General features: G+C 36.8%; 1 protein-coding gene and 2 long non-coding RNA genes across 10 annotated transcripts; all 3 read right to left on the minus strand.

Annotated features, from left to right (window-relative positions):
* Positions 1-23804: 23804 nt before the first annotated feature.
* On the minus strand, positions 23805-24657 carry LOC147505550 (uncharacterized). The gene is made up of 3 exons (XR_015220620.1): positions 24496-24657; positions 24006-24152; positions 23805-23890 (listed from the first exon to the last, which is right to left on the minus strand). It is a non-coding gene; the product is annotated as an uncharacterized LOC147505550 (long non-coding RNA).
* A 2673-nt stretch (positions 24658-27330) lies between these two features.
* On the minus strand, positions 27331-31811 carry LOC147505551 (uncharacterized). 2 transcript variants are annotated; one of them, XR_015220621.1, is made up of 7 exons: positions 31732-31811; positions 31562-31612; positions 31290-31413; positions 30755-30864; positions 30582-30662; positions 27683-27866; positions 27331-27481 (listed from the first exon to the last, which is right to left on the minus strand). It is a non-coding gene; the product is annotated as an uncharacterized LOC147505551 (long non-coding RNA). The 2 variants fall into 2 exon arrangements; XR_015220622.1 differs by lacking the exons at positions 27331-27481; positions 27683-27866 and adding an exon at positions 28065-28279.
* A 2916-nt stretch (positions 31812-34727) lies between these two features.
* On the minus strand, positions 34728-38580 carry LOC147505552 (low-specificity L-threonine aldolase 1-like). Of its 7 annotated transcripts, XM_086558050.1 has the most exons (12): positions 37922-38579; positions 37700-37851; positions 37470-37567; positions 37192-37325; positions 36810-36884; positions 36600-36731; positions 36375-36507; positions 36116-36174; positions 35867-35967; positions 35504-35622; positions 34905-34980; positions 34728-34811 (listed from the first exon to the last, which is right to left on the minus strand). In XM_086558050.1, exons 7-10 carry the CDS (start codon positions 36472-36474, stop codon positions 35586-35588), a joined length of 297 nt encoding a protein of 98 aa, XP_086414176.1. In that variant the 5' UTR covers positions 36475-36507; positions 36600-36731; positions 36810-36884; positions 37192-37325; positions 37470-37567; positions 37700-37851; positions 37922-38579; the 3' UTR covers positions 34728-34811; positions 34905-34980; positions 35504-35585. The 7 variants fall into 7 exon arrangements, with proteins under 7 accessions (XP_086414176.1, XP_086414175.1, XP_086414178.1 ...); XM_086558049.1 differs by having other exon boundaries at positions 36600-36936; XM_086558052.1 differs by lacking the exons at positions 36600-36731; positions 36810-36884 and having other exon boundaries at positions 37922-38580.
* Positions 38581-69132: the final 30552 nt, after the last annotated feature.

The raw sequence follows: 69132 nt of genomic DNA on the forward strand, positions 1-69132 counted from the left end.
CTCCAATATACTCCAATTCGCCAGTCTTTTTTTTTTGGCTAATGGGTACTTTTGATTAAAAATGTACAGAGAGGGAGAAACAAAAGTAAAATAATACACTTTATACATTAGGTCCTTGAAATGGGTTTCTAGGAGCTACTAAACTTGTATACTGGTTGTTGCTGCATCTTCTATTTGCATTAGGAAGTGTGGTTTGCCATGCCACCAGGCTTTAGTCCCAGTTGCTAGCATGCATCCTTGTCGAGCACTGGTTTTCGCTTAGAACTTAATCTCCTTCCAAGTATTAGTGATGTTCAACCACTCCACTTTACTCTTTGTGTTATGCCATGCACTTTTGATTTTCCAGTGGACTTCATCCAACTGAAAAACATTGATAGTAGTAATGGGATTCAACCTATATATTTCTCCATCCCATACTGGTGACTTATGTAACTCCTTCTAGAATAGCTTGGCAGTTGGCATTATATATGGCATGTATCCACACCCATTCCTCCAGCTCCAACACCATAAACCATCCCAATATGATCTCTGTGGACAGGTCCCCATCCTACGATGCCAGCTGGACTGCCTCTTGTGCTTTCAGCTGCACTAACCTTTAGCATTCAAATGGCTGGCAAAAGCCCAATAACACTCGAGAGTCAAAATGGTCGATGGGTAGTGTGCTAACTTTGAACTAGCTAGGTTCTTCCCTCTTTCTTTTCTCGCAAAATTGATGCCACTTCGAACTGCTTGACAAACAAATGGGAAGTTATGTTTCGCCTCTTCATAAATCATATATTCCTATTTCTCCAAAGAGCCACTAGACACGAGATAGATACCGCTGCCCAAAGAGCCTTAGCTTGGGGATCAAGGTTAGTGTTGTGGGCAAATATCGTCAGTTGATATTTCAGCCCATGTACATAGTCAAATGTCGAGATATCGACATAAGGGTCTATATCTTTCTGCTGTTTGAAACATTGCAGGTATGAGTTGGAAGAAAGTGAAGAGGAAGAAGAATGGACACGTGTCATGATCTAATTGGGTCAAAGCTATTTGGAAAGATTATATAAATGCCAATTCATGAGGAAGAAGATCATTATCTTTTCCCCCACAAAAATCATTGTAAATTGGAGAGAGAAAGAGAGAAAATGGAGGGAGTTTTGTAACCGCCATTAGAGATTAATAAAGCTTTAATTTGTTCAGTTCATATCAAATTTACTTTCAATCTTCAATCATAAACGTCTTTCATCCATTGATCACACCTAATCACTACATTGGCGTCGTCCGTGCATCTAGAGCTTGAAAGATCAAGTTTTGATTTTTTCACTCGTTTGTGCAAACTTCATTGATTAGTTTGGTGTGAGTTTTGGTTGAAATTTTTCTCTAATCAATAGTTATTCAATGGCTCCTAGTAAGCGTGCACTAGCTAGTAAGGTAGCAGTGAACGAAGCAAGTACATCCAATAATGATGAACGACGAACAAGAAGATCTGTAAGTAGAGTAGTGGAGGAAGTGGAACAGCTACATGAAGGTTTTAGATTGTAGTGAGTATACCTCAAAAAGTTAGTTTAAGACTTGATGTTCATCCTAAATTGTTTAGAGTTTGAGTGAAGGAGATGTGAAGAAGAAATGTAGTCTCTTATAGGATTAGAATGGTTCTAAGCTATTGAAACTTGAAAGCTTTGATTGTTGTATTGAAATGAATTGAAAACAGGAAGGGAAAGATTGATTAAAACATTGAAATAAAAGCAAAAAAACAAGATTGAAGATTGCAACAAAGAACAAGTAAACAACAAGTTTGATTGAAATAAAAACAAGGAAATAACAAGTTGATTGAAAAGAAATTAAACAACAAGAAAAATCATAGGAGCACTCATTGTTTATACCTATTTGGGGTATGAACAATCAATGTTCATATCGCCAATCAATGTTCATATCTCAACATAATGTATGGTCAGTTGGAACACCTATTGGACTATAAACAATCAATGTTCATACCTCAACATAATGTATGGTCAGTAGGAACACCTATTGGAGTATGAACAATGATTGTTCATACCTCAACATGAGTTATGAACAATCATTGTTCACATATATTGGGGTATAAACAATCATTGTTGATACCTCAACATAATGTGCATCTGGTCAGTAAGAAGTATGAACAATTAATTTTCACACCTATTAGGGTATATGAATAACCGATGTTCATAAGTTCATATCTCAACATAATGTATGATCAATGAGAACATATATTGGAGTATGAACAATTATTGTTCATACATATTTAGGGTATGAACAATCATTGTTTATACCTTAACATGAACTATGAACAATCATTGTTAGTTCATGCATCAACATAGCGTATGAAGTATGTTCACCTATTTGGGTATGAACAATTACTGTTCATACATCAACATAAAGTACGAACAATCATTGTTCATACCAAAACGACAAAAAGGGGTAAAATTGGAAGATATTAATTTAAAATCCGGGCTATTTGTCCTTAAGGGTTATTTTCACCCGAAAATTGGGTTTCTGGGTTATTTTCACTCGAAAATTGTCCTTGAGAGTGATTTTAAAAAAATGGTTATGAGTGATTTTCACTCGTGAATGGGCCTTGAAACCAATTTCTTATTAAAATAATTTAACAAATGGAAAATGTACTGTTATACCCCTACAAAAGACAGAAAATATTTTAAAAAATAAAAAATTGTAAAATAACAATTTTGCTCCTATGACGTATGCAAAAAATACTGTTACTAAGACCAAAGACTTTTATAAGTGGTTAGAATGTCATTTTACTTTTCAACATCTTACTTTTGTGAGTTGTCTGGAAGTTTTTGTCCCAATTTTATTTATTTACACCTTATATTTCAACAGTTCCAAGTGCATACCATTGTAGTTAACTACTTAATTGTGGACACAAACATAATTGAAACATCCATTTTATTTAAGGAAAGTTGGCACCACTTTCATGCAAAAAGTGGTATGGCGAGGTCTACACACCAAATATTTGTTCTAAAACTGATTACGTGAGGCTAGTAATCTATCTAATAAAAAGACTTTGTGTGGGGACCGCAGGGCCCATCCGGTGGCTACAAATATTTCTCACAAGTTATGACATGATAGATCCAAAGTCTTATAGGATATGTACAGTTTAAAATGTTAATTTGAAATAGTACTGGAATGGTTGCTTTGTGGGCTAGGCTTTTATCATTCGGTTGGTTAGGGTTCTTTTGGGCTTAATTTAAAATAGTGTCGTGGGCACGGGCTATACATACTAGTTATGAACAAAATAACTCTCCTCGGTCAACTCTGATGAATTGATGTGAAAACATGTGAGTATCACTTATTCTGTAGTCAAGTCTGCTACAATTTTATATGAGAAACTTGAATGTTATTTAACAGTTCGAACCTTTAGTAAAATATAGGTTTATGTAAGTGGATCATTAGAGTTTTGGTGGTTTTCATGTCAAAGACATTGAAATAACTCCCCTTCGTCCTGGATAGCCAGCCAAGCCTCGCCCTCTCTATGCTAGGGATGTTAAAAAAACACCGGGAAACCGATAAACTGAACCGAACTGAGCCGAACTGGGTGAAATTAATGGTTTTTTACTTCCTTGGTTCGGTTGTTAGTTCTCAAAAGACAACCCACTAATTAGGACTGGTTTTCAGTTTGCGGGTTCAGTTAACCGATATAAGCCGAACAGAATCGGATGCTAGATTTATATAGAAAAATTTTAAAGTTTTTTTTATTACTATTTTTTTTTGGGCTAAATGGTTTATGTTATTGAGCACAATATTTGCTTATTGTGATTGACGTTATAACTTGTCAACATACCTAAATTGGCATCAATACTATTCAACATATTTATTAAAATTCACTTGGCTGGTGATTAGTAGGCTCATATAGGCTTTGATTTGAAGCTTGATAGAAGTCCCAAACCAACAATCGAACCGAAACTGAACCGAACATTCGGTTCGGTTTCTAGTAAAAACTGGATTGAGAATAGCCCTACTCTGTGCACTTCCAAGTTCCAACATCAAATTTCCATCTTGTCAGGTTTATTTTCTTTCAATTTTATCAATTTTAGTCTGAATCCCCTATAATTTTTTGATTGATTAATAAAAAGATCTACAATAATATATATGGCATACTTGGAAGCATTAAATTGTTTTATTTGTCTAATCTTTACAACATGCATGGTTATGATATTAGGACAAGAGATTGTTGGTTATGAGAGCCCAAGACCTTCACTTGGAATTCATCGACTTGTCTTTGTTATGTTCCGACAACTTGGTAGGGAAACTGTCTATGCTCCCGGATGGCGTCTACAATTCAACACCAAAGATTTCGTTGAGCTTTATAACCTCGAATTGCCTGTTGCTGCAGCTTTTTTCAACTGTTAGAGGGAGAAGGGTACGGGAGGACGACGAAATTGATATGTATGTGTATGGAAATATAGATGGCTAAAGCTTGGTAAAAGTAGTTATGACGTGGTGTGATATAATGATAAAATCAAATATATGTGGTGATATTGTATAAATTATCAAAAACCCAACTTGTGGGCTTTTTAAGTGGGCCTTTATTGTAACTTAAAATAGGGTAAAACTCAAAAGGTTGGGCCTGATTATCAGATCACACGCCAACCGACGTCGCCTTCTCCTCAAGCAGCGCGTAAGCATGGTTTGAGAGGTAAATTCTAAACCTCCTCGGAGCCCAAGTAAGAGGATACCTTGTGTGTTCAAGCATGCTTACATGATTGTTTGAAATTTACTTTCCACATTGCAATTTACATTCGCGCATAAGGCTGAACCCGAGCCACATAACAACCATTGGAAAGTCATTACCCAATGTAGGTAAATTGGATGTTGCTTGATTCTTAAAGCCCTAGACCTAAAAAATTAATTAAAATAAATCAACTAGATCCCAAAGTAGTCATGCTCCTTCAGAAAAGGACAAAAATATAGCCACGAGGATTTAAAGTAATCAGTTACCAGATTCCGGTGGACCAAGTACCTTCCTTACTCCCCTCCCCCAGATTCATTGTAAGTGAGATTCTTGGTAGCACACCACTTGGTTAAGTGACTGCTTACTCTTCTAAGACGTATATGTTTCGACCCCCACCTACGTGGCAAACGTCCATTAGTAGGGGTCTCTATTTTATTCGTTTAATTGATAGGGCTAAAGCCCAATTTGCAATACCATGGATCAATGTACAGGTTCATTAACTCATGTGTCTAAGGCTGAACCTTAGCCACATGGCTTGCCACTAATGTACATTAATTTATGTCCAGATTCGTTTCTTATCAAAGAGATAATTATCAGTTGAGAGTTATATTCAATTACAATTACTTAAGCTACAATAATACTTGAGCTACAAGGAGTCTCTACTCTACCTATATAAATACCAAACTATTTTTCATACAGAGCTGCGTTCTTGAGACTTGATCCCATCAATAATTTGGGTACGTAGGCAACCTCAAGGTACAGTCTCATCATTCTTCCGATCACCATCACTTTTCTAACTACTTTTCTACGTTATTTGTCTATTTCGTCACCACTTAGTGTTTTGATCATATTTGGTTGAAACAGTATAGTAGAGCCATCATAGTCTCGCGCCCAATTGTTCCTCTGAACAGGGCATAGTAAATTATAGACCAAAGCAAATATTTTCAAAAATTCAAAAGAATGAATTTCTATTGTTTGTGCATCATCATTGATTGAGCATTCATGTCCTATTAATATGCATCGCAACTGTCATGGAATTATAATACAAACCCAGAACCTTATTCTTTTTGTGGTAGTCCTTATCACTGGTTATCCCATTGTCCATCATATTCCGAATTCGAGTCTACTACGGGAAATCTTTTCGATTACAAACCTCAATTTTCAAACTTCCCTAGTACTTCATACACTTAAGAGTTTTCTGATCATGTCGACAATTCAAGGAGTTCCCCCACAAATAGTCAACCACCATTCATATATCCACCTGGCCAGTCAGAGTACGGTTTCAACCAAAACCCATTACCATTCACATCACCATCCATATCAAATTCATATCACATTCCACCATCTATCACAGATCAACTCTACCAGGAAATGGCCAAGAAAACAATACTAACTTAGCAAATAGTGACTACTTTATATTTTCTCCAATCCGATTCAAAAGATACCACATCTGAGACTATTATTCTTCCCACCAGTCTAGAACTCATCCAACAAGAGAAACAAGGTGTTATAACAAAGCCAATTGCTAAAGCCCATCCTGATACTCATGACTAATCAAATCATCATCAACCTCCACCTGACTATCGTGAGAATTCTAAATCTTATGATGATGACTATATGCCCGAAGTCACAATTTCTCTCACATACCTTAATGCATCATCACCCATAAATGAGAAAACTCCGACAGAAGAAACTCAAGAGCATGTATTGGACTTGACACACTTGGAAAATGGCATTAAGAAAATTCATGAAGATCTAGGTAGAGAGGACAAAGAAAATGAAGTGCTTGGAAAAGAGGGAGTAAAATCTATGGTGGAAAGTGGATTTCAATTTAGTTTGACCATTAAAGACTTATCGATAAAACAAATTTGTGACATCCTTATTATTACAGATATGAACCACAATCTTATGGGAATGCCAAAACTAAATGAAGAATTCCCTGAGTCCTCAAGATCATGTGAAGAACCACCACCCACCATCATCATCCCAAATTAACACCACTTGAAATCTAACCTCCATTCAACAAAAATCCACTAATTTCTAAGGACAACACCACGAAACCATTTCAAAGAAACCTCAAATTCACACTTAAGCCAATTGCTTTTGAGATCATTCATAATTTTCTAAACCTTCCCAGTAAAAAGACTTTCCCTAATATACAAACCCAAGAGTCCATCATTTCAGTAGTTGAGAAACCGTGTATGTCCTATTCCCCATAAATTAAGCTTCATGAAGGACATATACTACCAACCTCTCAATCTTTTGGACAATTCAAACATGACATGTTATTGCATAAGTTCCATGATGGGTTACACAAAGATCCTTTTATCATTCTACATATTACACTCCACATATATCATTTCATTCCATGACAGGTTATATATTTTTCTATAAAGAACCTAACTGTTTAGATTATTAGTATATAGTTAACATCATATCATCCATCATATGCATAGTCTTGGGGAATCTGACTTAAAACTACCCCACATATAATCTTGAATATCTCACTATAAAAGATTCATGTTATGTTTTCTCGATGCATTCCATGGGAGTGCATCCTTAAGGTAACCGAACCATTCCACTTGGAGTATGTGGTTGTAAGTGTCGAGTTAGTCTACGTATATCTCGCATATTCTTTGTAAAACACTTTTTACTCGTCGTTTGAGTAAGTGTGAATATATGGAGCGAGTATACAATTTTTTTTTTCTTTTTTTACATTTCTTTTTCAAAATAGTTATTTTTCTCCATTCTCATTATAAAAGATTTTCAATACATCAATAGTTATGTGATTTTCAAAAATGGGCAATGGATTCCATATAGACCAAACCTTAGAAGTATGCAATCTCCATTCTTCTAAGGGAGGTTTGAGGATTAGTTATGTGTTACTAAGGGTTGCCCATATCACCATGCACTTTCTGTCTCAGCTTAAACTATATAGATACCAATAGTCCCTTGCTCACCAATATATCATCACATCAACCATCAAATACATTCAGACAAAGACAAGGTTCTTACAACAATCAGAATAGAGCATTGGTTCCCATCCCATTTTAACCATAACTACCAAAATCCACCAAAAAGACCTAGTTCCACCACCCACTAGTGTCCAATCATAAACCATTCCATTACATCTTACGTAGTAAACCCCAACACACACATAACTGAAGCCATAGTCTTACTGGATTGGGTTCATTAAAGAGCCGACATGAAAGTTGCCTGAGATAACCAGTAATGGTTTGTTTTTAAAAACTAGCATTAAGAATCACGAATTTTGAGTACGAGTGTCTTCAAACATCTCTCCATAATTTTCAAAACTAGAGGATATAAAAATGAAAATTATATGTCCTATAGTAACCAAAATGATACCGGATCAATGTATAATTTTATCTTTTTGTCAAAACCTCAATATGGTTAGAAATTCCTTTAGATTGAGAAAAACATTTATTTCTTTAAAAAAGAAGAAAAAAAAAACTCACTCACACACATTTCATATGTGTTTGTATAAATAGTTGTTTACATACTTTACATTTCTAACTTTTTAGTGTAATAATAATCATGCATGCATGTTAGATCTTCTGCATTATGTATGTTTTCAAAATACAAAAACCCAAAAAGATTTTATAGTAGAATAAATACCCCTAGTATAATAAACCATGTATTTCTCGTTCTATATCAAACAACCCACGCCCCAAAATTATTTGGGGGTGGCATATTTTCATCATGAATAACAAAATACAGGTGTATCACCATTTTTGCTCATGTTTCTATGGTAATCTCATTCCTTATCTCTTCATACTTTGAGGGCAAGCATAGTTCTATGTGGTATAGTAATATTTTGTAAAAACTATGCATTTTCTATATAGTAGGTCTAATAGTATATTTCTTCCTTTCTAAAAAAATTATTTTTTCGAAAAAGACTAAAAATATTTTTTTGTTTAGTATTAAAAAGTCTTGTTTTCTTTTTCTATGATGAATAAAAAGTTTAGAAGTCTCATTATAGCAATAGAGTAAGGACTTGTTCTTCGTACTTAGACTAATATACGTACAATAGTTTCTGCATCTTTTCATGAATGACATGCATCATCATTTGTTTGTATATAGCAGTGAGTTTTCAAAGCCAAGGTTAGAACAATTAAGTTCCATATCCTGTGAGAATCTAGCCAAAGCCTTATCTGAATGATTATTGAGTGATCACACAAAGGATGTCCTAATAGAAAGACCACATGTCCGCTTGTTTGATCACCACGCCATATCCTATGAGAGAATTTAGGCTATTTTTGGATCAATATAGCCAAATAAACGTTAAAAACCTAAAAAGATAGTTTTCCTCTAGTTACCTCTCTTGAGCTTTCACCCTTTCTAAAAACCTTTTTATTCTTCACCAAAAATTCATAACCCATTACAACACACAATAAAAAGTTTACCCAGCTGATGAGTTAAGAACTGGATTGATATCAAAAAAAGAGAAGAGAAGACCTTGTACAAAAATAGAACAGTTATTTTCTTCAAAAAGAAAAGAAAAGAAAAGAAAGACAAATCAAAAACCAAAACTCCAAAAAATCAAAAGAGTAAAAAAAAAAAAATCGAATCTCCCAAAAGTTCAAAATCAAAAGGAGACGATATTAGAAATAAAAAGAAACAAAAGCAAAGTTAGAACTTCCAAAATTTAAAATCATATGGAGTCACAAAACAAAGAATGTATCACAATTCAGAAGCAAACGAACAAAATGAGGTTATTCTCTGGTTACAAGTATCTTGAAGACCCAGTTTCTCAACTTATCGGATTTTGTTTTCCCTTCCTTTTTCTTTCTAAACCATCACCCTAGCCCCGTAACTCCTAATAAAAGGCCTCTAGCTCGATTAGGAGTATGATGGTGTGATAGTAAGTGGCAAACGTGATCAATCGACCCCGATTTCTTTAGACGTCATTTGAGTATGTAAGGAATATATAAAAGTGCCTGCTACACTTGAGATAACGAACCTTGAGTAAATCTATCAGAGAGTTGTGATTGCAACACACCCCTGTGAGAACCCACCTTAAGGAAGCTCTCCAAAAGCCTCAGAAATGAATCTGCTTTTGCATTTCATTGCTCATGTTTTGTACATATATCTTTAGATGATTAAATTACTGTATATATGTTATTCTAAGTTCAAAGGAGTTTGTCCTTATTCACCGCTAATGAGATGTATAAATTTCTGAGAATAAATCAGGAAACAAGACCCTTTGTACTAAATAGAAGAAGTTTGTGAGTACCTTCACTAGAAAACTCTCACGAGACTTAAAGCTCATCCACTAGGGAATTCCTAGTGGTTTAAGGCCTTGTTGCATATGGTCAATGCAATCGCACTTTGCCAAATAAGATTAATATAACTTATAATAAATCACTCATTTGTGATCTTAGTTTTTCTCTCATCCTTGCTTGAGGACAAGCAAGATGCTATTTAGGGGTGGTGATCAGCTCCCAAATGTGCATTTTATTACCATTATATTGTTGCATTACAGTCCCTCTTATGTTTAACGAAAAGATAACTCATAGCTTTTATTGCCCTTTTTAGGTTAAGGAGTATTTCAGACCACTTATCATAAAAGTTGTGTCTTAGCACCAAAAAGCCTTAATCACGCTTATTATGAAGACCAGAAGCTGCTATGGATCGGAAAAGTACTGAAAAAGTCAAAGTCAACGGTCAAAGCCCTCAATTTAGAAGACCAGAGATGGAGGCCCTTATCTCAAAATATGATGACTTTCTCCCTAAACCTACCTTGGTCAAGAATAAACCAAAATGCAGAAGCAAAAGTGAAGTGTGAGGTGTCTAATTTGTAATGGAGAAAGGCAAATCTGTAAAAGGCAAAAGTAGGGGTATATAAGCTAAAAGCAAGGGAGAGAGAAACCATCTATTGTCTTAGGATCCAAACCATTTGGTTTGTTTAAATTCTTGTCTAGTTTTTTAATTTATGTTTTTACTTTATTATTGTTTTATTTCCTTTCATTCAACTTGTTATTTACTTGTTCTTATTTCAATCTTCCTTTCATCTTGTTGTTCTTATTTCAAGTTTGTTTCAATCTTCCTTCCATGTTTTCAAGTCCTTTCAATACCAACAATCAAAGCTTTCAAGTTTTCATTAGTTTAGAACCATTCTAATTCATACAAGAGTCTACCTTTCTTCTTCACATCTCCCTCACTCAAACTATAAATAATTTAGGATGAACCTCACTTCTAAAAACAAACTCTTTTGAAGTTACTACCACTATCTAAACCTTCAAGGGGCGGTGGACCTCTTGGGTTTGCAGTGTTGCTCCCAAATTAAGGTGGCGATGTAGAAGATGTTCTTCTGCTCCTGAAGAATCCATAGAATCTGGAGCATCGCCATGCCAATATCATAAGGCTTGGCTGAGCCTATCAAGTTGAAGGTTGTCCACTGAGATACTGCCAACTGATTTCTTTGCAGCGAGTTCTGAAATGCACAGTGTGACGTGGGGTTTTTCCTGCCCTCGAGAAGCATTTTTGCCATCATAACGTCGATAGTCTTATTTTCTGGGGACTGTTCTATCTGAGTATATACCTTCAGAGGAATCCCCAGAGCCTCACTCACCACCTCCTTAGTGAGCTCAAACGTGTGCCCATCCATGACAATCGTGATGCGGTCATCCTCCTCTCGTTGCATGCAGTTATAAAACGAAAGAGTGAGAAGGAGAATAACTTGCACCTTCCAACAACACCAAAGATTCTCATCCTCTTCTTCTAATCTCAGCCTTGAAGTACACTTCAAACAGATCGAAATTGAAGAGGTTTTAAAATTTTTGCTTTGGAATGATTTTTAGAACTCGAGCCATTTAGAGTAAAAATTGATGAAATTGGTTTTTAGTTGGAATGGGGGATGAAAATGGAGCTTGCTGTAAAAAATTGGAGTGGTGGTGTGTATAGGTGACTGGGCGGTCGCGAGTGTATGAGGGGCGGGCATGAGCTAGGTTGGGGCGGCTAGGGTTTGGGAAGTTTGGGGACGATGATGTCGGCCGGGCTGTCGTGAGGCTTAAATAGGTTTTGGCCCAAGCCCAAATGAAATCAGGTAATTCCAATCATGTCCTTAGTGCCTTGCCAACTTCAAAAGCCGGCCCGCTCTTCGTTACTCATTCGATCCTGACTCCGTGAGGTACCAAAACGATCAGTATCAAAAAATTCTACACAACAATATATGGTACACTCACATTTAATGGTGGATGAAAAACAAACAAAAGAAAGAACGAAAAATAACTGAAGGGAAATATATACAAACAAAAAAAAAAAAAATTTTAATTAATTTTTTGGGGTTTGAATATGTTTGAACTGAAAATTTAAAAGGTGGGTCGTTTTAAGTAAGATTCCCAAGACTTAGAAGTTTTTTAAAACTTGAGTCAATCCCAACCAGATGGTTGGATTACTCTCTTCACCGTGCTCGGTGCGCAGGTGGCTCACACATGAAAACCTTGAAAACTGAATTTTCACTATGAGGTTGAAGACCGGGACAAGTTAGTGTTTGACAATTCGAGCACCAGCCTTCTCTCATAGCTCGTCTCTTACGTGCATATGAACTCTTACCCAAATCAAGAATGGTTTATATATATATATATATCCATATCTTCAGTTGCAATTATCTAGGAAGTGCTTGCACACGATCATTGAAACTGATCCACCTAGTCTTGCTAGGTGGAGGGTTTTTGTTCATAACAGAAGACATTTTTAAAATTTTTTGAAAGTTTTTAGAAAGAGAGAGAGATTGAGAAGGGGAAAGATTTTTAGAAGAAAGGAAGAATTTTTGAAAATTTGTACAACTTTAAGTCTTTTAACGTCAGATTCTCGAGACAAATAGAGAGGTGGAGACAAAAGATAAAATTAAATAGAGAATAGTATCACTTTGGGCCTCATTTTTTTTAGTTGGTTTTCTCAAGTAAAATATATCTCTAACCATATAGAGGTTTTGACAAGAAGATGAAATTATACGTGAATCCGGTATTATTTTGGTTACTCCGAGGCATATCATTTTTATTTTCATATCCTCTAGTTTTGAAAACTATGGAGAGATGTTTTAAAATACTCATACTCAAAAACTGTGATTCTAAACGCTAATTTTTTAAAATAAACCATAGTAGATAATCTCAAGCAACTTTCGTGTCGGTTCTGGGGCGAACCCAATCTAAACAGACAGAGCTTCATCTACGGAAGTTGGGGGATTTACTGCGCAAGATATAGAATATCTAGACCCATATGAATAACGTGGTGATATAGGAGACCCTTAATAATCAAAACTGATCTCAACCTACCCCTAGATTGAGTTGTTCTAGGGGTTGGTCTATGTAGAATTCATTGCCCATTTTGTTTTTAGAAAATCACATGACTAATAATGTATTGAGAATCTAGCATTAATAGAACGGAAAAAAAATTTGTTTTAAAAAAGAAATATAAAATAAAGAAAAGAAAAATTGTATACTTGCTCCATAGGTTCACACTTACTCAAACGACGAGTAAAAATTATTTTATAAAGAATATGCGAGATATACGTGGACTAAGGCTTCGGCACTTATAACCACATACTCCAAATTGAGGGTCCGGTTACCTTATTGATGTATTCCCTTTAAAGCAAAAGGTGGAATGGAATGGGGAAGGAATACATCGTGGAAAAGAGGATTTAATCCTCATAGATAGGTTGATCATGAAAGAATTTTTAGTGCTCCAGCTTCGTTCACATCACTTGTTGCTTCAAAGGCTATGTTTGTTGGTTTAGGGTTTAAAATACCTTGTCCTGGGAACACACCTTTTTGGGTTTTGTCTTGGGTTAACAAGTTTAGAGATTGTTGCATAGAGGCTAGAATTTGGGTTTGTTGTTGCATGAAAAATAGCATTATCTTGGTGGGCTTATCTGTTTGGACACTAATTGATGGGGTAATTGGAACTAGGTCTTTTGATTGTTGATAGGTGGCCTTTGGTAGTTCTGGTTAAAATGGGATAGAACCAATGCTCTGTTCTGACTGTTTTAGTTAACTTGTCCTTGTCTGAATGTATTTGGTGGTTTATTAAAACCTGGAGGTGGTTGTGTTTGTGGATTATTAGTCCATGCGAAGTTTGGATGTTGTCTCCATGGTGCATTTTGTACATTGAAAGCACATATTTCTTCTGGTTGAAGTGATGATAGGTTTGTGATCAAGGGACAGGTAGCATTTATATGATTTACCCTTAAACAAAAATTGCATGGTGAGGTATTTATGTTCCTGACAGGATGAGGAGTTTTGTCTTTTTGTTTGGTTGTGAGGGCATCTATCTTTCTTGTGAGGGTTTCGATTAGAGTTTTGATTTCAAGATTAGATTTCACCTCAAAAATACCGCTAGCCTCAGATGTACTAGGTTGGGCTATTTTTGAATTGTTTATATTGCCCCAATGGGTACTCTTTTTAGCTTGGTTTTCAAGAAAGGTTAAAGCTTCGGTTGCACCTCTATCCAAAAAATTACCATTACTCATGATGTCAAGGGTTAATTTGTGTTATTTAAGAAGACCTTTGAAGAAACATTGGACAAGAGTGGATTTTTCTAGTTTATGGTGAGGACATGAATGGAGTAGGTCAAAGAATCTATCCCATGCTTCGGAAAATGTCTCACTCGGACTCTGTCTGAAGAACTGTATCATACTTCTTATCGCTTTTATTTTCTTCGGCGGAAAGTACTTCTTCATGAAGGAGAACACAACTTTTTCTCATATATCGAAAGAATTGGGCTTCTAATAAAGAAGTCATGCGTGACTCTTACCAGCTAGAGTGAAAGGAAACACTCGTAGCTACCTTCACTTAATCATCAATGATGCCCGAATGGTGAAAAGTATTACATACTTCATGTATCTGGCATAGATGTTCATACGGTAACTTCGTGTTCAAAACCTGTGGAATATGGGTAAAAGATTGAACACGTTTGGTGGAATAGGAAAATCGCTCATGAGCAGTGTGAGTCGAATACAAGATGGAGGTCCATCTTGCAATGGTGTGTAGAAGTTGGAGAGAGGTTATTCAGCTTGCACTACTTTGTCAGCCATCTTAGCAGGTGGAAGACGAGAAATTGGAGATTGTCTAGGACGACGTGCTCTCCTACGTGAGTAAGTTTTATTCTCGCTAATACTTGTAGTGCCTGAACGCAGTATCATGCACTTTTAGCAAGATAGCAAAACTATCCTAACATGCGCAAACTATGCAGTACATGCTTAAGCAATCGAAATTCGTTTTTGCAAGTTTGGAGTTTTGAAAATCTTTGTTGGTCTATAATTTACTATGTCCTGTTGAAGGGAACAATTGGGCGCGATACTAGGATGGATCTACTACACAACTCAAAAGAGTAAGCAATCACTTCACCAAGTGGCGTGCTACCAAGAATTTCACTCACGATGAATCTGGGGGAGGGGAGTGAGGAAGGTAGTTGGTCCACCGAAATCTAGTAACTGATTACTCTAAATCCTCGTGGCTATATTTTTGTCCTTTTCTAGAGTAGCGTGACTACTTTAGGCTCTAGTTGATTGATTTTAATTTGTTTGTTTGGTCTAGTGCTTCAAGAATCAAGCAACATCCGATTTATCTACATTGGGGAATGACTTCCCAATGGTTGTTATGTTGCTCAGGTTCAACCTTATGCGTGAATTGAAATTATAGTGCGGAAATTAAAATTCAAACAATCACGTAAGCATGCTTGAACACATAAGGTATCCTCTTACATGGGCTTCGAGGAGGTTTAGAATTTACCTCTCAAGCCGTGCTTACACACTACTTGAGGAGAAGACGACGTTGGTTGATGCATGATCTAAGAATCAAGCCCAACCATTCAAGCATTCCCTATTTTAAGTTACAAAAAAGGTCCACTTAAAAAGCCTACAATCTAGGTTTTTAATAATTAAACAATTTTGCCTTCAAAGAGCCCAAAACATAAAGTAAACTAACACTACTACTAAGACTAATAGATTAACTAGATTATCTAGATTATCTAGACTTAATTGTAATTAGAATGTCGATTACCAAGTTGATTCAAAGTGTGTGAGCATATGATTCATGACTCACCTCGCACACTTAAACTTTGAATGTAATGAAAACTCTAACTCTTAGTAAGTTTCACAACTTCAACCAAGTGCTCAACTCATGTTCATCCACATAATCAATCAAAAACTCATTTTTTCTCATTTTTTCGTTTTCCTTCTTTTTTTCTTTTTATCTCTATCTATTACAACAAAGTCCACTGATTTATACTACTCTATTACAAAATATACAACCACGCACTAAAAATGAACAAACTGTGAAAAAAAACGACACCACCGTTTCGAGGTGGTTTGGGTGGTCGACGCCACCAAGAGGGTGGACGCTTGAAGCGGTCGCCAAACAAGCATTTCTGACCAAGTGTGTCTGCTCCTTCCGACAACAAATTCTTTCCAAATGATTAAATGTCAAACCTGGATTTGAAATAAAACAGGTCAATATTGAAAAATAACAAAATATATCAACGAAAACTAAAAAAAAAAAATGAAAGGGGTAGAGTGATGCTTCCCTCCTTAGGTGCTCAACCAAGCATCCATGCTCTTTCAATCTATGACGGCGGCGCCATTTAAAGCTGTTGTTATGGTAAGTTCAAAGTTTATTTGAGTGAGGTTCACCATAAATTGTTTAGAGCTTGAATGAATAGAAGTTTTGAAGGAGGAAATGTAGATTTTTTTAGCTTTTAAGACTTAATTTTTGTTTACTCTAGTTGTATTTAAGAAAACTTGTAAAGACTTGCTGATTGAATGATTGAAAACACAAACTTGCAAGAAATAACTTGATTGAAAGGAAAACAAACTTGAAAGAAATAACTTGATTGAAATGAAGAACAAACTTGAAAGAAATAACTTGATTGAAATGAAAAACAAAAAGTAAAACAACTTGAATGTAAATGACTTGAAAAATAAATCATACACTACTCCTATATTACACTAGAATAAGTCTAGGTGCATTCTCTCATCCTACTTTTGAGTTCTTATACCCCTACTTTTACAATAGACTGATTTTTCCTCTCCCTATACAATCAAGACACCTCACCAAGGTTGCTTTATGCTTTTTGCTTTTGCTTTTTCATTTCTTCTTTATCAAGCTAGGTTTAGAGAAAGCCTTCTTTTGTATCAAGGACATCTATCTCTGGTCTTTTAAGTTAAGGACTTGACTTTCAGCTATCTGGTTTTGAGTCATTGACCTTTGACCTTTGACCTTTGACCTTTGACTTTGACTTTGACTTTTTCATCACTTTTTCATAGCAGCTTCGAGTCTTCATAATAAGCGTAAATAAGGCTTCTTTTGGTGCAAAGACGTAACTTTAATGATAAGTGATATGAATTGTTCTGTAACCTAAAAAGGAATAAAAGCTATGAGTTGTCTTTTCATTATACATAATAAGGGCTATAATTAATGTAGTTATGTATGGTAATAAAACACACATTTGGGAGCTGATCAAACATCCACCATAAGAGGCGATATCGGATGACAAGGCCATGACCCCAGGCATGAATTACAATACTACCTAAGACATGGTTTGATTAATGCAACAAACTGATACAGAAGGTTTAATGAAGATCAACCCAGAATGTGGCCAAACTGAAAAAACTACTCCCCAATTTGACAAGTTAGCCTGTATTATTGTCATTGGTCTCACAGTCTATGGAACCCGCGAAACCTAGAAGTAAGCAACAAGTGGGGGCGACCACACTATGAGATGCGTCATAACGAAGTCACTCCTCAAGTTGAAAATCAAGATATCGCAGAGCAGCATTCACGGAACAACAATCAAAGACATATATTATCAAGAAAATATTGAGCAATGCGGGTGTCGTTGAAACTCGATGGAAGGATCTTGCAGTAAATGAAGATGTTGTTAGACAATTTTCTCTTATGATACAAAATGCAAAACTAAGGGCGACCGTAAGAAATCAATGTCAAGAAGTTGTATAATCTAGAGTAAAACATTAGAGAACCCCAGCTTGTCTACACTAATGAGCAAAACATAGACACGGTCAAGATGTCGTTCTTAAAAAAAAACTTAAAACATATCGAGAAGTTGGTATTACAATAAAGTTTAAGCTTCACCACTACTTTATGTACAACTCAAAACTTGTGGGCGACAAAGTTAAACAAGATGGTTTTAATACAAACAACTAATACATAATGCTTACTGAAGACTAGCTCAGAATGCGACCTCATAGAATAAACTACTCCTAACTTCGACATTATAGTCGGTACTATAGACTCAGGTCTCACAATTCAAGAAACCAGCGAACTCTAAAACTAAGCAACAACTAGAGGAGACCACTAAATGAGAGATAACGCCAAGAAGTTCCTCTGGTAATCATCGAAAATCACGAAGTTGCATGGGTAGCACACACTGAGCAACATATTAAAGACATCATTAACAAAACAATGTGCAATATTGGTATAGCCAAAACTCATTGGAAGACCTAGTTGTAAACAAAGATGTTGTTAGGTGACCTTCTTTGATGATACAAAATGCAGAGCATCAAGAACAATTCAAACATCCAGATCTATCGAGCAACCATGTCATGGAGTTTAAAAGTAAGCTCATTCTCTAGCTCAGAGATGAAAATGAGAAACTCTAAGTTGGCTCGCATCAAAAGTCGTGGAGTTTGCGTTTGCAACACCTTATTCCACGCATCAAAAGTCATAGAGTTTGCATTTATGACACCTTACTCCATGCATCAAAAGTCATGGAGTTTGTGTTTGTAACACCTTACTCAACGCATCACAAGTCATGGAGTTTGCATTTACCTTACTCCATACATCAAAATTCGTAGAGTTTTCATTTGCAACACCTTACTCCACGATATAAAAAGTCGTGGAGTTTGCCTTTGCAACACCTTATTTCACCCATCAAAAGGCATGGAGTTTGCATTTAGGACACCTTACTCCATGTATCAAAAGTCGTGGAGTTTGTGTTTGCGACACCTTACTCAACACATCACAAGTCATAGAGTTTGCGTTTACGACACCATACTCCATGCATCAAAATTTGTGGAGTTTGCATTTGCAACACCTTACTCCATGTATCAAAAGTCTTAGAGTTTGCGTTTGTGACACCTTACTTAGGCATCAAAAGTGGTGGAGTTGGTGTTTGCAACACCTTACTCCATGCATCAAAATTTTGTGGAGTTTGTGTTTGCGACACCTTACAATGCGACACCAGCAAATTGGGGGTGGCGATGACATAATAAAAGTTAAAGTTGTTCAAACACTTAAGCATTTTGAAGGCTGGTGTTCAGAGATAATATTTTAGGGCCTCGATCACCTCTTATCGATGACGAAGATAAATAAATAATGTTACAAGACATACGCAATGTTTCCTTCTGCCATAAAATATGGTTGCTTCTCCTGTGAAATGCCAACAGATGAGGGCGATTAAGTCAAAAGGCGTGGAAGTTGCATTTAATATTAACCTCTATGCATCCAAAGACATAGAGTTTATGTTTACAATACCAACCTCCACGCAACAAAAATAACGATGCTTACACTTGCAGTACCAAAAATTACAAATCATCAAACTTGAGGTGCTACTACCAAAAATATATGTAGTATGTCGTAGTCTACAAGGTCGAAAACTATGACACAAAAATTCACTTAGTTGTCACGACGTGCGCGACAAACGGAAACCAGTGCATCCGTTTCCTTACTTCTTTTTGGCCTTCATTTCAAACATACTTTTTTATTCTTTGCCGCAAGGAATAAATTTCATCCAGCAAAGAGGGGGCGGTGTATGTACCACTATATGTGTACCCCTATATATGACCATCATTGCCAATAGCACCGCCTACTAGCGTGGCCTACTTGCATGTCTATTAAGGTGCCCAAATGTGTTGCCCACTAAAATGGTATACCAAGTTATATATAAACATTTTAAAATATATCAAATGATGGTTTCCATATAAAGCATTTGGAAAGATCTTTATCAAAGGAGGGAAATATCCAACCAATTATGGAAATGATCTTTCTTAAACAAAAAGGAAACTTAGCTTATTTCTCATCTATAAATATCCTGTTTCATTACAACAAAGAACTATGTTCATTAGAGAGACTTGATTCCGGAGAACAATTTGGATACGTAGGCAGCTCGTGTGGTACAGTCTTAACAATTCATCACAACTACCTCTCTAACGAAAACTATTGGTGTGTTTGGATGAGTTCTTATCCAAACAATATGCACTCAAAGGACCAATATTATTAGTGCTCAATAAAATTACTATAATAAGCTTGAGGCATGAACTAGTCCAGATTAATTATGTTTCTCAATACAATAAGGGAAGAATTGTCTTTTTTTATTTGCAACCCTGTTTTAAATAAGATCATTGACTCATTGGTGCTAATGAGATTCAAGGCCTTAGACCTTTGGTGTCACCACCCAAATGTTTATACCAACTTTGCTAGTTGGCACTTGGCACCAACAATCACCCAATTCAAGCATTGTTGATAAGTCATGTATATTATTGCAATGATAATTATGCTGGCCGGACATGCATAATTGAATAAGCAACTGGTATTAGTTATGGTTTCTTGTACTTTTTGAACAAGTCAAACTTCGTTTCATATACTAATTTGTGAAAAGGACTAGCACATCAACCAAATCCATCAATAATGCTGATTAGCATTCATTTGTTCCTGAGTCATTAGATGGTGAGCTAATGAGCTGATTAACACAAAAAATAAATATAGAAAAAAATTCTTACAAATCCTTATTGTGTCCCATATACACGAGTTCACTCTCGATCTAATAAATTCATACGATTCTATGCATCTAGGGCGCAGTATTGATGCCCAACTTTATGGGATTGGCACCCTTTTGGCAAAAAGTAGAATAATAATGGTTATTCCTTTATATGTCCTTTTACAACCCCACATGCCCAATAGTTCTACGACATCAGGTTGCCGCGAGATTCCATATCCTACAGTAGGCAGTTGCCGCGAGATTGCACAATCTACAACATCGGGTTGTCGCGAGATCCCATATCCCACGGCAGGGAGTTGCCGCGGAGGATTTTTTTGTGTTTTTTGTTTTTTTTTTCACTTCAAATTTTGCGTATTAAACACACACGACATATGGATACCTCATTTTCTTCTTTAGAGCTTTTTTATACACTCCAAGAACAACACCAAAACCATGAAAAAAATATGTACAATCGAGGCATAATTTTGCTATCTCGCGGCAAATATATTCATATGCTATAAGAAAAATTTGTAATCAAATTAATGAAGAAGAGTTTTGATAATTAACACAAGAAAAGACTCCATTTTAGTGAACACAACCATCTTGCGGCAACTAACTTTTTTTTACGATGGCCATTAAAAAAAAATAAAACAAAAAAGGACTCATGGCAACAACCTTCCGTGGGATATGGGATCTCACGGCAACCCGATGCCGTGGATTGTGCGATCTCGCGGCAACTTCTTGCCGTGGGTGTTTTTTTTTGATTAATGGAATGGTGCCAATACCTTGAAATTGGTCAAAGGGGTGTCAATCTCATAACGTGGGGTGTCAATACTGCGACCCTTTTTTAAGTAGGAAATATATATTGATTTCCTATATAAAACTGGTGATAGTACTTTAAATGAAAATATACTACATGGTGAATAAACACAATGGGTGAACCATAGTTGAATATTTCAAATTTGTCGAAATTTCATTAGTTTTCCAAAAAGCGGAATTCTGGGCGAAATCTAGTATATTCCGATAAGATTTCAAAATCTAATTATTTCAACTCTATATTGATACAAGTATGTGAACCGTGCTACGTATCGGTTTTTTCAAATCTTTAAACCTGTCAAAACAATATAAAAATATTAGGAGGGGTTGATTATAATTTCAGTGACGTGAATGAGGTTTTCTAAATTATTTTAAATAATATAAAAGCTAATTCTAATTTCAGTGAGGTGAGGGAGTTTTTTGTAAATTACTTAAAACGAAGGAAGCTGATAAGAATAATTAAGGGAGGTATTTCTAAATTGTAAAACATGAGAGATTAGAAATAGCCTCTATTCGGTTAAGAAGTATAGATATTTAGACACCATTTTATTTTTTCAAAACCAAAATATCCAACGGAATTCCGAGATTCAGTTTGAAATCGTGAACACCCCACCGGAAAACTAGCTTGCAAGGTGAGGTGAGGCGAGGCCATGAGGTACCCGAGTATATTAATTAATTCACAAGCACATACTAAAATTACTGGTACTATCTTTAGTTATTGTTGCCATGTGATATGCATAACTCCTCGATCCATCACCAACACGAATGGTCTACGTCTGGCACTCTGGCCTCAGGCAATGTAGAATTTCCAAATGTTATAGGTCTGAGTGTTTAACCATAATCCATCTGTGACGGACTAATATACACAACCAATGTATATCATACACGTGTCCAACACAACTCATCAAGAGAACATTCCCCCCTCATAACAGCTCGCTTCATAGCAAACCAAATTGTCTCTCTATCACAAACTGACACCATCAGAAGACACCTCCCCCGACGAACTCATGAAAATCGCTTCACAGCGAACCAACATACTCACTTCACCTAACGACCTCATACACTCACCCTACGACCTCACTCCAAAGTGACTCGAGTCGAATGGACAACCTCATCCTGGAGCGACCTCCATAGTGTTCACTCACCCCGTTTCATAACGGCTAGTAACATACGCCTTCACTAATGCATTCAAGGCCGCAGCTTCAGCCGCAAACCTCATCAATTGCCATAACTCGCCATCATGACCTGAAGACCAGGATCTGACTTGACGCTAAATAAGAGGAAGGACCGCCAAGGTTTTCTATATAAAGGGGATAAGAACTACGTCTGACTTGATTCAAGTCTCCCCCCAATAGAGAGAACTTGATATGTAGGCAATTCGTCCACACGAACTTCGATCAAATCCAATCAATCAACCCTTTCTCCCCTAAATTTCCTACATCTGTAAGGTTGAATGAAACTTACACTACAACAGAAAAGACATTCAAAATCACTCCATAAGTGATGTCAAAAATATACGACGTCACTTTTGCAAGTGATGTAACTGGTGGCGACGTGAAAAGTCAGGGTTTTCAACATCACTTTTTAAATAATATCCACAAGTGATGTTACTTCACATCACTTTTTAATTTGCATCACTTTTTAATCGATGTCCACAAGTTATGTTAAAACGTTGCATCACTTTTTAATCGATGTCCACAAGTGATGTTATAACGTTGCATCACTTTTTAATCGATGTCCACAAGTGATGTTATAACGTTTAACATCACTTTTTAAATGAAATCAATACGGTCAATTAACATCACATCAATTAACATCACTTCTTAACATCAATACGGTCAATTAACATCGACATTTAAGAAGTGATGTTTCATTCAGATTCCAAATTACTTGTAAAGTGATGTAAAATAACTCTATAAATCACTTTAAAAGTGATGTCCCATTTATCAAAATAATAAAAATAAATAAAATTGCCAATGTCATCCTAATATAATACCATTTTCCTGGTCATTTATCATCAAATAAAGATGAAACGTATCTTAAAATCACATTCATCACACAAATATCATCTCCAATTAAAAATATTACACTATATACAAAAAATTGTAACGAGCCAACATAAACCAACAAAATCTAATTTGCAGTACCGAAATGAGTCAAAGAGAACCACAATCACCCAACTAAGAACCTATCACAGCCTTGCTTGATGCAATCAATTTAATCCAAGAACCTATCACCTAACAAATCAATGAAACAACTATGTTTTGCAGACTTTTCATGCAAGAATAGTTTGAAACATTGTACTAGAAAAAACCAGGCAATGCATAGACTTTAGTACTCATGCAAGAATAGTTTGAAATTCAATTTCACATGTTTTAGGGAGGCCAATAGGCCTGCAGGATCTTCAAGAGAATGAGCAAGATAGGCTATACAAGGAACAAAACCAGAGGAGGATGCATTAGGTACCGATAATGTACGTTTTGGATAATATATGCATAACAAGTTTTTTCCTACATCCATCTTACACAAACAAACCCTTGGAGACTCACCAAGAGAAATATTCTTCAAAGCACGTCTGGAGATATTAGCATGGTCAAAGATGTAAAGCTCAATACTCCTATTATTTTCAACCTAAAACATGTGATGCGTTAAATGAAATGAGGAAGACCAAATGAATAGAGAATAAGAACAATCAAAGCAAATACTGTTTTGATTTAACAGATATTTATATTTGAAGATGTCATACTGTGCTAAGAAATCCAGCTTTTATTTCCGAAGCGAGAAGTTTTCTGATGAAAGAGCTGACATCATGAACAACATCGGGATCTGCAACCTCCATCATATCCATGATCTCCCCATCTCTAGGAAGAGTAAGCACCTTTGCGATGAATTCCTAAAAATTATCAAGTAGTAGTTAGAACTAATAAGTAACATTATTTGGTTCTGACATCTACACTATATGATAGCCGGGTCTTCCGGAATACCCTCCCAATATCGAGTAGGCAATTTAAGATCTCCTTATTTACTTAATTTAGAAACATTTCCCTCACTAAATTTAGAATAAGTCCCACTTTTATTAATATATCGTTGTTTTCCGGGAGACTTTGTCTCATTAGCTGCTTACTTGTTCCCATAAATGATGCATCCAGGTTTCTTCCGACGCAAACTTATTCCAGCTTGTAAGACTAACAAAGATGTACTTTGTATTGATAAGAAATCAATATGGATCTACCTACATTTGAATGTATCATAAAGGCCTTCGAGCTTTAACCCTTGAAAACAAAGTACTGCAAGTAGAAAGAAGCAACATATCCCTAGTGAACCAGCAAGAAAAAGATAGAGGAGCTCTGCTAGGCTATTGAATCTACAGAGACATACTCAATTGAGTGAAACGTTTATTAAATGGAACAAAAAGTGTTTGTTGGCAAAGAAAAGAAAGAACCTTATAAATGAGACTGCAGAAGACAAATGCCATAACATCTTATAAATAATGATGTAGTGCATCCCGATATGATGCAAATGACGACTAGCTGCAAAGAGAGGGCGAACCAGTCTTTGTCGCGTCAAAAATCCCCCGCATCGCCCAAATTTGGCTATATGTCAAAGGTAGTAATACATAAATTATATTTTGGGCAAAAAGAGGAGAGCTAAGGAAAAAATATCGATCCATAGTCCGCTTTTGATATGACAAGAATTTATAACTTGGAAGAAGGTTTTAATCAATGGAATGAGGAAAATATGGACCTAAAAACAAACAATGTCGACACTCCGTTGTTATGTTCCAAGGTTAAAATAGGATATTAAAAATACAACTTTTTGCTAAATTATAATTCAAGAGTAAAAGAAACCGATGAGCATCAAAAAGATACTTTGGTAAGGGAGCATGGTTAAAGAATATAAGGAGTACAAGAAGAATGTTGTAAATATGGAACCGAAAGGGGTTTTTTACGAAGTGATGGAACCGATTTCGACTACATACATGATACAATCGTAGAAAATATGTTATAAGAAACAAAAACCTTTTTCGACCACCACCCGACTACGCTTTTTTCAACTAACTGTCTTAGATCTTTGTAAACAATTTCAACGTGGTTTGGAAGATCAAATGACTGGTATCCATTTCAAACAAGATTCAGGCCATTGTGGAGCTATGCAGGATTGAGCATAATTGAGAGATTGTCAATGTGAGAAGTAAACTATATTATTAATAATTGATGAGCCTTTCTCTTCTTTTGATGAATGCTAATTGTATGCTTATAAGTTTTTTTTTCAATCATATTCTTAATATTTCTCACTCAATCAAAGGGGAAAACACACACACGCAGGGCAACTAGGTGAAATTCAATGAGGGATCCCGAATCCCAAGAAATGAATGTAAGAGACACAATCCATCTAAAGTCAATAATAAATTTGAAAAGAAATGAGTACTGTTTTCAAGAGCTTTTCTTTGGTTGTGAGAGCTCCAAATAACAAAGACGTAGATTAAATATAAAGCGGTGTCGAAGAGAGAAGCCGGGGGTTCCAAAACAAAGATCGAACGTTCAGTATATTTCAATGAGGGCGAGCGATTTGAACCAGCCATAATTCCAATAACAACAGGGAAAAAAAATACTCACCAATGCACTGGAATGGTGAACAATTTTATTAGAAAACTTAGAAGTCATCTAGAATAGGAGGTTAGTTTGCTTCTGAGAGAATCCAGCAAGATTCAACAGTTGCACAAAAACATATATGGAATGAACATTTATAAAAACTCAGTGGCCACTTGGAACAAGATTATAAAGTAACAGAAAGGTAGTTTTTCCCTGGATTGAACTTGGGTAGAAGATCTATTTCTCTTCGAGATAAACGAGTGAAAAAAAATGAAAAGAAGAAAGAAAAAAAATGTTTGACACCCAGGTTTATGAGTTGATTCCCTTGGTTGTACGTATAATGAATTTATGAATCTGAAGAAACAAGTGAAATCAGCCATCACAAAATCAACTTTACCACTAAAGACCCACTTCGATACTAGATACTACATGGTAATGTCAATGTGTGTAGACATAAAAAGCATATCCAAAAGTGTGAAGAAGGAAGCTCTGAATCTATCAAACAATAGTGGCACTAATTAAAGGGAGCCCATAAGATCCCAAATAAGTCACATATTCACCATAACAAAACAGAATAGGTATACCTACACGAAAACCATTAAGCATTTGTGTTGCTTACTTAAAATTCCAAATCAATTGATCCATCGATCGGGTACCCTACATTGTTGGTGTGTTGAAATTCTGAACTCAAATTGTCTTTAAATGTCATTGAGCTCAACCCCTGTGATTCCAAATTGCAAAAGATTGGAACCATTTATGAGTAAATTCTAGTGCATAAACTAAAAGAAAAGATAACTTGAGCAATAATAACTTATTAAAAAAAAAGGTGGACAAGCAATAATCAATAAAATGATAAAAGGCATATTTCGTGTATCACATACCTTTATTGCACCATTAGTAGCAATAGCACTTAACGATAATGTAGTCAAGAAAGTGCACAAGCCACAAAAGGAGACTAACAATAACGAGTCCAGTATGCTAGCCATACCAACCATCCTGAAAAGGGAAGAGGGTAGTATTTTTCCATTAACACTACTAGAGAGTACGTTTAAAAAATGAAAAAACAAAGAACAACAAAAAAGCAAAATCGTTATCTAAGATGTAACCTCAGTTGTTTGTTCTCCTCACCATTCTTGCCTTGATCCCTTCTAAATGACATCAGCCACAAGAGTTCTCACTTTACAACCCTTTATATTGTATGTCATACCACCTATTTTGTTCTACTTCTTCAAATCATTTTTAATACCTTATCCAAGGTTAAATTCCTTTCCCGTCATTGTCTCTTTCGTAGCATACATACTAATCTTTCTTCAAACAGGTGAATCATTCGACAAGATTAGTTGTATCATATCCACAAGAAGGTTCCTATACAATGATCAGAATCCTAACTGACCATATATTACAACCCTTAACATTCTTTCTTAATTTCTGAAAATAGAATTGGACACACCAATTGATCTACTAACTTATACATGCAAAGTCTACCATTATGAACTAATACGGATAATAATTAATAGCATAGGGTAGATGTTATTTACCAAGAAAATCGGATAAAATAGATGATTCCCATTATATTTTGCAAGCATGGTACAAATAGACCCATCAAAGTCCCCAATTTAATTCCAGTTGGCTGCAAGATAAATCATATTTCATCCATCAAAAACACATGGAAAAGATTTTAAAGTCAGCAAAAGTGCAAAACTACAATATATTTTATATTTTGACTAGTAATCCCTAATTACATCAGGGTACCTCTTGGGTAACGCCTTCCCACCTAAACATAAGATTGAATTCTGACATAATTTCTCATCGATAAACAATCAGAACTGACCTTCTTTACTTGAAGAACTACAATGTCAACTGGATGGGCATTTGGTGTAAGTGACTCAAGTAACCCTTCATGGTACACAGACATGAGAGGAATGTCCTTTCCATTGGAGTCGAGGAGACCAACTGCCAAAGGTATGAACATGGGTACTTTCACTTGCTGGCCAGGGGTTGGAGGAACCTCTTGACTGGAAAAAGATAAATCATAAATGTCACAGCTCCGAATTTCTAAACAATTAAAAAAATGAATATTTGAAATATAAATATCTCAAACATCACTCGATTCAATTGTCTAAAAACCCAGGCTATGGCGGGGTGGATACAACACATGTCAAAACCTAAAACCCACATCATAAAAAAAACTTAACAACAAAAAAACTCCAAAATTCTCTTTATTACTTTATGAAAGTCTATCTTCCATCCAAAATTCATCACTATAACATTCTAAGAATAATAGGTCCTCAACATCGTATTCTCATTCCATGATGAATATGAAACTATGTTATTACATACTTCCAAAAAGATCAGACCTAATAAAAGAACTAACGGACTGCTCCAGGCAAGAATCCAAATCACACGCTGCGGTTCCACTGCCTTCCACCTATGTTCCCAAGAACACACCCAAGTTGCCAAAACAAAGCAAACATGGGTCAGCAAAAATGGAATTTGCTGGTATGAGTAGACTATCCACATAAAACCATTATCATACTTTAATTATCCAAACAATCACTTTATATTTTCCCACAACTTAATCATTCTCAGCTTGGAAGACATGTAGTTTCGTCATTTCAACCGGCATAGTTTCTTCCCAAGCAAAACTTCCATTATATTAACTCATTCTAATTACTCGTTTTAATATCTAAATCATTGAATTAAAACTTACCTATATCCATCTCTTTGATAAGGGGTAGGATCAAGTCCCCTCAAGACAAAATGTTATTAAGTCCTACCCTCCCCTCAAAAGAAAGTTAGAACTTCTATATAACATATGTAGATATTATATTAGGTATTCAAAAGTAACCCAAACACTCCCATAATCAAATCAATTTCTCTTATCAATTAATCAATTTCTTTTCTTATACACTCACCATTTAGTACCTATGTACCTTAGGTCATTCCCACCACATTCAAGGAATACCCAACCCTACATTCCCGTACACTCAAGGAATACAACTAACCCGCAAGGCGAATACCTTAGTTCGTCCCTAGCCCTTTAGGGCAGTCCAAAGAATCTGGTCATTCATGGCACATTCAATGAATACCCGGGTCATTCATGGCACAGTCAATAAATGCCCACCTAACATATGACATCAACAGTCATAAAACTCAATTTCCAAAACTTGAGGCGTGGAAAGTTCTAAAAGAGTGCGGTAAATTTGTTTACGCATTATTGAAATTTATTACATATATTATTTTAAAGAACGAAGGAGTATCTTGATTTATGTATTTTTGGTTACGCGTTATTAATATACCGATGTCTAAGTGTCATAACGTTGTGTATAAAACTGAAATATCACATAGTAGTTAATACACGTACACACGTATATAGAAGGGTCTTAGCCTAAAGACAAGCTTGCTAATAGCCCTAGACCTATCCTAATAGCCCAAATCATAATCCGAGTTAAAAGGTCAAATTGGGTCAACTGGTCAAAGTCAACCCTGGTCAAAAGTCAACTCTGGTCAAAGTCAACCCTGGTCAAAGTCAAAGTTGACCTGCCAACGGTCAACAGCAGTCAACCAGTCTCAAACTCTTCTAACCCAAAAGCCCAAAGTCTAAAACAAAAATCCAAATTTGAAAATCTAAAATAAAACACATAAGCCCACATAATAAATTTCGGCCGAAGCCCAACACAAAATGAATCGCACTGTTCATCTTCCTCTCTCACTTTCAAGCACCTCCACTGCCATAGCAGCCACCACCAACCAACTACTAATCCGCCACCCTCACTCCACCGGTTTCGTTACTTGCGAAAACCCCTAAATATCCATACCAACAAATTGCGATTTCCAACACTTGCTAGGTCATCTCTTCCATCGATCTTCCTCCACTGCAGAGCTCGCCGGACCACCACTGACCTCCCAACAGTTCGGTTTCGCTCCCTAACAAAACCCAAACCCAATGATACAACAAAATCTAACAAAACAAAGGTTCAATCCACACCAAAAATTAGGACAGTTTGATTTTGTTTGGACGCCATTACTGCTCCTCCGGAGCTTCAACAGCCCCATCTCGCGACACCAACAACCAATCATCACCAATAAACCACCAACAATCAATCATCACCAATAAAATCAATTAAAACACATAATTTCAACACAACAAATAATAGGACGATTTGGTGTTGAATGGCAACGCCAGTAACGACCGGTGTCAAGGTGTCAAGGCTTCGACAGTTTAAATTTTCAAACTTATCAGAGTTTTACATACTATAGTACTGGAAAATTTTGTATCTATCAGTCGGCAACATTACAGAGTTTACCAAATCTCAAATATGTAAAAGTATTACTGATAGGTTTAGCATAAACAAAAATTAACCAAAATAAACATGTTTAGACTACTCACCTTTAGCGCGCTCCGACTATCAACCAGCTACCAGAAAAACCTTCATTTTCCTCTTTCAGTAAAATCCCCTTTTTCTGTATAAAACTCTCGCTATGTTTTTCCCCAAAAACTCTACGTAAGAAAACTCACCGAAAAACAAGGACAACACTTATCTATTTACCTACGGGCTTTTATCCATAACTGCTGGATATCCTATATCTGTTTTATCTATTTTCATTATTATTATCTTTATTCTTATTATTATTCTTAGGAAAAATAAAAGAAATAAAACATGGGGTGTTATAATAAACATAATTGAAACTACAAACATTCCTACTGTATATAACGACATTATGTGTACCTAAATCTCAAGGAATAAGTGTTGGCTTCGGGACAAAAAGATGATGTAACCTTCACAATAGGCGTGCCCGCTTGAGAGTACCTATAATTTATGATTACATTACAAAACCAAAAGCACCAACAATAATGTTAACAAGTAGAGACTGAACATAACAAGGAGGGGCGCAGACATACCATAATAAGAAATTCTGGAAGTTCGCATCATTTGAATCTTGTATGGAAGTAAAAAAATCTTCACAAGTAGCAGCCTATCCATCATGCCTTTTAAAGTAGAGATCCATTCCCTGGAACACATAGAGTGTACGTCATCACTCCATAAAAAATAGCTAGTACAATAACATCATTCGGAAGTAGCACGGAATCCACATTTGTGTAAATGTACATATAGCTATAATGCGACAAGATAAGCATTTTAGGTTAAGGAAAATCCATGTTCATAGTTTTCGAAAACCTCGACTCCCAAGCAAAGTTTTGTACATCCTGACAACTTCAGCTCCCTAACAAATGAAGAATCAAATAATGCAAACTGTAATTATCAAACTAATTCCTAAAAATTATCAAGTACATTGTGTGAGTTCGGTTTCTTCTAAAATACTTAGCTCAAATCAATACACTAAACTAAAAGCTATGATCTTCTCTTTTAAGAAAGCTAATGGTGGCGAAGTGACGCGACTGTTATTCAGTCAATGATACAAGAAGGAAAACTCACCATAGATTATCGGAGGAAGAGTTCCCAGAGTTAGGCATTCAAACTCAATAGATTGTATTTGGTACTTTCCAATGTAATATGCAAATATTGGTTCTACCGTGCTCTTTATCATACCACATATAGCCTGTACAGAACAAGATTGAACAACAAGTAATAAGAGAGGAAGAATAACCAACCAAAACAACATGTAATCCATATCTCAGTTTCTAGTACAAGGCATGAGGTACAGTTGTGCATATACTTATTAATTGATTATCTAAACTTAAAAGCACCTTATCGAGGTAGGGCCACATATCAGATAGAAACTTATTCAACCAGTCCACCTAAAAAGATCACAAAAAGGAAATCACCACCGTGGTGGGAAAGAAAAGACCGTAAGTCCAAAATATCAGTAAGTGCACAACAAGAAATGAAAAAAATCTCCATTAACTTCAATACTCACTCTATCATAATCCTGATTTTTTATCCATTGAGGAATCTCATCCAAAAGATCGTGGTAAAGGCATTTGAATCCAATTCATGAAGTGGTTTGATGACGTGGTCCCGCCATGTAGGTTTCAAGTGAATATTAATCATACTAAAAGATTCACCGAAAGAACATTTGCAAAGACTAACTAGGGAACCGTACCATTCTTAAGTCTTAACTAAATAACATACTTCTAAAGGGAACACATATACCGATTGAGGTTTTAGGTGATGCAATAGGGCGAGGACAATATACATGGTTGGGTTCAAGAATTTATCGTATCGTGTTTAGCATTTCGAAGATGGTATATTTATCTAGTTTGAAATATTCTTCCAATTACCACAAACAAGACAATCATAAGCGAGAGAGTGCCCATAGACCCCTACAAGACCAGCCTTTTCTCATACTGCATAGCTAACAAATCAAAGCAAAATCAATGTGAATGTGATGTTGAAACCCGACTTTGCAATTGCTTCTAAGATTGTTTGAAGGACTCCCTTTTGCAAAAGCAATAGCGACGGAGACAATGAGAGGCGTGGAAACTTATGGGCGAGAACTAGTAAGATTGAGATCTTTATTAAAGAAATATATGAGAATCACTCAAAAACAACCAATACCATCTAATTTTCAATCGGCGTAAAAGCAAAACCAACCTTTTTTAATCAAGAATATTCTAAAGTAAGACTGAGAGGAAACCGAAATCAAAGTAAACAGATCGAGAGTGACCTTACCTAGTTCATTAGCGATGTCACACCGCAAATTGGAGAAGATGACAAGAGGAACCCAAAATGTTTTCAGAAGTTGGAGGCTAGATTGAAATAGAAGATGGATGAAGAGGATAACCAATTTTCTCCGTTTGTTTTTGGTTGGGCTATTTTTTGTGCAAGAAAAGAGTCCAGATGTTTTTTATTTTCTAATTTTTGTTTAAGGGTGGCTAGTCTAGCAAACCAATCGCACACCCTGTTTCATTTATATTTTTCACGGTATCTTTCTAACTAATTAACTTAATTAAAATTAAAATGAGCTATATTAATAATAACACTTATGGAAATCAAATTGTAAGTGATTTCGAAAACTTTGCAAAGTCACTTTTAAAGTGATGTTGAATACATAAATATTACATCACTTTATAAGTGACACGCTGAGTGGCAACACCTTTAAAGTGATGTTGAATACATAGATATTATATCACTTTATAAGTGACACAGTGAGTGACATAAAAAAGTGCTACTACATCACTATCATGACATCACTTATTAAAATGATGTTGTACAACTCTACTATATCAGCTTTTGAAATAAGTAATGTTAAAAAAAATTGTGATAATTATTACATCACATGCTAAGAAAAGTGATGTCATAGCTTTCATATGACATCATTTCACTGAAAGTGATGTAAAATTAGTGATGTCATATGTCATATTTGTTGTAGTGTTAACCTTTACATTGGCGCCGTCTATGTTCCGATCTCTTGAGAAAAACCACATTCTTCAAATTATTTTCCCTCATGCCCACGAAACTTGGAAAGCCTACAAGAGCAAGTCAAGAACCTGGTCAGCCAGCTTGGGACAATGAAGGAGAGCATTATTTTCCTCCGATAGGAGAACCTGACGCTGAAAAACCAGGTCGCAGCCCAGAGCTTGAATGGTATCACAGTTGAGGACGGTATCAACAAGGTGAATCAACGGATCAATGAGCTGTGTAAGCGAATTGACCAAAGGACCGTCAAGCGCGATGTTACACAGATTGTACAGAAGATGCTGAAGACGTATCGGGCTTCCCTTTTCACAACCAAACTCACTCCTTGTCAGACCGTCTACAACATGAACTAAGGGCTAGCTTCAAAGAATGTGAATGAGATCAACTCAAAATCAAGGACGCTCAACGCGAATCATACATTAGGGGCCTCGCCAAAGAACAGTTGCTACACAAATTATTTTTGTGACGCCTACAAGGCGTTGGAATTTAGGCATCTCTGTTGGTGTTAGAATTATTTGTGATGCCAAGGTGCCATCACAATTGACATAATTACTGATGCCTGTACGCCGTCACTAAATATGAATTACTAATGCTTGTCCGCCATCACTAAATGTGCATTACTAACACCTCTACACCGTCTCTAAATTTGCATTTGTCGTCACTATTGAACTTTCGAATTGCCCCAAAAACGGAGCTATAACTTGGCGCCAAAACAAATTAACACCTCAGTACCGTCAGTAATTATAAATTTGTCTTTTTTTAAAATGCTTCTTGGCGACCGTCAAAGGCCACAAATTATTATTTATTTAAAAAAAAATATTTTCTTTTGGTTTCCATCCTAATATTTATATTTTTTTCCCCCTGAAATCGCCTGCATAAATACAACCACATAAACCCCAAACACATTATATAATTAAGATTTAAGACTACAAGCAATTATACACAAGGAAAATTTTAGTAATAACCATCACCAAAATTTGACCAATTCACATGTTTTGTGGTAGATGTAAAATAGCTTCCCATCCAGCAAGCGAAAAACATACATAAAAGAAGCATAAGAATTCTATAAGGAAGCTCAATCAGAGTTGAAAGTAAACTGTAATCCAACCGTAACGTGTAGATAACAAATGGCAAAGAAGAAACAAGCATAAAATCTCTCCTTTCAAGAATAGGAATCGTGAAGAACTGAAAATGGTGAAACATTCGTACCATAATATTACAAGTCACAAGATTTACAACAAAACAGGGAGAAGCTTCTCCTTTGTTATTGAAAGCTTTACAAAATGAGAATGTTATTTGCAAGGAGAGCTGTTCATACCATTCCCTATACTGTAGCATTACAGACCAGAACTAAAGCAAGAATGCAATGTGTTCACTCCACGTATGTGAAACCAAAATGATAACAATACTACTGCAGAGAAGATAATGGCAAAAAGTGATCATGATCTAACCTAAACTTGTGCAGAGCTGTGTCACTGCAATTTCGCTAAGCTGATTTTTCATATGCCTCCCTACTATTTTGCCTCGCACACTCCAAAATTGTTTTATCAGCAGTAATGAAATAGGCAGCAATGGAAGCTGTTGATCACAAAAACAAAGTAGATGTGAGTTTTCTGATTTAATTAGTTAGTTTTATCATCAGTAACAAGAGCTTTGGTCCTATCACAATACCTGCAGATATAATAAGTGCCTGAGCAGTGTAATTGAGGTTACTCTTTGCCCAAGGAAAAACACGAACTGCAACCAACTGCAGTACAAGATGTAAGAAAAATATACTACGTGATATTCCTAAGAAATTTATACAGAAGGAAAGAGATGATCTGTAATATAAGCACAATGTCTGTTAAAGGGCACAGTAAAGTTAGATGTCAATTTAAAGCAGAGTTTGTTTGATCACGAGTGGAATCAATGTGATTGTAAATGGTTAGACCAAGTTTCTCAGCTACATATCTAAGACAGAGTCTCCAATGACTGCTTATGAAGGCCATAGCGATGAGCGATACCAGCACATTAGGATTTTCCATTCAAGAGCAGCAGTTCCCAAAATAATATTTTATACTTCATGTGGATTAGTGGATAATACAGAGATGCTGGATTCTCACAGTTGATAATTTCATTAGAAAGACAGGATTTTATATATTCATAATTTGTAGTGACTAAGCAGTGTTGGTGGATCATGTGTTAGTTATTTGCTTCTCCTAAGGCCTAAGTTTCGGCAGAAGCATATAATTGCCAAAATTTACTAGCATTTAGACTGTTAAGAGTAGAACCTTTTCAGCACTCCTAAACCTCGGCTTCCAACCACAAGAGAATCAAGCTTCAAGTCATCAACTGCATCACAAAGTTTATCCCTCAGATCACCCCAATAAATCTTAAACACCACAGTAACCTGCTCCATTCAAGTACAAAATCAAACAGAGAAAAATGATGCTTTGTGTTGCAGAAACTATTAACATATGCTAACAACTTCAAGATGTGCAAATACATTCCCTCTTCATCCTGACATTATAACCAGGATTTATGTAGTCTCGTGTGTGATGGCTTGGGATTTGTTTAGACTAGTTATAAAATTCTAATTTGAAACCTGAGTAAAACCAATTAGCAATAAAATACAATAAGAAACTTAAACACACCTGGATGAGCTTACTGGCATTATCAGAACCCCATGTTCTTCCAACACCTCACAGAGCTTGCCTACTATAACGTTTGAGCCTTTTAGTGTATCACAAAATACCTGCACAATAAAGCATAAGTAAACTTGCTACTCCATGTAATGTCAATCATCTGGATGAACCAAACAATGCAGCATAGACACAAACGCATTGTAATTATTTTTTGGTGAAATAGATATAATATTTAAATTTAGAACTAGAGAAGCTAACCATATTTGTCTGTACTGAAGCAGCATCCACTTTGAGTCCTTTGATTTCATTCAGTCCATCTGCATAAAACCAAGTACGATTGATTCGATTCACTTCATCCATCAAGTTTAAAACTGATGGAAATCACAATCGATAACATCTGCTACTAGATACTAAGTAGCTTTTAGCAATATACATTGCTAATGAATAATGAGACCAGCCAAGGGAATAACGGCGTGATGCCAGAGGTAGCATCAATATATAAGAAAACATAGACAACCTGCTATAATTTTTGCTTTCCTGTGATCCCCCTCGAGCTTGCAGACACTCTCTTGCAATGCAACAAAAGCTGCGGCGCATAAGATCCCCACTTGCCTCATTCCACCATCTAATGTTTTCCTCAGTCTTCTAGCCTGAAATTGAAACAAATAAGTTGCTATCAACTCTCTGAAAAGAATTTAGCGGCAAAAAAAAAAAAGACCAACGCAAACCAGGCAGAGCTTACAAAATTTGGCAAGGCACCAGCCCAACTGGTAAGTAGAGTTGTCGATTTCACTACCTCAAAATCAGCATTACAACACGGTGATTTTTATCCTGTACATCCACTTACGTGTACTCTAGTCTGACTCTGACTTAACTACACAAAGTATTATCATTAGACATTTGTATCCTTTATACAGATATATAAGCAATTTAGTATTTGAAAATATAATACCGTCGCAGACACTACTCCTTGCATGAGACAACACACCTCTGCAATCGGCATTGATGTGCATGTTGAGAAACCTTACTGTAATAACACAAATTGTGGGGCAAGCCTCAAAATGAGACTATCTGAGTGTCTGACAAAATAAATGAGTTGGTTTAAACATGCAAAACAAAGACTAACAAAGCATTTGCGAGAGAGTACTTTGGATTAGAGACATCTCTCCAACACTATAGATAGAGCTCTATATAGAATTGAATGAAGAAAAACCTTCATGAATCCAACCCACATACACATACACATTGTTACTTTTCATCTTTTTGTCTTTTCAGTTTTGGTCGAAAAATCTAAGGAACTATATTATCATAGCTACATACACATTGTTACTTACCACTGATGCATTAAATATGTGTGCTCCATCTATGTGAAGCTTCAGGCCATGTTTTTTCGCTACCTCTCAACTTGATTGGTATACTCAACAGAGAGACAATTTCAACAACACTAGTGTCACTTTCTGCCCTTTGTCTGCCAAGAAAATAAATAGGATTCATCAAAGCGGAATCAGCAGTAATAGGCCTTCTCATAGCCATTAGTGAGAAGGATTGAACTTTTGACAGTTTCGTTATATAATTGAAAGTCGATACATCAAAAAGGTAAAGTGTATCTTACTTGAACTGGACGGTTATTACTTTGCCACCATACTTCATTGCTTCTTCAAATGCCACACGAAACTCAGAACCAGGAAAAACCTCGAGCTTATTAGCAACCTAAAATCCAGGTCCACAATCAATCAAACAAACATTTCTAAGATCCAGATCATTTGCACTTGAACTGATGAGAAGAAATGTAAAACCCATGTATTCTAGAAATGCTATAAATTCATTAAGTCTAGGACATGCCTTAGCAAGAAACCAGCTGTAAAGAACTCCAAATAAGTTCGTGTTCCTCTTCTTCCAAATAGCTTCCTACCCCTAAATCGAGCAGCAGCACCAACACCTTTGATGGTCGTCGATGCTGCTGATATAGTTTCTCTGCTGACATACATACAGACCTATAGAAATTCTATTATACTCAATGGCTAAACATTGATGAATTAGAAAAAGAATTTTTTGACTAATTACCTTGCTGCAATGCAAAACCCTCAAACTTCTCCACCTCTTACCTTGTCCAAGAACCTGAAATGATATAATAAATCAATCAATCCATGGTAGTAATACACAGTAGTTACCTTTCTCTCTCTTCCTTTATCCGGGCTTGAGACCGGCAATGCAAACTCTTTATGAGTTGCATTGGTGGAGTTAAAAAATGGTTAGTAAACTCAACTCTAAACCTGTAAAAGTAACCACAATACATATGAACAATCAATGGTAAGAAGCATACACACATATAAACAAAAAGAGTCCATTCACTACTAAACATATCCATGAACAAAAGGTCCATACAAGACGCAAACTAACAATAGATAAATTGTCTGTCCCTCATACTTGAGTTCCAAATTAAAACAGAACAAAAATAAACGAAATTAATCTTCATATTGCAGCTTGCCTCCAGCCCAAATCAAGAAACCTCCAGTAGCTATATCTCGTAGATACAAAATATCGTCCTGGGGACCATCATACACACGAGCATCACCAACCAAGACATTGGTAATATAGACAACCTTTTCATCTCCCATAATATCTCTAAAATGACATTTTTGGCTATCAGTTTTAACATACCCATTAGCCACATGTTCACCTTTCCTCCCCAATATCTTCACATTCGGTTAAGAAGTTAATCTAGAAGGAGGGTGTTTCGACCCCCACATACGTGACAAGCGTCCATTATTAGGGGTCTCCATTTTATTCGTTTAATCAACAGGGCTAAAGCCCAATTTACAATACCATGGATCAATGTACATGCCCATTAACTCATGTGTCTAAAGCTGAACCTTAGCCACATGACTTGCCATTAATGTACGTTAATTTATGTCCATATTCATTTCTTATCAAAGGGATAATTATCAGTTGAGAGTTATATTCTATCACAATTACTCAAGCTACAAGATTACTTGAGCTATAATGACTCTCTACTCTACCTATATAAATACAAAACTATTTTTTATAAGGAACTACATGGAAACTTGATCCCTAGAGAATAGATCTTGGGTATGTAGGCAGCCATTATTTGGTTCAGTTTCATCTCCCCCAACATCAAATTCCTCTGTTTCTTAGTATGTTTCTTTACCATTCATCTCTAGTTGTGTTGAAGCGGTTTATTTAAAACATAATTGGCCGCCGTCGGGGGTTTTTAATCCATTATCACGCGAAACAATCAAGATGGTAAGCACAAGAAGCAGACCAAACAGTCAACATATTCCTCCTGCCAATAGGAATCGCAACCCTCAAAATTCAAGTCGGGCAATCCAAGAACCGTTGAACAATCGAGTTGCTCCTAGTGGTAGGATCAATTCTCAACACCCAACTGCAGCAGCACCGCCGCCGCCCCTGCAAACGGCGATACAAACGCCTCCGAAAGAAGGCATCATGAAAGAAAGTATAAGGAAAACCTTCATCCCAGACTGGACCGACCTAACAGGGAAGGCCGACCTCGCAGATTTGAGAAAAATCGTCATCCTAGACAGGTTCGACCAGACAGGGAAAGAAGGCATCACGAAAGAAAGTATAAAGAAAACATTCATCCTAAACTGGACCGACCTGATAGGGAAGGCCGACCTCGTAAATTTGAGAAAAACTGCCATCCCGGACAGGGAATACCAATATCCCAAATGAGACTGACCTGACAGGGAAGGCCGACCTCGTTGATCTGAGGAAAATCGTCGTCCTAGACAGGTCTGATCCAATAAGGAAGGAAGGTGTCACAGAATCAACTAGAGGGAAGACCACAATCCCAAACAAACTACCGACCTAGATAGGCTGGTTACACGCAAAGAAAAAGACAATCTCCAGTCGGACCCAAACGTGTGTATCGCCTAAAATCTCTAACTCTTGTAAGAGGTAATGGCAGCTGTCATCTTCCACATAGGCTCGACCGGGGGTCTGTCTGTTTAAATCTTCTGGATAAAATGGATTTCACCCCACTTAACACGAAGTCCCTTTGATGTAACTTCCCACTCATTGTAAAGTTCATCTGAACCTTAACGAAGCTTGTCCGATTCATCCGTATCCGTTGCCATGAATTTCCGAACTGGTGGATGCCACTTCGAGCTTCCAACGCCTATCTTTCATGGATGCTTCTTCAGGGTACTACCAGATATCTTTGAATGTGGATGACCAAGAGTTCACCGCCTTCATTACCGACCAAGGCATTTTTCGCTACTGTTGTTATGCCTTTTGGTATGAAAAATGCCGGTCTGACCTACCAAAAGCTTGTCAATACAATTTTTTCCGATCTGTTGGGGATAATAATGGAAGCTTATATCGATGATATAGTCGTTAAATCGAAGCTTACTGGTGATCATCTTTCCGATCTTCAACTTGTTTTTTATAGGCTTAACAAGTATAACATAAGACTCAATTCCCGCCAAATGTTCTTTTGGCCTCTCTTCTGAAAACTTTCTGGGATACCTCATGACTCGTAGAGGTATTGAGGCTAATCCTAATCAGATACGCGTCGTTATTGATATGCCATCACCAAAAAATAAGAAGGAAATTCAACGACTTACTGGTCGGCTTGCCGCTCTTCATAGATTTATTTCTAAATATTTCGATCGTTGTCATCCCTTCTTCCAGACTTTAAAGGGGGCGGCAACTTGGAACGTTGATTGTGAAATGGCATTGCAACAATTGGAGAAATACTTGGTCAGTCCTCCTATATTGACAAGTCCTTCAACGGGTCAACCTAGTGGCATATACCTAGCAGCTACAACTCAAGCTGTTAGTGCTGTTCTTTTCATTGATGATGGTAGACCTGTCTTATTTATCAGTAAGACTTTAACCGAAGCTGAGTCTCGTTATTCAAAGATGGAAAAAATTGCACTTGCATTGGTTCATGTCGCTCGCCGATTGAAACCATACTTCCGGGGAGGTTGGTCGAATTATAATCGAAAATCCCTTTACGCAAGATCTTTAAGTAATGCAATGAATCAAGTAGATTAGCCGAATGGGAAAGTTATCTTAGTGCATATAGCATTGTCTTTGAAAATCGTTACTCAATTGAAAAAGGACATGCTCTGGCTTCTTTGATAACTGATTTTCCGATTGATGATTCTCCTATTGACGATTCCTTGCGCCAGAAAGAATCTATGGAAGACATTCTGCCGCCAATAACTGGGGGCGACGAAGACCAACATGAAAACGCAATTCCTAATCCCATTGACCTATGGATTGTTTACTCGGATGGCTCCCATAGTAAATTTGGGTCTAGAATTAGATGCATTTTTTGTTAAACCCGACAAAGAAAAGATTGGGAAATCTGTGCGACTTGGCTTCGCCGCTTCAAATAACAAAACCGAGTATGAGGCTGCCATTTGTTCCTTGAGAACAGCTTTGACACTGGGGGCGCGAAAGCTCCAGTTATACACGGATTCTCGCCTTGTTGCCAATCAGTTTGGTGGGTCTTTTGAAAGCAAGAGATAAGCATATGGCGGCTTATCTTAGTTTGATATGTAGTCTTGCTCGACAATTTGATAGCATCTCTATCACTCAAAAACCCCGAAATGACATACGTCATGCAGATTCATTGTCTTATCTCTCCACCGCCGTTAGAAGCGAAGGGTCAAGACACATCATTTTTGCAGTTATCTTTTCGTCAGTCTAAGTTTAAACGTTTTACGCTCGCTTAGTTCGTTACTCTCATTACGAAAAAATCTGACGAAATTACCACATTTAGCTTCGTCAGTTTAAGTTTGAACGCTTTTACGCTCGCTTAGTTTATTACTATCATTATGAAAAAAATTGACGAAGTTACCACATTTAGCTTTGTCAGTCTAAGTTTGAACGTTTTTTACGCTCGCTTAGTCATTACTATCGCTACGACAAAATCTGACGAAATTACTACGTTTAACTTTGTCAGTCTAAGTTTGAACGCTTTTACGCTCGCTTAGTTCGTTATTATCACTATAACAAAATCTGGCAAAGTTACCACGTTTAGCTTCGTCAGTTTAAGTTTGAGCGTTTTTACGCTCGCTTAGTCCATTACTATCGTTCGACAAAAAATCGGCGAGGTTACCACGTTTAGCTTCGTCAGCCTAAGTTTGAACGCTTTTATGTTTGCTTAGCCTAATTTTGCAAAATTAAGTATGCATTAGGGGTGTTTTTCTCTACGTGGGGGCGTCTCGTTCTATTTCATTTCAACTACATAAATCTACAACATTGTTAGTTTTCCGCAAGTATGTTATCTGACACAACAACAATATTCAATAACAAACCCATTTTTATTTTTATTTTTCATCAAAAGAAGTTTTAGCTTTATAGTATTACATTTACACAATTATCTAATCAAACGTCTCTGTCAATTGTCTTACGATTAAACCGATTAAATCTTCATTTTTTTCTTGAAATCTACATTAAACCCATTCGCTAAAGCTTTTCAGTTAACTATCTTCCGACTTCATTATTTTTTAAACATTGTGCCAATCTTTCTCCGAGAAATTTTCCTAGCGATAATTTTAGTCAGCTTCATTATTTTTTCTAAGGCATTGTGCCGATCTTTCTACGGAACCTTGCCGAGCGAAAATTTTCGACAGCTTCGTTATTTTTTCTAAGGCATTGTGCCGATCTTTCTACGAAAAAATTTCCGAGCGAAATTTTTCGTCAGCTTCATTATTTTTTCTAAAGCATTGTGCCAATCTTTCTACAAAAATTTTCCCCGCGACAATTTTCGTCAGTTTCACTATTTATTCTAAGGCATTGTGCCGATCTTTCTACGAAAAATTTTCCGAGCAAAATTTTTGTCAGCTTCATTATTTTTTCTAAGGCATTGTGCCGATCTTTTCTACGAAAAATTTTCCGCGACAATTTTCATCAGTTTCACTATTTTTTCTAAGGCATTGTGCCGATCTTTCTATGAAAATTTTCCGCGCGACAATTTTCGTCAGTTTCACTATTTTTTCTAAGGCATTGTGCCAATCCTTCTACGAGAAACTTGCCGAGCGAAAATTTTCAACAGCTTCGTTATTTTTTCTAAGGCATTGTGCGATCTTTCTCTTTAAAAATATTCCGGCGAAAAATTTTCGTCGGGCTTCATTATTTTTTCTAAGGCATTGTGCCGATCTTTATTATACGAAAAATTCTCCGAGCGAAAATTTTCGACAGCGTCATTATTTTTTCTAAGGCATTGTGCCGATATTTCTTCACGAAATTTTCCAAGCAAAATTTTTCGTCAACTTCATTATTTTTTCTAAGGCATTGTACCAATCTTTCTACGATAAATTTTCCTAGTGACAATTTTCGTCAACTTTATTATTTTTTCTAAGGCATTGTACCGATCTTTTTATGATAAATTTTCCTAGCGACAATTTTCGTCAGCCGATTTTTCTACGAGAAACTTGCCGAGCGAAAATTTCCGACAGCTTTATTTTTTTTTTAAGGCATTCAACCGATCTTTTTGAGTGAACTTTTCGAGTACGTGAAACTTTCCGTCCGCTTCATTTTTTTTTTCTAAGACATTGGGCCGATATTTCTAAGAGACATTTTTCGTCGGTTTTTCTAAGCGGATATTTTCTCCAACTTTTTTATTTCTTCTATAACATTGTAGCGCGTCAATATTTTTGCTCGTAACTCCTCCATTTCAACCTGCGGTAAAAAAAAAATATCTAGTTTTTCGTCAATCTTTCAAACTTAACCAAAATTTTCACAATAACTAATAAAAAATACTGACTATCGAAAATCCATTCTTCAAACAACTTGAAATAATAAATTAAACCAATCTAATAACTATTCTCACCCGAGAGTTTTTCGTTCATCGTTTTCGTTGCTTGGTGTCCTGATTTCCATACTTTGCTTTAGTTCGCTTGTGCACAATCGTTTCCCTTTGCCACAAATTTATGCCACTGTCTTTCCATAGTGTGTTGCATGAGTTTGCTTTGTCTTCCAATTGCAAGGCGATGAGAGTAGTGTTCGAAATTTGGTAGTATTGCTTCGCTGGCCTCGCAGCCAAGATCTTGTTGTTCCTGTTCATTGCTTCTTTGTTTTGTTGTTATTGTTGTTCCTACCTCGAGGATAACAAAGTGTGGAAGACGATGTAAAGGTAAAAAAGATCAAATTCTATCATTGACGGGAGGTATCGCTTTTCGACGCTTTTACGCTCAAACATATTAAGATTGATCAGGCATCCACATATCATACGACTCTACGAGATTACAGAGAGCCAAACAGATATATACGCAGAGTCTGGAGAGCTTTTTTATTACATTGTAGAAAAGACTATGTTACAGGAGGACGAAGCTCGCAACCTTTTTCAATAGATAATTTATGGCGTGTAACTTCTTATTTAGAAACTAGAAATGAGTCCTTATGAGTTATGAGACAAAAAAGCTTTTTAGACTCATAAAAGAACCGGACTCATAAAAGAAACCAACTCCTTACGCTTTTGGTTTTGACCAGACTCATAAAAGAGACCAACTCCTTTTCGCTTTTTGTTTTGACATGATGGTCAAACTTCTGTTTTTCGGTTTTAGCTTTCCTTTTGAGTTAAGTAGGAAATCGTAATCCGATATTTTCACATGGATGTCATTATATACACCATTTTGTGGTTTCGCCCACAAACAATTAAATAGGCCCAACGTATATTTTCGATGGATCAAACATAAAAACACTTATCTAATCCAAACTCTTATCTAATCCGAATTTTTATCTACTCCACATTTTTATCTAATCCGTATTCTTATCTAATTCGAAGTTGGCTTCCAGTTTTAGTCGCTAAAGTCATCACCTTCGAATCAAATTCGTATTTAACTTCATTTTCTTTCTATTATTATGAAACTGCCCCTACATTTAATTTGAACGGTCTAATCCTAAAATCGCTATTCCGCTGGCATCCGTCGTCGAAATCAATTTTCGTATTATTACGTAATACGTTCGGTACATTTTCGGCAATCAATTTCTTTTGAATTTTTTTTTATGCATCTTTTATTTTTTCGGTGCATTTTTCAACCATTTTTTAACTATATTGCGTCTTGTATGCGTTAGTTTGATATTCTTTCGTTTCCGATAGTTCATGACTTTTTCCCAATTGTCCATTTTCTTATCATTTACGTTCACGCGATACTTTGTTATACATTCCGCTTGCTCTTTTCTTATTCCATTTTTCCTTGCTTTTTCTTCTCTTATTTACCATGTGAACTTTGTTCGCATGACAAAGAGGGGGGCGGTGTTTCGACCCCCACATACGTGGGAAGCGTCCATTATTAGGTTCGTTTAATCAACAAGGCTAAAGCCCAATTTACAATACCATGGATCAATGTACAGGTCCATTAACTCATGTGTCTAAAGCTGAACCTTAGCCACATGACTTGCCATTAATGTACGTTAATTTATGTCCATAGATTCATTTCTTATCAAAGGGATAATTATCAGTTGAGAGTTATATTCTATCACAATTACTCAAGCTACAAGATTACTTGAGCTACAATGACTCTCTACTCTACCTATATAACTCTCTACTCTACCTATATAAATACAAAACTATTTTTCATAAGGAACTACGTGGAAACTTGATCCCTAGATAATAGATCTTGGGTACGTAGGCAGCCATTATTTGGTTCAGTTTTATCTCCCCTAACATCAAATTCCTCTGTTTCTTAGTGTGTTCTTTACCATTGCTCTCGTTGTGTTGAAGCAGTTTACTGCCGAAACAGAGGGTTCAAAGGTCCATTTCGATTAATCAAATTTGGAACTTGCTGAGTACGAGGGACAGGGACAGAAATAGAATCAACTTCAGTTATAGGTGTAGATGGTTGGCCATTTGTCGATCCATTAAGTCTCACATGTTCAAGAATACCATATACACAGTGAACAACAACAATTACATAAATAAAAAGAAGTTACAATTATGGCAAAACAAGAAATAGCACACGGCACGTCATAACTTACCGCCATCATAGTCTCCATTCTCGTTTGGCCAACCAAGAGGTTTCCCATTATAGACTTCACCTCAGCTAATTCATCCTCGAGCTTCGATTTACTTGCGCTCTCCTGTTCAACTAGCTCCTCTGCGATAGCAAACGTTTGCAATTGTTTGTTGGACATGCAAGAGCTCAATCCACGAGTACGACTCCCTTTATCCTTCCCAAAAACTTGAGCCAGTGGATCACATGTGATGTCGTAAACCGCTTCACCCCCATGTTCACTTGCTTCTTCAGCCATATGTTCTTCAACACTTGTAACTCAATCCTGAAATTTTTGGGGCATATACTTGAGTATGGACTGCAAGACTTAATTAAGACAATTTTTTTTACAAACTCACATAGTATTCTTGGGCACACTCCAAAACAGTTCCATCTCGATGTTTATGACCATATTTCCAACTATCCGTACGTCTATGCTTCTTCTCTGGATTCGATTCATCCTACACAAACAAGTATACATAGAAAGTTATTAAGTAGTAACATAGCAAATGAAAGGAAGATATGCAGTAGTGATAATGATACATACAAGTTCCTCCAATATTCTTCCATAAGGTTTCCTGCCACAAGTATGGCCAATTAAGTTCATACTTATATTCTTAGCATTCTTAGCACACATATCCTTTACTTCTTGTCTGTTCTCATGGATTGCGAATGCTTCCCAATGAATTGGATCAAACCCCGTTGGACATGATGAAATAGCTTCTTGCTCAGATTCATAATTCTTCAATATTTTACCTCGTAAAGCATACTTCCAATATCGAAACTTAGGAGCAAACCATTTCTCTATATTTTTCCGCGCCCCCATTGTTGGGTTCACATTGAGTTGGAACTCCTCCTACAAATCACATATATACATTTATATGTATGCTATGACTAGTATGGTTATGGAAACGAAAATAATAATAAAATAAAATAAATAGTTACCATTAACTTTAACCAAACTTCATCTTTGAAAGAATCATCTACTTTATCCCAACTTGCATAAGAAATTGGGACAACAGCTCGTATCCAATAGCCGACTCTACTGCTCCATTTGGCACTATAAACTCATGTGACCCTACCATCGGGGTGCACTATGATTGGCAGCTTACCATTACTAGATCGCAAAGTATTGTCTCCCGCTTTAAGATGGTTGGGACACATTAGGTTGATATGAACCTGAAGGAGACGACTGGGGCATTGTACGGTGTTGTGAACCTGAAGGAGATGATTGGGGCAAAGTACGGTGTTATGGGTGTTATGAACCTGAAGGAAACGACCGGGACGCGCCACGACGTTATGAACTTGAAGCCATTATATTAAAAACAACCTAATAATTGAAGAAAATGAAGTAAGTTCATCAAAAACTAATATAGCACAAACTTGTCACATGATAAGAGATATTAGCACAACATATAATTAATCAACCAAAAAGAAAAAAAAAAAATAGAAAAATAGAGGTCATGAAGTGTACATTACCAACAACAAAAAATAAAGTGCATATTACAACTACTATCATTTGCGAACTTTCTGCATCAGGGGTAGCAAATTAGGTTGGTCATAAAAAATAGACTGGACTTCAGTTGGCGCTTCTAGATCATCTACGTTACTACTCAATCGAGGAGGAGGATGTATGACCACCCACCAATCTGGATTTTTCAAATCATTTGAATAGAACACTTGACTAGCCTCAGAAGCAAGAATGACTGGCTCATCAAGTTGATGATGGACACTCTTGAGCCTATAAAAGTTGACCATCACCAAATTAGAATCAGGACAAAGTTTACAATCGTTAGTTTTGTCCTCAACCCTCACCCAATCACAATAAAAGACCACTTCATGGAAAGTTGTGTAGTCCAACTCCAAAATTTGCTTGATAACCCCATACCACATGGTTTCTGAGTCGACCGGATTTTTTCTTTCCTACTTGCCATAAATGATGTAATAGCCTTCATACAAACACCACTGTTTTGAGTGACAACAGTATCATCATGAGACTTGGTAGAAAAGACAAATCCATTAATGTGATACTTCTTATATGATTTAACCTTGTGCATTTGCCCTTTAACAAATTGCCACAAGTCGCCTTGTGTGTCTTTAGCCTTCAACAACTATATAACAAAGAAAAAGAAAATTAACAAAATACCAACAAAACTACAAGGCTCACCCTAGCTACTAGAAATGTAAAATAAAAGAATACCTTATTGTATAACCAGACAATGAATTCTGTCTGAATCTCCACTTCTGACTTTGCCATTCCTCTTCCTTTACCACGAGTAGTGGGCTGCAAGTTACGATACTCACTGCAATTCATTCATGGAAGTCCATATATACGTGATTATTCATAAATTACCAAAAATAGTCAAATTCAAAGCCAGAATGAACAACCCACTTGTAGAATTCATCAAGTCTTTCAACTTGTAATAAAAAAATAAGCCATCTCCGTATTTGTATCCATTGTGCCGTTTCTAGCATCATAACTTTGAAGTCGAGCAAAGGCCCTTCATCAATGATCTAGCCATTTTCATCAAGGTAGCGCTTACGAGTCAATTTTTTATTTCCTCCATGTGGCATGTACTCCATGGCATATCGGACAGATTCAAAAACTATATAGGACTTTACAATTAACCCTTTAACATATCGTTTATTGCTAGGTATGTTTTTACACCCTTTCATCGCCCTCTTAGTATTGAGAAATGCAATAAGTATAAGTGTGTTGTTAATGCTTATCTTTATAAAAGAAATTGAACTAAAATATATGACACTGTTGACTTACTGCTCAAAAGGATACATCCACCTAGGCCACACAGGTCCACAAATCAACGCTTCATTGGCTAGATGCACCATAAGATGGATACTAATATCAAAAAAAGATGGTGGAAGATGCTTCTCCAGGACACACAACGCTTCTACAATCATGATTTTGGCACCTTCTATATCCTTACGACATAAAACCTTCGAACACAAGATTCTAAAGAATAAACTGATCTGTTGAAAGGCTCTTCGCAAGTCGCAGTTTTTTGGAAAAGCATGTTTTTTCTCATCTGCATCTAAGACATAGGAGGCCTTTGGTTTTTTTGCCTACATATTTAAGTCCTTATCCACAAACCATGATGCCGTTCATCTTCAAATCATGAGCAAAGAACCTTTGTTTTTTCAAGTATAGGATCGATATAATATATGCTGTTCTTCTCATCGTGCATCACATCAACACAATGTCGAACTTTATGACTTGGCCAATATAATAGCCAAAACAAAATGGACCTCCTTAAAAGCCTTTCAAAATTTGGAAAAATGTTTCATCATCATCATCACTATCATCATCATCATCTCTATCAACAACATTTACACTCCCATCAACTCTTGACCGTTTGGAACCTTTTTGGATCTTGCCAGGTACATATTTAACGTGGTTCAACAATTTATCAACATTTATTCCTTTAAGACGTGTTGGAGGAAGGTTAAGCTCTTGCTCCCCATTGAAATGTTTACTATACCTAAAGATAGAACTGCGGATGCCGTTCATCTTCAAATCGTCTCTAGCAACCACTGTATCCTTTGTTTTTTTCAAGTATAGGATCAGATATAATATATGCTCAGAAACATTCTTCTCATCGTGCATCACATCAACACAATGTCGAACTTTATGACTTGGCCAATATAATAGCTTAAACAAAATGGACCTCCTATAAAAAGCCTTTGTAACTTCAACACTGTCATTGTCGTCGTCGTCGTCGTCGTCGTCATCATCACTATCATCATCATCATCACTATCATCATCATCATCTCTATCAACAACATTTACACTCCCATCAACTCTTGACCGTTTGGAACCTTTTTGGATCTTGCCAGGTACATATTTAACGTGGTTCAACAATTTATCAACATTTATTCCTTTAAGACGTGTTGGAGGAAGGTTAAGCTCTTGCTCCCCATTGAAATGTTTACTATACCTAAAGATAGAAAGTGTTAGAACTGCTTATTATACCTAACTTGATTATTTTAAAAAAAAACAATATTTGAAGTGTTTACTATACCTAAATGGGTGATCCGGATCAAGAAACAAGCGGTAGTTTGTGTACACAATCTTCTTACTGCAAGGTAAATGCTCCGAGGGAGTGTTGTCACCACAAATAGGACATGCTTTATAACCATGTGTCACACAACCAGATAAGTTATCTAGAGTTGGAAAATCGTGTATACCCCACATCAACATAGCTCTCAGAGTAAAGTGTTCCCTCTTGTGCATGTCGAATGCAAGGACTCCTTCTCTCCAGAGCTGATCCAACTCATCAAATAGTGGTTCATGGAAAACATCAATGTTTGTAGTCGGCGCCTTCGGTCCAGGTATTAACAAAGACATCATCTGAAAGTCGGATTTCATGCACAATGAAGGTGGGAGATTGTATGGAACTAATATGACATGCCAACAACTGTAGCCAGTTGATTAAATGCCACGAGGATTGAAGCCATCAGTTGCAACTGCAAGCCAAACATTACGCCCCTCATTAGCGAATTCTAGCCATTTCTCTTTAAATTGTGTCCATTGGACTGAATCAACAGAATGTCGCATATAATCCCATGAAGGTGTTGCTCGAGCATGCCATGTCATTTCCCGTGCTAATGATGGTATCGTATACAATCGTTAGAGTCGTGGACCTAAAGGAAAATGTCTCAATACTTTTTTAGGCACTTTGGATTCCTTCCCTATTTTACCCTCCACTTTATATCTAGGTGATTCGCAATGAGGACATATCGTCAAATCTTTCTTTGTCCCATAATACAAGATGCAATTATTCTCACATGCATCGATGCGCTTTGCTTTCATCCCTAGGTCTGTCAACATTTTCTTCATTACTAGCCACTTTTCAGGTAAAGTATTTTCTTTTGGCAACCAAGTTCATAGCATAGACAAGAGTGCGCTCACACTATTTCCGGACCAACCATACTGTTTCTTCAAGTCATGAAGCTCTACAATTGCAGATAGAGTTGTCACAGGACCCTCACATGAAGGGTATAATTTTTCTTCAGCTTTACTTTTGTATTCAGCATACTTTTTACCCAAATCTGGTTCGGGAACAAAAGGTTGTTCAAAATCAGAAATTTGATTAGTAGCCCCTCCATACACATCACCCCTTACACCTTCATGTACACCATAACAAGCATCAACAAGATTCTCAAGCCCTCTATCTTTAATGTTTTCATCTTCAACTATGTCTACCACAGGATACTTCGATTGTTTTTCACCATGTAAGGACCATATAGTATATGTTAGATCAAAACCATTTTGAATTATATGCCTTCGGACTTCGTCAAACACCAATCTTTTCCCATTCTGACATGTTACACAAGGACAAGGACATGTTGTCAACCCTTCATACTTTTTTGTGCCAAATCAATAAAACTAGCTACCCCTTCCCTATAGATGGTGCTCACTCGGTTTGGTTCATGAATCCACTCTTTCTGAATCGGCCGTGACATTCTACCATTATGTAAATACAAAGATAAGAAAGAAAAAAGATCGATAACTCTCGAGTTAGTTAGTTAATTTGAAGCAATCATAGATGACTTAACACTATTACTACTAAGCTCAATTACTTGTCAGTCTTGAAAGATTTTCAATAGAGAGACTTGACAATTTTTTGATCGAGCTACTATTCTACCAACAGAAATCACTATTCTACCAATAGAAATCAGGGAGACAATGACTTCAAAGTTCAAAGCCATTCAAAAGCACATTCACAATCAAACTATGTCAAACATCAAAGCATTCACAAAGTAAAAGAACACTATATTATATATCGTGTTGTGAACAAAAGAATTGCATCTTTCTGTTATCAATTTATTACAAAAGAATTGCATATTTCTGGAGACATCAGATGTTGTGAACTTGTTGTTTAACTGATATTATATATCGGGCATTCTCATTGTGTTTTTGTATTCTCACTGAAATATCTTGTAGGAGGCACACATATTTTTTCCCTTTTCCGGATTTTATGAATACATGCTAGATTAAAGGAAAATAATGGAAGTATTGAAATAATGAAAGATCCTATTAGAAACTATGTATACAACCAGTTGAGTTAAGAAAGTTGTTACTATGTCATGAAGCAATTCTAGAAGTATAAATCTTCTTTTGATAAAGTAGCAGTAGTTATTGTCTGTTCATTTTGGTTTATGCATTTATATTGCAAAATCAAATTTAGTTCAACATTAGGTAATTTTCAAGTATGTTCATTGTAGTTCTCCTGTTGCAGTAATGGGCACTACTTGATATTATTGAACCTCATAGGTAAACAAAGTTTATCTGTCTAATTCACTTACCAACCAAAAAAAAATGTTCCATTAATTTCTAACCAACAGACACAATAGCACATCTTGAAAACAGAGTTACAGAGGAAACAGAGTATGCAACCCTCAAAAGAGTTGCCCCAATATCCGTGTATCCTGTCTCAAAATGCCAATTCGCACACGTTTTCAGCAACCAAATATTAAAATGTCAATCTAAAGGCGATGACTCTGAAGCTATAGATATTCTGAAATAAAAGATCAAAAGTTATAACAAGCTAAAATCTATAGTCACTAACCGAAACCATTTTATTTCAGAATGCCCGATAGTGCTACCAGCCACGAAAGTGGCATCAACGCAACATATTAAATGGCTTTCCCCTCAAAGATCCCTCTTCGAAATCAAAATGAAAATTCCATACGTTATCGTAAGGACTAACACTGGAACTTCAAATTGACTTGTATATTACCATGGTATAATAAAGACTCAAACAATCCTTTTCCTAATTTATCTATTTCAAAACATAAACCCAACTATATTACAAATAACTCAAACCATTAAAAGCAAAAATCCCAAAAAAACCTAAAGCCTAAAATTATAAAAAGCCAACAAATAATCAAACGTGTAAAGCTTTGTAAGACTAAGTTCGAGACCTTACCTCAAACAAATGGCTAGAGAGTGAAGTGAGTCTGATTCTGCGTTAGGGTTTTGAGATTGAGACTGAGAAGAAAGAGAGATGAGATCACGAAGAAGATGATACTATTGAGACTTGAGAAGGGTTCAACGTGACGCCCTTGTCACATGCCTAACACGTGTTTTAGTGGGACGGTTTATAAAAATAACTCTGACCCCTATTTGTCATCACTATTTTTCTATGTATTTTTTAAATAAACTAAAATACATTTATGAATTATAGTGACGCTAAAACCAAAAACTAACGCCTACATGCCGTCACGTCTTTTCTGATGCCAATTTGGCGTCACAAAACAAAAAAATCCCCTCTCACAAAAATGTTGTTATGGTGTAGTGATAAGTTTGTGATCAAGGGACAGGTAGCATCTATATGATTTAACCTTAAACAAAAATTGCATGTTGAGGTATTTATGTTCCTGACAGGATGAGGAGTTTTGTCTTTTTTTTTTGGTTGTGAGGGCATCTATCTTTCTTGTGAGGGTTTCGATTAGAGTTTTGATTTCAAGATCAGATTTCACCTCAAAAATACCGCTAGCCTTAGATGTACTAGGTTGGGCTATTTTTGAATTGTTTATATTGCCCTAATGGGTACTCTTTTTAGCTTGGTTTTCAAGAAAGGTTAAAGCTTCGGTTGCACCTCTATCCAAAAAATTATCATTACTCATGATGTCAAGGGTTAATTTGTGTTCTTTGAGAAGACCTTTGAAGAAACATTGAACAAGAGTGGATTTTTCTAGTTTATGGTGAGGACATGAATGGAGTAGGTCAGAGAATCTATCCCATGCTTCGGAAAATGTATCACTCGGACTCTGTCTGAAGAACTATATCATACTTCTTATCGCTTTTATTTTCTTCGACGGAAAGTACTTCTTCATGAAAGAGAACACAACTTTTTCTCATATATCAAAAGAATCGGGATTCTAATAAAGAAGTCATGCGTGACTCTTACCCGCTAGAGTGAAAGGAAACACTCGTAGCTAGTTTCACTTAATCGTCAGTGATGCCCGAATGGTGAAAAGTATTACATACTTCATGTATCTGGCGTAGATGTTCATACGGTAACTCGTGTTCAAACCTGTGGAATATGGGTAGAAGATTGAACACGTTTGGTGGAATAAGAAAATCGCTCATGAGCGGTGTGAGTCTAATACAAGATGGAGGTCCATCTTGCAATGGTGTGTAGAAGTTGGAGAGAGGCTATTCAGCTTGCACTACTTCGTCGGCCATCTTTGCAGGTGGAAGACGAGAAATTGGAGATTGTCTAGGACGACGTGCTCTCTTATGTGAGTAAGTTTTATTCTCGCTAATACTTGTAGTGCCTGAACGCAGTATCATGCACTTTTAGCAAGATAGCAAAACTATCCTAACATGCGCAAACTATGCAGTGTATGCTCAAGCAATCGAAATTCATTTTTGCAAGTTTGGAGTTTTGAAAATCTTTGCTGGTTTATAATTTACTATGCCCTGTTCAAGGGAACAATTGGGTGTGATACTAGGATGGATCTACTACACAACTCAAAAGAGTGAGCAATCACTTCACCAAGTGGCGTGCTACCAAGAATCTCACTCACAATGAATCTGGGGGAGGGGAGTGAAGAAGGTAGTTGGTCCACCGAAATTTGGTAACTGATTACTCTACATCATAGTGGCTATATTTTTTTCCTTTTCTAGAGTAGCGTGACTACTTTAGGCTCTAGTTGATTGATTTTAATTTGTTTGTTTGGTCTAGTGCTTCAAGAATCAAGCAACGTCCGATTTATCTACATTGGGGAATGACTTCCCAATGGTTGTTATGTTGCTCGGGTTCAGCCTTATGCGTGAATTGAAATTGTAGTGTGGAAATTAAAATTCAAACAATCACGTAAGCATGCTTGAACACATATGGTATCCTCTTACATGGGCTTCGAGGAGGTTTAGAATTTACCTCTCAAGCTGTGCTTACACATTGCTTGAGGAGAAGGCGACATTGGTTGATGCATGATCTAAGAATCAAGCCCAACCGTTTGAGCGTTCCCTATTTTAAGTTACAAAAAAGGTGTCACACCCCGAATTTCGACAGAATTTGGAAAAATAATATTTGTTCCCGACTCTTCGATTTTCGAGGTGTGATGCACTCTCAACTCCCAAAAACCCATAATCGGTTTAAATACGCAGATAATTAAAAACCAAAAAAAATTTAAGATAAACAAAAGTCCTCTTCATTTCCCAAGAACTCACCAATATGATTAAATTACAAATCTCCTTTCAACAACTCTTTAATTATAATTTCAACTGAAAATACAAAACAACATTTGTCTCAACTAAAATCTATTACACCTTAAGGGAAAACAAAACATATTCTGAATGCGACGCTAATGCAAACCACAAGTAGCAACCAACCTTCTTCAATACTAAACCTGTCAAGACTTATCAACTATGTTCATTTAATGAACACACCCGATAAGCAAACATGCAAATCGGGTCAGCATTATAAACAATGCTGGTGTGAGTAGCTCTAAAATACAACATATACATATACATATACATATACATATACATATACATATACATATACATACACAATCCATAAGGCAATTAGTTCCTCCACCGAGGCGCTTTAACTTCCAACAACTAATACGACATTCTTAACTACAATAAGTAAGGCAGGTAGTTCCTCCATTGAGGCGCCTTAACTTTCCACTAACCACATAACAAACCATACGCATAATAAAAAGCATTTAGTTTCTCCACGAGGCGCCTTAGGTTCTAACTAAACTAATGACCAGCCAAGCATATTCTATACTATACTTATCGCATTTCATGCTCAATTACAGAGTAAGTCGTCCTTGCACAAGTAATTAGTTTGACCCACCCTTCTGCAAAACCATATACAATCATCTATCTAAAGATATATCATTAACCAACACATTACCATAATTATATTATTTAAGGCTTTCTATGTGTGTCCCTAAAATCACATCGTATCTATGTCTTACCTAGTTTCCCTAGCTACCACAATCGCTACCCAATGCCGAACATGTATATCCACATGCCTCCCCTCACATAATGAACCACTCCGTGCGTAACTACCCTGAGCGGGATGCCGCACACCAGGTAACCCTCAAACGAAAGCCATTATGTGAGTACTACCACTATTCGGCATAAAATATTGCGCGTCTTGTTCTAATTTTGCGAACGGAATAATCAAGCCACTATTCGGCTACGCCAGAAGGGCCATTCAGATTCACTGAAACGCCAGAAGGGACAATCAAATTACTTATGCCCAAAGGGCCATTTAGATTCACTGAAACGCCAGAAGGGCCAATCATATCACATATGCCCATCACAAGGGCCAAATCACATGAGTTGTGGTAGCTAGGTTCTAGGATTTTTGTTGCGTAATTTATTCAGGTGTCATACATTAGTATCTCATAACCATTTCACTCTATCATGTGCCAAATAAATTATTGCACCAAGCCACCATATTTGGATAATCTCAATAATAATTCTTGTTCTATCTCATGCCAGTATACTTAATTATACTGAAGCTCAACGTTTCTCGTTATAATATAATCCACATTACCACGTGCCAATACGTACTATTCATTGCACGATATCCAAGTATCTCTATATCAAATCTCGAAACTTATTATTTCACGTGCCAATCATATATTGCACTACACCATATGGAATATCTCAAGCCTTCATAAATACTACCCTTCATTTAAGTAGCAACTCATAATAGTAATCAATCATGTAATGTATTCGTTCAATATATTTATGTGAACTCAAGTCACCATCAAAGCCAATACTAAAGTCCATGAATCTAAGTCCGTATGTAGTTTAATTCTCATAAAAACGTATATATCTAAGTCTTATAAGAATTTCCCTCTTGTTACGTGCCAATATTTAAATGCTTTACACACTACTCACATCAATCTTAATAAGGTAATGACAAACAAATTTATACAAGCTTCCATAGCATTTTAGCATTTGATTTGTCCATATAATTTACAACATAAAATGTAGCACAATTAAACAGTCAAAAGTCCAGAATCAAAGCCCAACACCAAAACCCAAAATTCTAAATATTTACAGACCTAATTTGGATCTATATTAACTCCTATGGACTGGCCCCAAACAATTAAACTAAACTGGCCCAACAACTTAAATTAATGTGGACCAGGCCAAACAACCAAATAGAGAAACTGCCCAACGAAAACTAATTAGTTTTGGCCCAAAACAACTTAAACTAAACCGGGCCCAAACAAAACAATCTAATTTCCGGCCCAAAGAAAACAAATGAAATGTTGGCCCAAACAACTTAAACAAAATCGGGCCCAAACAAAACAACTAAGGCCCAAGCCCAGCTAAGACTAGAACCAGGTCGTCTTCCTCCCTCCAGCGCCATTAGCCAGCAGCTCTTCCACCAGCCACCATCCTCCTCTTTCTTCCATTCCAGCGGTTTGACTCATATTGAAAAATCCCCATCTTCCCATACCAACAAATCCCGATTCCCCCACTCCTCCCGAATTGAGGTCGGCGCCATTAACAAACTTTTGGGAGCTTCAACAGCCCCCATTCGATAGCACCCACTCACTCTACACTACCCTATCACCAACCTAACAATCAAAACCTTAATACAACATCAACCTCACCCACCAAAACAACCAACATAATTCATATCGATAACCCTTCCTCCACACTGGGGCGTCCACCATTACCGACCTCCAAGCTTCCAACAGCCCCAACATCAACCCAACCTCAAACCCTTAATCAACCAACAAGATTTAATTCACATAACCAAAAACAAGGCAGTATAATAACCCGCGAAAATCCCAATCATAATTTATCTAAACAAATTTTCGTCAGTAAATAACAATCACATTTGAGTCGAGTAAATTCAAATTGTTGTAAATTCCATTGTTCAACCTACGCAGACAATTTCGCAGACAGGGCAGGCCAAAAAACATGGAACGACACAGACTAACTTCTCACAGTTTTAACTTCAGTTTTTATATAAATAGTAAACCTTTTGTTTTGAGAGAACTTTCGATAGAAAATAGAAAAATTTAAGTGAAAGATATTATCTACTCACTTGTATTAAAAACTCGGTGAATCCTTCATCGTCCGAATCGTTGTGCTCCGACGCTCTAGCAATCAAGCTTTTATCTCCGCCTCCATTTTTATTTTATTTTTATCTCCAAAATCCTATTCTCTATAAAAATATGCATAAATACTTGGGTTTGAAACATAAGCCCAACACAGACTCGGGCCTAGAAATTAGGCCCATATATCCCAAATCCAATTCAGCGAAATTTTAAATAAATAATTAAATTAATAAATAAATAAATATGTATTTTAAACACGGGCGTTACAAAAGGTCCACTTAAAAAGCCTACAATCTGGGTTTTTAATAATTAAACAATTTTGCCTTCAAGAACCCAAAACATAAAGTAAACTAACACTACTACTGAGACTAATAGATTAACTAGACTTAATCATAATTAGAGTGTTGATTACCATGTTGATTCAAAGTGTGTGAGCATATGATTCACGACTCGCCTCGCACACTTAAACTTTGAAGGTAATGAAAACTCTAACGTACTCTTAGTAAGTTTCACAACTTCAACCAAGTGCTCAATTCATGTTCATCCACATAATCAATCAAAAACTCATTTTTTCTCATTTTTTTCGTTTTCCTTCTTTTTTTTTTTTATCTCTATCTATTACAACAAAGTTCACTGATTTATACTTCTCTATTACAAAATCTGGATTCTTAGTTACAACCACGCACTAAAAATGAACAAACTGTGAAAAAACGATACACCACTGTCCTGAAGTGGCTGGGCGGTCGCCCAATCAGTTTAGTCCAAGTTTGTCCGTCTTCCGACAACAGCTTCAGCTCCTTTCCAGCGGTTGAATGTCGAACCTGGATTTGAAATAAAATAGATCAATATTGAAAAATAACAAAATATATCAACGAAAACTAAAAAAAAAAATGAAAGGGGTAGAGTGATGCTTCCCTCCTTAGGTGCTCAACCAAGCATCCATGCTCCTTCAATCTATGACGGCGGCGCCATTTGAAGCTGTTGTTATGGTAAGTTCAAAGTTTATTTGAGTGAGGTTCACCATAAATTGTTTAGAGCTTGAATGAATAGGAGTTTTGAAGGAGGAAAGGTAGATTTTTTAGCTTTTAAGACTTGTTTTTTGTTTACTCTAGTTGTCTTTAAGAAAACTTGTAAAGACTTGCTGATTGAATGATTGAAAACACAAACTTGCAAGAAATAACTTGATTGAAAGGAAAACAAACTTGAAAGAAATAACTTGATTGAAATGAAGAACAAACTTGAAAGAAATAATTTGATTGAAATGAAAAACAAAAAGTAAAACAACTTGAATGTAAATGACTTGAAAAATAAATCATACACTACTCCTACATTACACTAGAATAAGTCTAGGTGCATTCTCTCATCCTACTTTTGAGTTCTTATACCCTTACTTTTACAAAAGACTGATTTTCCCTCTCCCTCTACAATCAAGACACCTCACCAAGGTTGCTTTATGCTTTTCCTTTTTGCTTTTTGCTTTTTGCTTTTGCTTTTTCATTTCTTCTTGATCAAGCTAGGTTTAGAGAAAGCCTTCTTTTGTATCAAGGACATCTATCTCTGGTCTTTTAAGTTAAGGACTTGACTTTCAGCTATCTCTGGTTTTGAGTCATTGACCTTTGACCTTTGACTTTTGACCTTTGACTTTGACTTTGACTTTGACTTTGACTTTTTCAGCACTTTTTCATAGCAACTTCGAGTCTTCATAATAAGCGTAAATAAGGCTTCTTTTGGTGCTAAGACGCAGCTTTAATGATAAGTGGTATTAATTGTTCTGTAACCTGAAAAAGGCAATAAAAGCTATGAGTTGTCTTTTCATTATACATAATAAGGGTTGCAATTAATGTAGTAATATAATGGTAATAAAACACACATTTGGAAGCTGATCAAACATCCACCATAAGAGGCGATATCGGATGACAAGGCCATGACCCCAGGCACGAATTACAATACTACCTAAGACATGGTTTGATTAATGCAGCAAATGATACAGAAGGTTTAATGAAGATCAACCCAGAATGTGGCCAAACTGAAAAAACTACTCCCCAATTCGACAAGTTAACCTGTATTGGCATAGGTCTCACAGTCTATGGAACCCGCAAAACCTAGAAGTAAGCAACAAGTGGGGGCGACCACACTGTGAGATGCAACATAATGAAGTCACTCCTCAAGTTGAAAATCAAGATGTCGCAGGAGCAGCATTCACGGAACAACAATCAAAGACATTATCAAGAAAACATTGAGTAATGCGGGTGTGGTTGAAACTCGATGGAAGGATCTTGCAGTAAATGAAGATGTTGTTAGGCGATTTTCTCTTATGATATAAAATGCAAAACTAAGGGCGACCGTAAGAAATCAATGTCAAGAAGTTGTATAATCTAGTGCAAAACATTAGAGAACCCGCCTAGCTTGTCTACACTGATGAGCAAAACATAGACACGGTCAAGATGTCATTCTTAAAAAAAACTTGAGACATATCGAGAAGTTGGTATTACAATAAAGTTTAAGCTTCACCACTACTTTATGTACAACTCAAAACTTGTGGGCGACAAAGTTAAACAAGATGGTTTTAATACAAACAACTGATACATAATGCTTACTGAATACTAGCTCAGAATGCGACCTCATTGAATAAACTACTCCCAACTTTGACAATATAGTCGGTACTATAGACTCAGGTCTCACAATTCAAGAAACCAGCGAACTCTAAAACTAAGCAACAACTAGAGGAGACCACTAAATGAGAGATAATGCCAAGAAGTTCCTCCGGTAATCATCGAAAATCACGAAGTTGCATGGGCAGCACACACTGAGCAACATATTAAAGACATCATTAACAGAACAGTGTGCAATATTGGTATAGCCAAAACTCATTGAAAGACCTAGTTGTAAACAAAGATGTCGTTAGGTGATCTTCTTTGATTATACAAAATGCAGAGCATCAAGAACAATTCAAACATCCAGATCTACTGAGCAACCATGTCATGGAGTTTAAAAGTAAGCTAATTCTCTAGCTCAGAGATGAAAATGAGAAACTCTAAGTTGGCTTGCATCAAAATTTGTGGAGTTTGCGTTCACAACACCTTATTCCACGCATCAAAAGTCATGGAGTTTGCGTTTATGACACTTTACTCCATGCATCAAAAGTCATGGAGTTTGTGTTTGCAACACCTTACTCAACGCATCACAAGTCATGGAATTATGACACTTTACTCCATACATCAAAATTTGTAGAGTTTTCATTTGCGACACCTTACTCCACGTATAAAAAGTCGTGGAGTTTGCCTTTGCAACACTTTATTTCACGCATCAAAAGTCATGGAGTTTGCATTTAGGACACCTTACTCCATGCATCAAAAGTCGTGGAGTTTGCGTTTGTGACACCTTACTCAACACATCACAAGTCATGGAGTTTGTGTTTACGACACCATACTCCATGCATCAAAATTTGTGGAGTTTGCGTTTGTGACACCTTACTCCATGTATCAAAAGTCTTAGAGTTTGCATTTTTGACAACTTACTTAGGCATCAAAAGTGGTGGAGTTGGTGTTTGCAACACCTTACTCCATGCATCAAAATTTTGTGGAGTTTGCGTTTGCGACACCTTACAATGCGACACCAGCAAATTGGGCGGCGATGACATAATAAAAGTTAAAGTTGTTCAAACACTCAAGCATTTTGAAGGCTGGTGTTCAGAGATAATATTTTTGGGCCTCACCTCTTATCGATGACGAAGATAAATAAATAATGTTACAAGACATACGCAATGTTTCCTTCTGCCATAAAATATGGTTGCTTCTCCTGTGAAATGCCAACAGTTGGGGGCAATTAAGTTAAAAGGCGTGGAAGTTGCATTTAATATCAACCTCTACTCATCAAAAGCTGTAGAGGTTGCATTTAATATCAACCTCTATGCATCCAAAGACATAGAGTTTGCGTTTACAATACCAACCTCCACCCAACAAAAATAACGATGCTTACACTTGCAATACCAAAAATTACAAATCATCAAACTTGAGGTGCTACTGCCAAAAATATATGTAGTATGTCTTAGTCTACAAGGTCGAAAACTATGACACAAAAATTCACTTAGTTGTCATAACGTGCGCGACAAACGGAAACCAGTGCATCAGTTTCCTTACTTCTTTTTGGCCTTCATTTCAAACATATTTTTTTATGGCCTTCATTTCAAACATATTTTTTATTCTTTTTTGTGTGTGGGGAGGGTAATACTAGTTCACCCAATTCTTTGCCCAAATTTCATCCAAAGAAAGAATAAATTTCATCCAAGGCTGTCAAAATTTGACCCGAAATTTTTTTGGGATCCTAATTGGCTCATCTAGTGGGGGAGGGTAATACTAGTTCACCCTTTTTTATTCTTTGCGAGGGGGGATCCTAATATGTACCACTATATGCTTACCCCTACATATGTACCACTACTAGCGTGGCATACTTGCGTATCTTTTAAGGTGCCCACATGTGTTGCCCACTAAAATGGTATACCAAGTTATATATAGACATTTTAAAATATATCAAATGGTGGTTTCCATATAAAGCATTTGGAAAGATCTTTATCAAAGGAGGGAAATATTCAACCAATTAAGGAAATGATCTTTCTTAAACAAAAAGGAAACTTAGCCTATTTCTAATCTATAAATATCCTGTTTCATTACAACAAAGAACTATGTTCATTAGTGAGACTTGATTCCGGAGAACAATTTGGATACATAGGCAGCTCGTGTGGTACAGTCTTAACAATTCATCACAACTACCTCCCTAACGAAAACCATTGGTGTGTTTGGGTGAGTTCTTACCCAAACAATATGCACTCAAAGGACCAATATTATTAGTGCTCAATAAAATTACTATAATGAGTTTGAGGCATGAACTAGTCCAGATTAATTATGTTTCTTAATACAATAAGGCAAGCATTATCTTTTTTTTATTAGCAAACCTGTTTTAAATGAGATCATTGACTCATTGGTGCTGATGGGATTCAAGGCCTTAGACCCTTGGTGTCACCACCCAAATGTTTATACCAACTTTGCTAGTTGGCACTTGGCACCAACAATCACCCAATTCAAGCATTGTTGATAAGTCATGTATATTATTGCAATGATAATTATGCTGGCTGGACATGCATAATTGAATAAGCAACTGGTATTAGTTATGGTTTCTTGTACTCTTTGAACAAGTCAAACTTTGTTTCATATACGAATTTGTGAAAAGGACTAGCATATCAACCAAATCCATCAATAATGCTGATTAACATTCATTTGTTCCTGAGTCATTAGATGGTGGGCTAATGAGCTGATTAACACAAAAAATAAATATATAAAAAATTTCTTACAAATCCTTATTGTGTCCCATATACAAGAGTTCACTCTCGATCTAACAAATTCATACGATTCTACGCATCTGGGGCGCGGTATTGATGCCCAACTTTATGGGATTGGCACCCCTTTGGCAAAAAGTAGAATAATAATGGATTAATGGTTATTCCTTATATGTCCTTTTACACCCCACATACCCAATAGTTCTACGGCAGCAGGTTGCCGCGAGATCCCATATCCTACGGTAGGCAATTGCCGCGAGATCGCACAATCCACAGCATCGGGTTGTCGCGAGATCCCATATCCCATGGCAGGGAGTTGCCGCGGAGGATTTTTTTTGTGTTTTTTGTTTTTTTTTTCACTTCAAATTTTGCGTATTAAACACACACGACATATGGATACCTCATTTTCTTCTTTAGATCTTTTGTATACACTCCAAGAACAACACCAAAACCATGGAAAAAATATGTACAATCGAGGCATAATTTTGCTATCTCGCGGCAAATATATTCATATGCTATAAGAAAAACTTTTAATCAAATTAATGAAGAAGAGTTTTGATAATTAACACAAGAAAAGACTCCATTTTAGTGAACACAACCATCTCGCGGCAACTAACTTTTTTACGATGGCCATTAAAAAAAAAAACAAAACAAAAAAGGACCCGTGGCAACAACCTTCCGTAGGATATGGGATCTCACGGCAACCCGATGTCGTGGATTGTGCGATCACGCGAAAACTTCTTGCCGTGGATGTTTTTTTATGCGATTAATGGAAGAGTGTCAATACCTTGGAATTGGTCAAAGGGGTGCCAATCTCATAACGTGGGGTGTCAATACTGCGACCTTTTTTTAAGTAGGAAATATATATTTATTTCCTATATAAAACTGGTGATAGTACTTTAGAAGAAAATATACTACATGGTGAATAAACACAATGGTAGAACCATAGTTGAATATTTCAAATTCGTCGAAATTTCATTAGTTTTTCAAAAAGCGGAATTCTGGGCGAAATCTAGTATATTCTGATAAGATTTCAAAATCTAATTATTTCAACTCTATATTGATACAAGTATGTGAACCATGCTACGCATCGGTGTTTTTCAAATCTTTAAACCTGTCAAAACAATATAAAAACATTAGGAGGGGTTAATTATAATTTCAATGACCTGGCTGAGGTTTTCTAAATTATTTTAAATAATATAAAAGCTAATTCTAATTTCAGTGAGGTGAGGGATTTTTTGTAAATTACTTAAAACGGAGGGAGCTGATTAGAATAATTAAGGGAGGTGTTTCTAAATTGTAAAACATGAGAGATTAGAAATAGCCTCTATTCGGTTAAGAAGTATAGAGATTTAGACACCACTTTATTTTTTCAAAAACCAAAATATCCAACGGAATTCCAAGATTCCGTTTGGAATCGTGAACACCCCCCACTGGAAAACTAGCTTGCAAGGTGAGGTGAAGCGAGGTCGTGAGGTACCCGAGTATATTTATTAATTCACAAGCACATACTTAAATTATTGGTACTATCTTTAGTTACTGTTGCCATGTGAGATGCACAACTCCTCGATTCATCAAAAACACGAATGGTCTACGTCTGGCACTCTGGCCTCAGGCAATGTAGAATTTCCAAATGTTATAGGTCTCAGTGTCTAACCATAATCCATCTGTGACGGACTAATATACACAACCAATGTATATCATACACGTGTCCAACACAACTCATCAAGAGAACATTCCCCCCTCATAACAGCTCGCTTCATAGCAAACCAAACTGTCTCTCCATCACGAACTAACACCATCAGAAGACACCTCCCCCGACGAACTCATGAAAATTGCTTCACAGCGAACCAACAGACTCACTTCACCTAACGACCTCATACACTCACCCTACGACCTCACTCCAAAGTGACTCGAGTCGAATGGACAACCTCATCCCGAGTGACCTCCATAGTGTTAAACTCACCCGTTTCATAACGGCTAGTAACATACGCCTTCACTAATGCATTCAAGGCCGCAGCTTCAACCGCACACCTCATCAATTGCCATAACTCGCCATCATGACCTGAAGACCAGGATCTGACTTGACGCTAAATAAGAGGAAGGACCACCAAGGTTTTCTATATAAAGGGGATAGGAACTACATCTGACTTGATTCAAGTCTCCCCCCAGTAGAGAGAACTTGATACGTAGGCAATTCGTCCACACGAACTCGGTCAAATCCAATCAATCAACCATTTCTCCCCTAAATTTACTACATATGTAAGGTTAAACGAATCTTAACCTTTACATTGGCGCCGTCTATGTTCCGATCTCTTGAGAAAAACCGCATTCTTCAAATTATTTTCCCTCATGCCCACGAAACGTGGAAAGCCTACAGGAGCAAGTCAAGAACTTGGTCAGCCAACTTGGGACAATGAACGAGAGCATTATTTTCCTCGGACAAGAGAACCTGACGCTGAAAAACCAAGTCGCAGCCCAGAGCTCGAATGGTATCACAGTTGAGGACGGTATCAACAAGGTGAATCAACGGATCAATGAGCTATCTATGCGAATTGACCAAAGCACCATCAAGCGCAATGCTACACAGATTGTACAGAAGATGTTGAAGACGTATCGGGATTCCCTTTTCACAACCGAGCTCGCTCCTTGTCAAACCGTCTACAACAACGAACTAAGGGCTAGCTTCAAAGAATGTGAACGAGATCAACTCAAAATCAAGGACGCTCAACGCAAATCATACACTAGGGGCCTCGCCAAAGAACAGTTGCTCCGACACGAGCACCTCACTAATCCAGAGGTATCTACCACTATTAGCCTGTATTAACAACTACGTGCTAGTTCGCATTTTTGCAGGTCAACTAATCCAGAGGTCAACTAATCCAAAGGTATCTACCACTAATCCAGAGGTATCTACCACTATTAGCCTCACTAATCTAATCTAATTCAACAGTCGTCACATTAACTATGGAATGGCCACTCAGTCTACTGAAATGTCACCCAACCCACAGATCGTTCAAAAGAGTCTCGCCAATAAAGGACCTATACTTTTAGGACCAGTTCAGGATCAAGCTATCATGGTATCATATACCAATGGACGATCTCGTCCAGGAGCAACTCATCATGTACTCGCCTCACGAGCTCACTCCAAAGTGACTCAAGCCGAGTAGACAACCTCATCCAGGACCTACTCATCATATACTCGCCTCACGAGCTCACTCCAAAGTGACGCAAGCCAAGTAGACGACCTCGTCCAGGACCTACTCATCATGTACTCGCCTCACGAGCTCACTCCAAAGTGACTCCAACCGGGTAAATAGTCTCACCAACTGGGGACCTATAATTCTAGGACCAGTTCAGGATTGAGCTATCATGGTATCATACCAATGGACAACCTCGTCCAAGAGCAGCTAAACATGTACTCGCCTCACGCGCTCACTCCAAAGTGACTCTAGCCGGATAAATAGTCTCGCGAACTGGGCACCTATACTTCTAGGACCAGTTCAGGATTGAGCTATCATGGTATCATACCAATGGATGACCTCGTCCAGGAGCAACTAAACATCTACTCGCCTCACGAGCTCACTCCAAGGTGACTCAAGCCGGGTGGACGACCTCGTCCAAGATCAACTCCACATGAACTCGCCTCACGAGCTCCCTCCAAAGCGACTCAAGCCGAGTGGACGACCTCGTCTAGGATTAACTCCACACGTACTCACCTTACGAGCTCACTCCAAAGTGACTCAAGCCGGTGGACAACCTCGTCCAGGAGAAACTCAACGTTGGAATGGCCACTCAATCTACTGAAGCGCCACCCAACCTACAGATCAGTCACTCATATGCAGGAGGATCTAAAGCTAGGAGAAACTCAACATGTACTCGCGCCCTACGAGCTCACTCCAAAGTGACTCAAATCGAGTAGACGACCTCGTCAGGAGCGACTTAACAGTCAAACAACCACTCAATCTACTGAAGCGCCGAAACATGAACTACGTCTGACTTGATTCTAGCTCCCCCCCCCCCCGGTGTGCTTCCCACGTGTGGAACTATTCTCTCATCAGGTCGCCCCTCTGAATAGGACAACCTAATTAGAAGGGACTGTGTGAGGGACTAATATACACAACCAATGTATATTATACATGTGTCCATAACAACTTATCAGAGAACACTTCTCCCGACGACCTCATTACAAACACATAGCGAATTACTGACAGTCTCTCCATGAGATCACCGAGCAAATCGCCCGAATGCTCATTCACGAACTGCCATCACGATGCGCCATCATAACAGTCAGGAACGGACGAACTAGCTGTCTCCATCAAGTCCGAATTCAGCCACGCTCATCAATGTTTCGCCATCAATGCTCCATAAAGTATCACATCATTACGACCTGACCTGATGGAAGAAAAGACAAAGGATCACCAAGAAGACTATAAAAGAAAACTCCATTCTCCTTCCAAAGGGGTTGGAGGAACTCCATCCATAGAGGTTGGATCCATTCTGTCTGCTCACCCCAAATCGACTCCATCCGCTGGGGCTGGATCGACTCCCTCCGAGAGATCACCAAATCTACTCCATCTTCCCTCTAGGCTCTCCAAAAAAGACCTCTCTATCTACTACACCAGATCTAATCACACCAAATTATGAACTACATCTGACTTGATTCAGGTTTCTCAGAGAGAACCTGATACATAAATGAGTATTCGGGCGACCTGCTCGACGATCTCATGGAGAGACTGTCAGTTCGCTATGAGTTTGTAATGAGGCTGTTGGGAGAAGTATTCTCTGATAAATTGTGCTGGACACGTGTATAATATACCTTAGTTGTGTATATTAGTCCCTCACACCATCCACAGTAGCTAGTGTCACGATTTTTTTTTTTTTTTCCATTTCACTTTCTTTATTTTGGCTAAAGGTAATATTAATTGGCAAAGGTAATATATAGCTCACAATGATCGGGCTATATATTCCAGCAAAAAAAAATGACCGGACTACATAGCTAGCTATGGTATCGATTTACGAGTCAGAATTTGCTGCACACGGCTTATAAATGTGTTTGTTGACACTCGTCAACACACTGTGTGAAACAGATTCGGACTCTCAATTTACTTCTCAACTGGCAAATGTGTGATGGCATTCGAGTGCCACACAAATTTAGTTGAGACTAAAATCTTTACAAAAAAAATAAGTACGTACATATGATGGCACTCACTCCGTATTCTAAACTTCGACGAAGAGTCTTGGAGAAGTTCACGTAACGACAACAAACTTAACGAAGGCAAATTCAAGTTTTTTGTCGACATAGTTTTACTTCTCCGTGACGACAACAAACTTAACGAAGGCAAATTCAAGTTTTTTGTCGACATAGTTTTACTTCTCCGTGACGGTTCTGATATAGACACTTTCAATCTTTTTTTTAGCTCTTCTCATTTTGGTGATTTTGATAGAATTGATAGGTGGGTTGCTTATGGTATGGAAAGGAGTGTTCAAGTTGTTACTTTAGTTGGTTTGCATGTTCCGTCACTTAGTTCAATATGTTTATCTGCTAATGTAAATTGGTGCCGTGCAGGTCTAGAAAATATAAGATGACCGAGTGTTTTAAGTGACTTTGGTTTCAGCATATCACAGAAAATTGTACGTGTAGCCTTATTATTCTGCTATTTCATACCAATTTAGGGATTCAACAGTGCATAACTCAAACCAACACCAACTTGTTATAGCTAGAAGCCCACCAGCACATATGATAGGCACATGAAGATAAGAATATGAAGAATATCTCACAAAGTCACAAAGCTTTCATGCATACATATAGTCAAAGAAAGAAATGGAAGAATATATAGATGCATTTAATTAAATGTTGTACTGTGAACAATGACATCTAT

Source organism: Coptis chinensis, chromosome 4 (genome assembly GCF_015680905.1).
Source record: "Coptis chinensis isolate HL-2020 chromosome 4, ASM1568090v1, whole genome shotgun sequence".
NCBI classification, from domain to species: domain Eukaryota; kingdom Viridiplantae; phylum Streptophyta; class Magnoliopsida; order Ranunculales; family Ranunculaceae; genus Coptis; species Coptis chinensis.

Excerpts from the sequence above, each read along its gene's own strand:
- LOC147505552 (XM_086558052.1), bottom strand. The coding sequence starts at position 36,474 with ATGAGGCAAGTGGGGATCTTATGCGCCGCAGCTTTTGTTGCATTGCAA. Across the intron at positions 36,175-36,374 it reads GAAAGCAAAAATTATAGCAG|ATGGACTGAATGAAATCAAA; the intron begins GTTGTCTATGTT and ends GGTTTTATGCAG. Across the intron at positions 35,623-35,866 it reads ATGCCAGTAAGCTCATCCAG|GTTACTGTGGTGTTTAAGAT; the intron begins GTGTGTTTAAGT and ends TGAATGGAGCAG.